We start from the raw sequence: 57,095 nt of genomic DNA on the forward strand, positions 1-57,095 counted from the left end.
ATTTTCTATCAAAATTAATCCTTATATTTTTTCGGTACAAATAGTCTAAAAATGAATATAATTCCTATTAAATTCAGCACATTAAACTAGAATTGAGTATATGTTCTATTAAATTGAGCACGATTTTTTTTCTTAATATAATTCCTTATAAATTTAGCATCATTTACTATTTAAAGAAAATCTAGTATATTTTTCATCCAATTGAGTATCATTTAAAGAAATCGTACTCAATTTAATAAAAAATATACTAGATTCTAATAAAATGTACTGAATTTAAGAGGAATCATACTGATTTTTGGACTTTTTATACCTAAAAGTATCATGAGTAATTAGGTAAATATTTTTAATTAGGGATGAAAATCTAATATATTTTTCATCCAATTGAGTACTATTTAAAGAAAATATAGTATATTTTTCATTCAATTGAGGTGAAAAAAAAATCGTACTGAATATGATATAAAATATATTAGATTCTAATTTAATATATTGAATTTAAGAGGATTTATACTGATTTTTAGATTTTTATATCAAAAAGTATCATGAATAATTAGGTAAATATATTTGACAAGGAAGTAAAAATAAAAAATTTTATGGATGAAGACTGCATGTAAAAATTTATTTACTAATAAAGATTGTATGTAAATTTTCTATTAGATTGATAGATATTTGTCAATTCATGGACAAAATCACGATCACAATTAATTGCTATGGTCCCCACACAAACACATCACGTGCTCAAAACAAACACCAGATAGGTACAATCCAAGTCGGATCGTTCACATGTTTTTTTTTTTAAAATATTATTATTATTTTTTCAACTTTCAATTCTCTGATATTAATTAAATCCAATGAATGAACCACGCGATAAAGAAAATGTTTTAATATTTATTATTTTTTTAGAAAAATGAATGAAGCTGGTTGCGTGTAGACAATCGATTTTGTCGTGACGTGAGAAACTTAAATCTTGGAACATGTTAAGTCACGTGCCATCCCATCGTGTCATGCACATGGTTATAAGTGCGAGTACGTTTCTTTATATTTTAGGGATCGTATCCAATCCGTCGGTCTAATTTTTTTTTTATAAAAAAATCATAAATATCTTAAATAACATAATTAAATTTAGTTGCCTAAATTTTAATAAATTTTCAAATTAAGGAAGATAGTACAAGTACCGCACAATGTCACGTTGAACAAGTTGACGATGTTAATATATAAAATGTCTTCTCAGCTAAGTAACAACAATTAACTATGCATTATCCCATAACATGGTCGCAGTGATAGAGTTAGATAAAAAAAAAGAGGATGTTCAAACAAAGAAATTAGAGCTTGTCTTTATTTTCATTGTCTCTTGGACTGCAACATACTTATAGAATATTCTAGAAGCAAGGGGTGCTCAAGCATATCCCCGCTCCCCCCTAGATCTACCACTACATGGTCGAGTTAATCATCATATGATAAATTTAAAGAAATAAATAAGGATTGATTTATGATAAAGTTGGTAAAAAAATCTTTTCATATAGTGACTTGTTCAGTGTTGTAATTAATTTACCTCTCTATATATAATTACGAGATTAATCATGAGAGCATCTCATCCGAGGTTAATGTATGACCTTTGTAAAAATAATTAATTATACATATCTTCAACTTATCTTGAATCTGGAACTATGGTGCGATGATAAAAAATAAGACCAACTCCCTAGATAACAAAGATTTAAAGCTCTGAATCGTCTATCAAGATTCATATATACTTTTTGAATTATCTAAATAGGTAGCCGTAGAAAATTTTTATTGGGCCGAATCAATCACATCCAAGATTAATAGGGTCGTAAGAATTAGAACTGTCAAATTAGATTTGAACCATTGAGTTGACCTGCCCAATCAAAAATTTTAAATTAAGTTGAGTTAAAATTGTATCAATTTATTTAAAGATGAATCTAGATGGGTCGGCCCACCTAGCCCTCGCCCCACATAGGTCGGCTCGCAATGGGCTTGGATTAGCCCGTAGATTGAGAAAAAAATCTTTAAAATTTAAAATTAAAATAAAAAATTTAATAAGCTTGTGAATTTATGATTAATAGATTCAAAGACAACTTCATCATGGTATGACATCTAATATCAAGAATATTATAGAATTCAGCTAAAAACAACCATTAACGTTTTTATTCCAGAACATATCTATTAAAACAAAACATATATTGTAATAATAAATAAATTAAAAATTTGATAGCATGCTCATGCCAAATTTGTTAGAGCACGTTATGCTGCAAATAATGCATCTGAGCATACTTATGGAATGCAACCAAATTGACTAAGATACCAGCAAAGTGACTGGAGGAATTTTTTTTTTTCTTTTCAAAGTATGATGTAATCTGTTTAATCTTTAATTAAACTTAAAAATTTTAATTATATATATATACACACGCAAATCAGATGGATGATTTTTTAATCCGTCAAAATGGCACGTCAATCTACACTGTAAATGGCTAATCTCCACTAGGGATTAATCTAGTAAGAAATGAATATCTCAATTATAAAAAAACTATTAATTATACACAATTTCTCGCAAACGTGATCCACGAGATTTGTTTCGTCGCGAAGAAAGGTGCGTTTGAACAACTTGCAATTTAATAGAAACGTGGATCGAAGAGTCACGGATTCAATTAGCCATCTAAGACGCACTCGACAAATTAAAGTTGACCCGTATCGTAGTTGCATATTTTATGTGCCGTGACGTTGTCTTATCTGATCGAGTCCTCTTGTTCCCGATCGAAGTGATTTTACCTTTGGGCGAAGTTACTTATTCTCATCAACCCTCCGACCAACAACCTTTTTTTTTCATTTTTATTTTGAATTTAACAAGTTATTTTATTAAGAAGGACGAATGCGAGGCATGTGACAGCTTCCCAACTCTGACATCGACCTCCCTTCCTTTCCCTACATCTCAATGATTGAGTCCCATTGGCATTGTTTCCGCATAATAATTTTATCAGTATTTCTTTCTCAATTATTTTATATAATTAAATAATAAAAATTCACAACATTATTAGCTTCACTTAGTGCGGTGGAGCCAGCCGGACTGGAGTCTCGTCCATGTGAGTGTGTGATAGGCAATGGGACTTATCCAGATCGGACTCACTGTGCATGTGACCCAATTGCTCGATTAGTCCTTCTTGGCGGTGGTTAATTAATTGACATTATGGATGGTTTAATTCAGCGCGGGCTAATAATGTTGTTGCTTATTCGGAGGTCTTATTTTATTCCCATGCCGAGCAACAGCCTGTCTCTTGCATGATAATCACATGCTATTAATTGTTATATAATCCATTTCTTAAAGACTGGATTAGAGTTATTAGTTTTGACTAAATTACTTCGATGATGATAAGGTCCCTTATTATTATTATTATTATTATTATTATTATTATTTATCGCATTATTGGATGCTGAATGGGCTCCGGTGCAATCATGGAGGTCCAGCGCCGAATCAAATCACGAACCCGATCTCAATCGTCTGGGGCCCGTGGGACGGTGTCGAGTCGTGACTCAAGGCGCGTCTTGAATGGATGCAGATGTTTGGATCAGGTGCCTGGCCCCTGAGCTTTCCGTCGTGCTGAGCGGTGATGGACAGATAGGTAAGGCTGCGGTTCCCACAGAGCTACTATACGTCCATGTGTGCCACTTATACTTTGGTTACTTACTTATGCCTAGACCCGCTGATTTGAGTGGGACATGGCTGGTGCATCTGTAGTGGGGCCCACGGGTATTTACTAATAGAATTTCAGGTATGGCGATGGTTTAAGGACTAGTAGTCTTCGATCCAGGTCAGCACATGCATTTCCCGCCTGGATAATTGACATTTAAAAAAATGGCGCACCTACTCTCTGCCACAGCGCGGGCTCCACACCATTCAACGGCCTTGATTAGATCTGAAAGAACACAGGCTGGCCAGAGCCGTTCGTTCATTCCTCCGCGGTGAGCGAATGCTACGAATCCTTGGCTGCTACGAGCACTATAAAATCCCGCCTCGCTTGCCTCTCTTCTTCATCGATAGCCTCTGCTTCTTCACTTTCTTCCAGATCCAATCCGAGAAGGTTTCCTCCCCCATTGGCACAGATGGCCAGCTCTCCTGCGGTAGTGGCCGTGAAGCCTATCTCCAACGGCGCCGGACCCCGGAAGACGCGGATGCACCGCCTCATTGAGGAGGATGGCATTGTGCTGATGCCGGGGATCTACGACGCGCTCTCGGCGGCCGTACTCCAGAGCTTGGGCTACAAGGCTGGATTTGTGTCCGGATACGCCGTCTCCGCCTCCCGCCTCGGCATGCCCGACATCGGCCTCCTCACGTATGCATCGATCGCCCATCTCAGATTTCCGTTCCCCCTAAATCCAAGTCTCCTCTTCTTCAGATCTATTTGCTAATTGTGCTGCGGTATTTCAATTGAATTTTAGGCCACCGGAGATGGCAGATGCGGCTCGCGCTATTTGTGCTGCGGCTCCTAATGTTGCGTTCATCGTTGATGCTGGTAATGAACTCTGCCATAAGGGGTTTTCTCTTTTCAGCAGCATTACACTACTTTTCTGTCAAAATTCTATTTTGTCCTAGATGCGCACTCCAAAAATCACAAGAATTGAATTTCACAATAAAGTAAATTTAATAAACCTGAATTCTTGTAGCTTTTGTGAATTGTAATAGCTCCCCCTGATCACAAGTATGAAAACTTGGCTCTGTTTGGCTTGTTCTTCCAACTTGGCTAAAATTTCCGGGAATTATTTGAGGCCTGGGTCAATTTTATGATATTAATTTGAACGTATCAGCAAACTCTTAAAACTAGCCAAACATTGACTTGATTAGGAAGGAAAAACAATAATTGGTAAAAGATCTATCATTGATATGTAAACATTGACGTATGCACAATTAAGTCCAAACCACTTTTTTCTTTGTCTGTTTGTTTTCTGAATTGGCATTTGCACCTTTTCTTTTATGTTTCGGATTTATTCTGTCTTTTACAGGGTAGAGTTGTGTCGTAAAGGACCTTTACCAAGCACAAACCAAAGTTCTTTCATAAGTTGATTCACCAAACACTGAACTATTTTGAGGAAAACAATTTTGACAAGGCACTTCCTATTCAAGAAATTTTGAATTGCTTCATGCCTTAATCATTCCCTGGTTTCATTGTTAGAATTGAAAGTTTGGTCTCCTTAGCAATTGTTCTATGTTAGAATGAGAAGTACACCATAAGAATTAAGTATGTGTTTATGAAAAAAAATGTATTAAATGTCCCGATTGCAAAATCCACTTGGGTTATCATTCAACTTTCTTCTTTTTTTTTTCTGAATATGCTAGATACTGGAGGTGGCAATGCTCTTAATGTCCAAAGGACTGTTAGGGATATCATTGCTACGGGTGCAGCTGGCTTATTCCTCGAGGTAACATAGAGACCGATATGCAAATTGTTTTGCTGCCTTCTCTGCTCGTGTTCTAATACCTGTAGCTAACTTTTCCTACTTTCTCATTGATTTCAGGATCAAGTTTGGCCCAAGAAGTGCGGTAAGAACAAACGACAAATTTTCATCTTTTTCTTGTTTTCTTATTGTGCTATTTGATGATTTATTTTCCCCTCTCCCTTTTTTGTCTCTGTCGATAAGGCCATATGCAAGGCAAACAGGTAATACCCGCCGAGGAACATGCTGCCAAAATAGCAGCTGCAAGAGAAGCCATTGGTGACTCTGACTTCTTCCTCATTGCTCGCACCGATGCGCGTGCAACCGCAGGCGGTCTAGCTGACGCAATTGCACGAGCCAACCTCTACATGGAGGTATCGAATTCTCGTCTCCAGTCGCATCTCATGTTGGTGTAATAACGATGAATCGGTCACTGAGTAATTAACAATCCGCAGGCAGGAGCAGATGCCTGCTTCGTGGAGGCACCGAGGAGCGACGACGAGATGAGGGAAGTTTGCAAGAAAACCAACGGCTTCAGAGCCGCCAACATGCTCGAAGGCGGTTACACACCTTTGCACACCCCTCAGGAGCTCAAAGAAATGGGCTTCCACCTCATCGTGCACTCCACCACGGCCGTCTACTCTGCTGCTCGTGCACTGATCGACGTCCTCAAAGCACTGAAGGACGAGGGGTCGAGCAGAGGCCATCTCCACAAGCTCACCACCTTCGAGGAGTTCAACGGCTTGATTGGGCTCAAAACTCTCAATGAGATTGGAGCTCGTTTTGAGAAGTTCAGCGTTCCCAAAAACTGAGAAGGCCGCCAGTAGTTACTGGATCATCTATCTATTCCTAATGGAAGCTTTTCTAAAGCATGCATCATGCATGGTAATGTTATGTCTCTTCGTTAGGCGGTGAGCTGCTTCTCCTCTGAAGGTGCTCGTTTTGTGTTCTTGTAATCTTGGGTTATGGCTGTGTTTGCTTGCATCTGTCCTACGATTTTTTATCTGTTATCGTTAAGAGTGAATAATAATATGAGAAATATGAGAATAATTTTTTATCTGTTATCATTATTTTTCATTTTCACCACCAAACAACACTACAAGGATTAATTATACTCTAAAGTCTGCCATAGTTAAGCTGCACGACCCAGAGTCCGTGATGAACAGCTAGGGTACTCCATAAAAATAGTGCAATAATTTCGCAAGGACCTACGCCACTTCCTTCTTCACCTACTCAAGATGACAGTGGACATTAACTCATCAACATTAAGATATTAAGAAGGGACAACATATTTTTGCAGACTGCTTAATTTTTAATATAATACACACACACAGGCCTGATGGAGAACAGACAGTGAATGCAGGGATCAAGAAGGCATGAATTAACCAAAGTATAAAAGAAACTAATTGATGGAGTAACATCGTTATTGTATTTACTTTTGTTATATATTCTGAACTTAAGTTCTCTCAACATGTTAAACCACAAAAACTCTCTAACTCGAGGTGGTATTAGAGGTTCTTATATATCTTAATACACCTTACAGTAGCTTGCTCTGAAGCTTTAGTCAATGGCTCAATCAACATGTAACTAGCAAATAATTGCCTCCAATTTGCATGGCACCATCTCAGTTTTTCAGATAAATCTGTCAGTGCAAGTTTTTAGACCAGGAAATATAAAAGTAAAGTGTTCCAATTTGATCATATTTTTGTAATTGATTTCCTTTTTCTTAGCTAGGAAATGGATGCAAAAAACACATTGTTAAAATAAAAATAAAAATAAAAATAAAAATAAAAATTTACATCTTATGAATTGCAGTTACAGAACCTCCTTTGTTTCGCCATTCCAAGAAGCTCTCAGCATCTTGAGCAGGGCCCTGGCTTTGGTTTTCGCTGCCGCGCCGCACTGGCTTTGCAGCAGCAGCAGCAACTGCGTCACCACGCCGGCGCCCACCGCTGCCTCCCTTGCCCCCTCCGATTCGCCGCACACGGCCAGCAGTGACCTCAGCGCGTGCTCGCTCCCCTCGTGCCCTGTTGACACCCTGAAGACCATCTTCACTAGCGCTCTCACGCCGCTCGGGTTCTCCACCAGCGCCTTCTTCCCCGCCTCGAGTTCCAGGAGGAGCTCCAGCGCGGCCAATGCCGGCGCGGCGTTGCGCCGAGCGCAGCAATTCGACAGCAGGTGCGCGACGAGGCCGTCCACCGCGCCTTGCCCGATCGCGCGGCGTCGGTTGTCCTCCGACGATGAGCACAGGACCGCCGTGGCGCGGACGGCCGCCTCCGAGGCTTTCAAAGTGCTTGTGCTTGACTTGTCGATGAGCATGGAAACTAAAATCTGCAAGACCTGCGGGGACTGGCCGACGAGCGAGCAGAGCTCGCGGGTGGCAGAAGAAGAAGCCATAACTTCGAGGAGATGGCATAGACCGATCTTGATCTCGGCATTGCCTCGGTCAAATAGGTGCACCAGCGTAGACAAAGCCGCCGCTTCCTCTTTGAGCATGTTTAGGGAATCCAAAGGAACGCCGGAGACCGACAAGCTCAGAACGGAGTTGAGCAACACTCCGGCGAACTCAGCATCGAGGACGGTTCCTCCTCCCGATTCTCGGAACAGCAGCTGAAGCAGCAGAGGAAAGAACCCAAGCTGTATCAAGCATGCCCGGCCGACGTCAGACTCCACAGACAGGACGTGTATTTTCCTGGCCGCGTCCAGCTTCGCCGACGGCGAAAGGAGTTCCTGTCTGAGCGCGATGACCGAGAAGTCGAAATCCGCGGCGTGAGGAAACTGCACGGACTCGCGGCAATCGGCGAGGAGCCACTGGTCAATAAGGTGGCGGAGCGTTTGGTTGGGGATTAATGTGGTATCGGTGAGCCTCTGCATTGAGACGGGGCACGTCCGGTTGCCGTCGGCGAGCCATTTCTCGATGCTCGGCCGGTCGTAGGTCTGGCCAGTGCTCAAGGTAACAGGATCAGTGAAGATTTCCAAGCTTATCGGGCATCTGAACAAATGAGGAACGCTCATTTCATCGACTATTTTGATTCATGCACGCCAGAATTCAGTTCAGAATCTGAAATTAATAAGAAAAGTCAAAGCCTCGAAGCTAAGAGGATAAGATGATAACGTTTTGGTCGCCGGGATTCCTAAAGACACTTTGAAATTGAAGCTTCCATGAAAAGATGGGCACCAGAATCCCTTCCCTTATGAGCAAAAGGTGAAGATTGAGTGGGGAATGTTGCAATTATTAAAAAAAACAGAAGATGTCTTCTGACCAAAGGAGAGGCAATGAGATGAGATGATTAAGTGGGGATTCGATTTGTCCAACCTTCCATGTTTCCTGGTCAAAGTGCATGCCAAACGCACAAGATCCATTTAATAACTAAACAGAGAAGAGAGGGAAAACTGTGAAAGGAGGATTGAATAAATGAGACTCACAAAATGGACAATAAATGCCGGGAAACCGGAGAGTTGAACGAAGGATTAATGCCAATGGCTTACTAAGCTCCCATCAATTGTGCCAGCTAAACCTCGAGTCATGCATTAACTTTTAAACATTATTTTATAGCACTAAACCTTTACGACATCTTTTTTCTTCAGATGTAAAGCTAGATGATGTCTTTTTTTTCTAAGTTAAATCATCTTTACAGTCGGTCAATATTCGGATATGAGTGCGACAGTATGAGAGTTTCAAATAGCAGTCAAAAAAGATCGTGATCCCAGCCATTGTTTTCAGTCGTCTAGCAGACAAACTAGTGTTCAAAGCGTTCTTGCAGTCTTATCCATGTCCTCACCTGGAATTATTAGTATCGTTCTTGCAGTTTTAATATTACTTATAAAGTGCATTTGATCGAGTACAATGAGAATTTATCCAAAGAAAAGCAGGCAGGTGCATCAAGTAATTTAGTTTGAACGTTTACCGATCGAGGAAAGATTAATTGTTAGTGGAATCGATTCCACTACGCCGTCTTCTAGATTATTATTATTATTATTGTTTTAGTGTAATGTGTTTATTAAAAAAACAAAAGCTGGATTTGTGTTAAGAAAAGTTAGTGTTGTTTAATCCGAAGTTTAGTATGGATATTAAGAAATGAACAGCATATTAAAGAAATAGCAGTCCTTTTTTTAATCGCCAAAGGAAGTTTAATTTTAGTTTTTCAATAAGTATTTTGAAATTTAATAGAATCCATCGATCATCCGTCCAGAAAAATTAAATAAACTTTTCAACAATTTGGGTGCATGACGAAATAATCTCATGCAAGTAATAGTTTTGACGCGGCCGCTATACATGACTTAAATATTCTAAAATAATTATTAAACAATTATGTATTTTTATATATAGTGTTTTGCTAAACCGAAACTTTCCAAAATACTCTACCCCACTTTCAAAATTATTAAATCACAAACCCCATGATGCTACTGTAGCAATCGATTCATTTACTTACTTTCACTTTAGGTTCTTTTTTGTATTTATAATTCTCACTTTAACTTGTATTATTCTACTTTGGTATATAATCTTGTTGTTATTTATACTTATATATTTTTATATTAGCGATACTGAGCATAGATGTAAAATATTTTACTAGGTTAATGTTACTAGTGCAATATTTATACTCATGCCTATATATTATTAATTAATATTATACCGTAGTGTAGGATATCGATTATTCTACTAGACTTTTGTTGATTATTTAGACTCATAACTATACATTAGATCATATCGTAGGGTAGGATATCAAGTATCCTATTAAACTCTTGTTTGTTATTTAGACTTGTGCCTATATATTACTGAGATCAACATATAATGTAGTTGGTAGAATGTACATTATTCTTAGATGGATTGTTATTACTTGGTTATTATTGCTTCATATACAAATACATCTTGAGTGTCCACGGGATCCATCTGTGGTAACATATTTGATCCACAATCCGTAGCTAGATAGCTACCTACACACCTTGTCTGCCCATGAGACTTATCAGTGGTAGAGTGTTTCTACCACATATAGAAATTATTCTCATATTGTGGCTGGCCACATAATCCATCTATGATAGAGTATTATATTTCTTCCTAGTTCGTATTTAGATAGTTAACTACACACTCTGTCTATCCACGAGATTCATCGTGGTAGAATATTTCTCTCACAAATAGTGACTATTTGTTTATTCTGTTTGTCCATTGGATTCGTTTATGGTAAAATAGTTCTCTAACAGACCATACCTATTTTATATATCTTGATTGTTCACGGGATTCATCCATGATAGAATGTTTCTTCCGCAGTCAGTACTTGTTATACTTATTACGTGCTTATTTTGTACATGATTTCGATGTACGATATGTACACTCGATTTATTTATTATATCTGGTTGATCAAATTAGTAGATGATTATGTTGGTACTTCTTTTTATATTAGTAAATGTCGATGATCTTATTTATATTAGTAACATTAACTTAGACTATTTTCTTTGACCTCTATTTCATATTAGTTCATACACCATCTTACTATACATCGATGGAGCTATTTGTACATGTTATCCTTTATTTTTCTTTCATTTCCAAATTATTAGGTAGATGAGCTTGCATCGCTAATAGATCACTCACTTACCGGTCCCATGTCGCTGGGAGATATTTTCTCTTGCCTTCATTGTCGTCCTTTGCTTTTATCCGTACTTTCTTCCATCAGTTGGTCTTACTTTTTATATTTCCGATAAATAAAATTTTTAGAGGTGCGTGCGTGTAAACTTTTCTTTATTCTTATATATCCACGTCGGTAAAATAGTGTTCGTACAAATATGTCGTAATATTAATATTAAAAAAATAAATCAGGAATGATTATTAAGAATGATAATTAACATATGAAGGAGATAAGATATTTATCTCGATAAACTTTATTGCTATTGGTTTTTTACTATATGTCAAAAATGTTTTAATTTCAGATTCTATTATATCAGAATGCTATGCTACAGAGGGGTATTTCCATTGTGACAATATATATTTTTGGGATGTGAGAAAAATATTTTTTAATTAATCGAACTCATCAAAATTTTTAATAAATTAAAATTGAAGAAATCGGATTGATAAAATATAGATTAATTTAATTTTCTATCTAATTAACTGAATTTTTTAAAAGAAATTAATAAAATCAAGAAAAGAAAATGAGGTCCAAAGGAGAACATGGGCTGATCATGCCACTTGACAAGGCCGTGGTGTGGTTTAGTCCATTTGGTATAATAATTAATTTATTCAATTTAATCAAATTATTTAAAATCAACTTCTAAATTCATAGGTTCATTAATTTAATTTAATTTAATGGAAGCTCACTGACACTAATGGACTCAAAATAGTTTTTACGAAAAGTATTTTGATAAAATTAAATCGACAAGAATAAAAAAAGAATAAACAATAATAAATTAGCTAAAATCTCTCTTTTAAGTTACCTTTTTTATTATTAAAGCATACTCAAATTTAGTATAGTCATTCATTATATTCAGTTGATTATAGTATATATTATTTAAACTGTATAATATAAAAAAATTTAAAAATTAATGATGACAAACAATATAAAAATTTGTAGAGTATATAATGAAAACAAAATAGCATATATGTAAGAACAAACTTATTTGTCGTTCACTTAAATAATAGCTTTGTGAGAAAATTAATAATCTGTAATTTATATATTTGACATTCATCTGCTCACCTATTTTTCAAGTAAACAAAGAGTTCCTTTTCTATCAAGAAATAACACAATTCAGTAAAGAAACGGTTATTAAGGAAAATATTTTATTTTCTATAAGGATGACTGCAGTGCTGGATTTATAAAATCTAAAAAGTTGGGTTTTATAAATTGGATGTTGGATTTAAAATAATTTTAAAAGGTAAAAAGGCATGGGCCCACACATATTAATAAATTAATTAATATGTATATTATAGGAAATGAAAATAATGATACGGTGGGCCTAATATAAATTTTTTTATTAGATTTATGATTGTAGGTAGAGATTTATAAAAGTGGTAAGTTTTTACTTTTGATACAGTAGGGATATGACACAATATGTCCTACAATAAAGTTAGATTTATAAATTTAGGGTTACAGTAACCCTAATCAACGAAAAAAATTTAATTACACAGCTTTATTTACTAAAAATATAAATAGAAATATTTGAAAATAATTTTTGATTTTCTAAAATCAAATGCGAAGAAAATTTAAATGAGCTTAATAAATATAAATTATAAATTTAAATATTTATTAAAAATTAAATTATATATTTAGAAAAAATTATAATATTCTTATTAAAATTTATAATTTTATTTTAATAAATAAATTTAATATATTTGTCTATATATTTTTATATAAATAGAATGTAAAATCTATAAATTTAATATCAAAATTATTATTTTTTCCATTTAAAAATTAATTTATGAGTTTACTAACGAATATATTCACAAGTTAACGATCCGAGTATTATGAAACTTGAGTTTTGTTTGTTTATCTTAACAAGTCTCATTAAACGAGTTCAAATAAATTTTTATCAAATCGAAATTCGAATAGCTCATGAGCGAAAAAAAAATTAAAGAGAGACAATGGAGTCAACTAGGTACAGCTAAACTCTCCGTCCCTGCTCCCCATCATCACTTATAGACCTCTAAACAAGGGCTCATAATGCATTAATCTTGTGCGCTGTTCATCTTTTCATTGTTGAGTGCAATTCCAGATCGTTCATGAAGAAACAATTGCTTCAAATGGATTCCGTAATATCAGGTGAGAACGGCGGTGGGATCCTGATAAAAATCTTTGCACCAACACCAACACAAATACCAATACTAAGGGTGGATCCAACGGAGGGATGGCATCGACGGTCGCTCCCTTTGCCGACGATGAAATCCTAATATTATGAGATTTTATTGATAGAGATAAAAAATATCATCCATTATACTATATAAAAATCATTCCTCCATATTTCAATTTCTGGATCCGCTCATGACCAACACCGTTCAAAGTCACTCGTCACAGCTTACAAGTCAAGCCCCGTAGCCCAAGTTTATTATTCCGGATCAGTCAGCGCTCCCTGACCCACTGAATCTAGTGTGCATCCTCGATCCACGATCCTCCTCCTGGTGCCTACCAACCGTCGGTCTTTGGCAATTGCTTTGCTTTGTGTTCGTTCTTTGGAGTCCTCTCTCGTCTTCTATCACTGAATAATCTCTTTTTTTGTAGCGTCTTGTGATCGAAGCAGAGCTGGTGGAAATGGAGAGAGACGAGGGTATCTTTCTCCTCTTATTTCTTCTTCTTCTTTGCTTCTCCTTGTGTTATTTCGGTAGCTTTGCGGGCACTTCTCCCCAACTCGACCATACCCAAGTCCCAATCTTGGTCACTCTGTCGAATTACCCCAAACTCCTTCGCGCCCAATGGAATACCACGATCCGCCCAAATCCTTGCACTTGGAAAGGAGTGAACTGCTCCTCCACATCTCTAGTCGCAGGACTAGACCTCGTCAGATTCTCCGGGTCCGACAGCTTCTTCGAACTCCGCCACCTCGACTCCTTGCTCTGGCTCGATCTCCAATAACACCTTCACCAGCATTCCTGAATCCTTCTTCCCCAATTGCACCAGCCTCTCGGAACTGCAACAGATGCAGGACTTGTCACACAATAAGCTCGGTGGAGGCATCAGTTAGCAGGTAGATTCAGCTCCGGTCCTTCTACATAAGAGATTCGGGTAGAAAAAAAAAGTCCAAAATAAATTTGGACTCCAACTACTTAAGACCCTAATTACATGTCTAAAAAGATAAAAATAAAAGATAATATCAAAATATTCTAAAATATGAATTTGAGCTCAATTATTTAAGGTCCTAATTACATACCTATAATACATAATACTAAAAAAAAAAATTTGACCCTCTCAAATCATGGGCCCAGGGTCATCGTCCAGTGCCGCCCTCCTCCAGGGCCGGCCCTGGGTCGATTACCTCGGAGAGTTGTAAAGTTTGAATCTTTCTTTCAATTCGTTTGATGAAAGCATACCTTCTCTTAGTAAAGCCCATGGATTGAGGGAACTGGTGTTGTCTAATAACCGTCTTGCCGGAGAAATTCCAACCGAGATTAGCCTTCACACAAACCTCACTATTTTAGATTTAAGCTGGAACCAGATATCAGGGAGGATTCCTGATGAGTTAGGTGAGCTCATCAAGTTGGTTGATCCTGTTTGCAGTCAGTGAAGATGGACTGCCGATGAGATAACTTGTTGTTAACTGTAAGAAAACTCGAGGAGGGAGTTTGAAGCCACGAGCAAGCTTGTCAGGTCAAAGAGGACAAGGGGGATTCTCAGTGTAGTTACTCTGACACTCAAGTCAAATGGAAAAACTTAATACTGATGATACAAGAACAGTGATGGACAATAGTGTTGAGCAATGGAAGAGCTTCGTGGGAAGAAATGACCTCAAATATATATGGTATTGTGATCCTTTAGCACGAGAAACGAGATAAGTCATTAAAATAAGACCAACTATATTCACAGTCTGTCATCTTTCCCTAATTAGGCTAATCAATTCTATGCTGGGAGGATAGAACCTTCACTGTACGGGCTGTACAAAGTTCTGATCAGTGATTCTTTGACAATAGTTATATATAGCGTTAAGAGAATTATCGAACTGATGGATTATTGATTATTATTCCATAGTGATAGACCTTGTGGGTTTATAGGTCTTGATGGGCCCTAGTGTTTTCTCTGCGATTATCTTAATGATATCCGACTGGACCTTCGTCCAAAGCAAGTCTGGTCTAATATACATAGGGGTGTTGAGTGTGTGAGCGGTTGAGTTAACCTTTGCTGCTTCAATCCATCTTCCTGACTATGAATTCAGGTTGGACCTTGAAGAGGAATGCCAAGTATATCAAACTCTTGAACCAACCAACGAAGCCAGTTCACTTGGAACCATATATGGAAAACGTCTGCTCGGAGTTTCATAGGAAAACCAACCTGGGGATCTCCGAGTGGCTTCTTACAAGTGCAGGACAAGCCTCCTAAGAATCGTGCCCGGCCGCCCAAGTTAATCACTTTGGGACTTTGACTGCCATGTCTCTTGGGAGTCTGATTGCCACATCCCTTGGGACCTTGACCGTTACGTCCCTCGGGACTTTGACCGCCACATCCTTCGGGGCTTTGATACCCGCGGTGAGGGCCCCATCCCATTCACCGTATCATTGGAGATACTTCTCCTTTCTTGCAATCAACTGTACGGTGAGATTCCAAATAAGTTGTCCATGGTCAAAAACCTCTAATGGTTTGCTGCCAATCAGAACCCTCTATCGATTTACTACCAATCAGAACAATGATAGCAAAAGGTGAAATCCATCAACCAACAATCCCATACGATTAGTCCCATAACCATCAGTGAGGAGTTAAATCAGAAAGGTGTAGTTGGCTAGTGTGAGAGAGGGATGCTACCAATCAGAACTTCAGCAGCACTATTGCATCAGGACTTACAAGATATGTCAAGAACACGGACCTCAGCTACAACCAACTTAACAGCAGCATTCCATCAGGCTTACTCTCATCCCCTACGGTAGAGTCCCTGGATCTGACCAGAAATCACCTCGAAGGTGCCATTCCAGTGGGTTCATCGCCAATCCTCTTCCAGTTGCGGCTTGGTCAGAATTCACTTTCTGGGACAATTCCACAAACAATTGGCAATCTCTCTAGTCTGGAGTACCTGGAGCCTTACGAGAATGATTTGAGTTCCCCGATCCCTCTGCAGATTAGCGATATCAAGAACCTGACGTTGTTGAACCTTGCATCGAATTCTATGGAAGGTGAATTGAAGAAGGAATTGGGTGATCTTCTGTAGTTGGTTGTGCCGCAACTCCAATCATGTAATGTTACAGGTACGGTTCCTGAAGAAGTTTTTAGATTCACTAACTTAAGCACATTAAATCAGAGACGGAACTCGCTCTTTGGAGTGGTTTCTTCTTAAATTGCTAACTTAAATAAGCTCTTAATCTTGGACTTGCATGGAATGAGTTCAAAGTCATTAGACATGATAGAGTACATCAATATAGATTCTATGTTGGTCGATTCATTCACTAAAGACTTGGTGCCTAAGGTGTTTTATGTGTGTATGTGGATATGCGAGCACTTTTTATGGAAGAAAAACTCATCTAGTGGAAATTTATTATTGTGGCAAAAGGGAGGTATTTACCTCGACTTTGCCAAGATTTGAACCCCAGACCTCATTGTGGAAATTTGTATTTATTGCTCTATGTTAATAAAGATAAGCATTTTGCTTTGATATAGTTAGAGACGTCAATTTAGGTTGAGCCCATCGGATTGGTCTGCCTCGTCAAATAGCAGGTTAGGTTAAAATTTTATCAACCCAAGCCCAGCGCAGACCAAAACACCTAGACCCGCGACCTGCATAAGTCAGCCCGCGATGGGCATGGGTTGACCCGCAGGTTGAGAAACATATGTAAGCCAAGTTTTATGTCAATTTATTATCTTTTTTGTTATAATTTTGAAATAAAATAGTACTTTTTTATTAAATATGAATAGTCATTTATGTCCATTTATATTTAAAATATTAGTTTCTAGATATATTTGATTGATGAAATATTTTTAAAGTAAAACATTGAAGATATGAATTTTTTTAAAAAAAATCTATGAGCTCGTGGGTTGGCCCACCTAACCCGCAACCCGCCTTAAATTGGGTTGCGTTGGGTTGAGGATTTCCTAATCTACTAAGATGACGAGTCGGCCCACACCGTCTTACTAAATAGCTGGCCCGTCATGGGCTGACCTGTCCCACCACGGGTTGACCAGTCTGACAACTCTAATTATAGTATGTACTTAGAGTTCAAAATATTAATGGAAATTTTATTTGCTTGCTTGACTCTCTTAATAAAGTATCATGATTTACTATTACTGTTGAACATTTGGTATTTGTAAACATTAATGGAAATTCTATTTGTTTGTTTACTCTCTATTTTTTTATTTTTCTTTACTGTTGTATATACATGTCGGTAAAATAACATCTTTACCCATTTGTCCTTGGGCTAATATAGAAAAAGTAAATTACTAATGACTATTGATCTTTAAAATGACAACTAATCTATAAGGAAGATATTTATCTTGGCTTCATCTAGATTCAAATCTCATATCTAAAGTTGATAAACACCATATACACTAACCACTAGATCGTCTCAAAAAAACTACTCTTACATATACCCACACTATGCTTAGTTGTCTTTCTTTTTTGCTATTGGTCTTTTACTTTATGTCAGAAATGTTTTAGATTCGGATTCTATTCGGGGTTTTTCTATCATGATGATATATACTTCTGAAATGTGAGAAAAATATTTTTTAACTAATCAAACCGATCAAAATTTTTAATAAATTAAATATCGAACAAATCAAATCGATAAGTATAGATTAATTTGATTTTCTATCGAATTAACTGAATTTTAAAGAGAAACAAATAAAATCAAGAAAGAAAAAACAAAAGGTCCAAAAGGGAATATGAACTCATCGTGCCACTTAGGTCGTGGTGTGGTTTAGTCCGATTTGGTTGCATAATCGATTTATTCGATTTAATTGAATTATTTAAAATAATTTTAAAAATTTTAAATAATAAAATAAAAAATTTAAATTCGGTCACCTCCCAAGGTAATTTAATTTAATCCAACCTCACTGACCCTAATGGATTCAAAATAGTTTTATCATAAGTTGTCCATATATTGAAAATATTCTTCCCCGGTTCCATTGCTACCGCGGGTCTTACGCAATCAATCGGATCATATGGATATTCCTTCAACACAACATAGGTCATCGAAAGGATCTTGGATGACTCACCAAAGCACGAAAGCCAGGCTCTTTCAAAAAATGAATTCCTATTTGAAGAGTGTATAACCGCATGGATAAGCTTACACTAATCCGTCAATTTTGGATCCAATTCAGGATTTTCCTTGGGAGGTATCGGGAAGGAATTGAAATGCAAGTAAAGTGAATAATCCAAGTGCAAAATAAAGAGTTAAAATATATTTTTTATATTAATAAAAATACAGAAAGTAAAGTGAAATAAAGAAAAATAAAGTCTAGTCTAATCCAATATGATTTTCACTAATGTTATAGACGCAGTCCCCGGTAACGGTGCCAAAAACTAGTTACGCTTCCGCAAGTGCACGGATACGTTGTCGGTAATAAAAGATTATCGATTCCATGAGGACTGGTTATAAGCACTAGCGATTGTTCACGTAGAATTAGTTAAACAACCGATGATTGTAAGTTAACTATTTCCTAAGAGGAAAGGGAATGGGGAAGTAGACGTGAGAACTAGCAAAAGAGAGAAAGGTTAACTTGGCTTGGGAAGAGTTCTAGGAGTTCAGTTTCGTTGTGGTGGAACCTGATGTTTCATGTTCTATCTTTTCCTCATTGTCAATCAACATGCATTCGCCGGAAGTTAAAGATGCTATCCTTAAGCACTAAATAAAGAAGATTTCTGTGAAATCCTGTTACGGTTAACCCCTGTCACTAGGGCATCTCGAGATTACAAGAATACAAATCTAATCGGTATCATTAAGGATAGAGATAGGGGTTTGGTTCGATCTCTTACTTCCTTGTGGAGAAGTTGCCTCTCCTTTCAAGGGAGTATCCTAGATGTCCGTAAACGGGTTACCCCTGTCACTAGGGCCCCTCGGGTATACGATCTAAGATCCTCTCTTTACGAAATTAGCAATTCCTACACAATCGACTAATATGACGAGATAATCTCAGTGAGTCTCATGCATATCAAATAGAAACAAAGCAAGCGAAATCATCCAATAAGTAAAGGCATAAACATGAGTCTTACATTAAACCCTATCCACAACTACTCCACTACAAGAAAATTGGGATTCTACAACACTTAAACAACAACGCTTTTTGTAAAAAACGTTGTCTATTTTTTTTTTAACAACGCTTTTAGTGAAAAGCGTTGTCTATTTCATTATTTTCTTATTAATAGACAACGCTTTTCTAAAAATCGTTGTCTATTAGTGATTTTTACAGGTCAAAGACAATGCTTCGTAAAAAGCGTTGTCTATTAGACTTTCTTTTAGTGTCTACGACAACGTTTTTTAAAAAGTGTTGTCTATTGTTAAGTTCTCATCTAAATCTTGATTAATACAAACTGTTGGATCTAAGTAAGGAGTAGAAAACCCGAACCCTTCTCCCAACTCCTATCTTCCGATCGTTTTTTTATCCCGAACCCTTCTCCCAACTCCTCATCTCACGCGGCCTTCTCCATCCAACTCCTCTCCGACAAACCCCTCTCTGGCGAACCCCTCTCCGCGAACCACTCCTTCGAACTCCTCTCCGTCAAGACAGCTCCCTGATCCTAGAACAAGGGATCTACTCCATAGATGCCGGAGAAAAATCCAAAGACATAATAAAAATAAGCATACAATCCTCAAATGAGAAGAGAGAAAGAGAAAAGATGCTTATCCAATAACGTCGAGTGATCTTCGGGTCTAATCCTTTGCTTCTGGAGTTGATGCGATGATGACGGTGATCTCGAAAGTTCGGGATAGCGTGGAACGACACCAAGGTAAATCCTCTCTGACGGCTCGCCTCCTCCCCCTGAGAAAAAGAGTTAAAAGCCTTTATATAGGCTAGGGCATGGACGCCACAAGACCCGTGCCACGACCGTGCAAAATCCGCATGACCAAGCTCTTCTTGTCTTCGAGTAAAGTGGCACGACCGTGCCACGTCTGCATGGCCGTGCCACGTCTGCACAACTGGAATCGCCACACGGCCGTGCAGGGGTGCACGACCGTGCTCTGCTTTACTCGGGTGTATCCACAATCATCGTTTTCGCTCCAAAAGTTGTCTCTGTCAACACAAAACCAAACAAAGAGCAGATCTCCCATAAAAGAGTAATAAATGCTGAATAAACGATAAGAGAGATGATCGTGCAAAGAATATATACAAATAAAGCAAGTGAATGTGCGTTAAAGCATGCATAAACGATCATAATATCTACGCACATCAAGCGGCTACGGACCTTTAACTTCTACAACATAGAGTCTGTGTTGTAGCAGTTACAAACCCATAACTGCTGCAATGTGGTCATGATTTGATAAATCATGTTGTAGCAGCATGGACTAGTGGCTGCTACAACACAGTCTTAATTAATTAAATTTCAACAACTCTTTCGGTTGCATTTAATGAGATGTAACTCTGGAAATGATGTTTCTGTTGGGATTTTCGAGCCGCAAAAACCGCTTTTGCGTTGCGGAAACCCCAAAATCTCATGCCACCGAATCCGTGCGAATATTAAAATTTTACATGTACAAGTTTTTTAAATCCTAGATCTACTTTAGATTTACATGTTTAGGAGTTAGACCTTTGATGCGAAGCCCTTCGCTTATCCCGCTCGTCCAAGGTTCGCCGGATCTCAAGGGTGTCAAATGAACACCCCTCTATGTGTATCCACACGAACAAAAGGTGGAGAAGAAATCTTAGAGTGTGCTAGCACCCTTGAAGGTTTCGGCCAAGGTGGAGGAGAGGGAGAGAAGAAGAAGCAAGGAGGAAGAAGATGAAGCCTTGAATAGCACACAAGAGCAATCAACACCACTAAAGTGGCTGACCACTTCAAGAGGGGCTTTTAAACTCCATGGAATGCCAAGAGTCACAACTCTTGATCTCCCTCATGAGGTGTCACACACATGTACTATCCTTGATGATATGGAACATCATCATTGGCCCACTTAATGCCAACTCACAAATGAGGTGGCAATGGTCAAGTCAAACTTGACCTTTCATCCTCCCTCTCAAGTCAAGTCAAACTTGACCACTTCTCTCCCATGGTTGATCAAATCTAACAATTTGATTCAAATCAATTTAATATAATGAATCTCTATTCATTGATTAAATTGATTCAATGAAACATAATCAAAATTAGATCTATTGAACACATGAATCAAATCGAGTCCAACTCAATTAGTTTAATTTGGATTACTCTTAATCCAATTTGGTTCATCACATGAACCTAATCTTCTAGGTACATCAAATAAACCTAATCTCCATCTAATTACCCTTTGTGTGTGACCCTATAGGTTCTTGTAACGTTGACAATGCTCCTAAATCCATTTAGAAGCATAAGTAATGAACGGTATCTAGCAACACATCATTATTATCCAAGTTACAAGAATGTTGAGATCCAACATCACCTTGTGACTACTAATTGTGACTCTTCATAATATATGACAAGTGTCCTTCTATGCTTGACACCTAAATTGATCAATGTGAGGTATAGACCATGTCATCCTCTAATCAATCTAAATCTTGAACTTCAAGTAGACTCACTCTAATCAAATGAGCTCAATATCTCATATTGACTCAATTGGGCATGACCATGCACTTAGTGGTCTCACTCTATCAAGAATAACGATGTCACTCCCGTTATATAGGAGGGATAAATCTCATCTACATCACTCACATTTCTCCGCATAATTTGTTACATACCCAGTAGTATGTAACTCCTTATGTAGGGAACCATGGTGACTTCAGGTCCAAGGACTAATAGTCATACTAATAGCCACATGAGAAAGTATATGACACTCATATAACGATCCATGATACTTTCTCATGGCGGGTCATTCAGTATACATTCTCCAATGCATACCCATGTGTTAACTTGATATCTCTATATCAATGACTTGTGAGATCAAGTCATCGAGTTGACCTACATGCTAGTCTCGTCACATTAACATTGTCCATGAATATTAATACTTGACTAGGAATGATTAAGAGTAGTGTTCTCTATATCATCTCACTATCGATTCAACCAATCGATTGATATAGATAGAACCTTCTACTCAAGGACGCTTTTATACTTAGTTATTTGGCACCAATACAAGTAGTATAATAACCAAAATAAATGTCTTTATATACATAGGAATATGATACAATGAGTCCATATAACAATCATCATATGATTGACTCTAGGACTCTAACTAACAGTTTCAACTCTATGTATTAAATTCACTAACTCCTCTCTTGCATTTAATAGGCTATATCTCGGGAACTGATGAAATCACACAATTATAAAGATGATATGCTAAACCTTTTACCCTTCATTTATCCTAAACCCTAAACCCTTCAATTTCAGATAATGACTTTTTCGCAAATCATGGTGTGTTTGGAAGTCAAGAAAATAACACATTCTCCTGGTCCTGTGATATTGGTTGATGATTTGATATCGTCCTCTTATTTGAGATCTTGGGAAGACTCTTCACCCTCCCTGCCTTCTAAACTAGCGAAAACCTTACAACAAAAGTGGGATCAAACGGTGAGCTAGTTGAAGGGAGCCCTTCAAACATTAGAGGTTACCCAGGTAGCTCTGAAAGAAGCCATTAATCTATTGGAAACAAACGATTGCCCATGTTCATTTTATTTTGTTGATCTTCCTTTTGTTTTGTTGATGTTCCTTACATTTTGTTGATGTTCCTTTTGTCTTGTTGATGTCTTATAACGACTATCTTCCTTATTTTGTCTGTCTTTTTGAATTTGTAACTTTTACTTTTAATGTTGAACAGTGAGTTGATCTATCTCAGCTTTGTATAATAATATTATAGCAGCTATGATTTTATAACTGTTACAACACAAGTTTAATATTGTAGTAACTACAGAACCGTAGCTACTACAACAGGTTCACAGCTTGTGTAAACACGTTGTAGCAACTACGGTTCTGTAGTTGTTACAACACAAATTTGTTGCTGTAGTAGCTACAGAATCATATCTGCTGCAATGTTGTTCGAAGCTTGTCCAAACACATTGTAGCAGCTACGATTCCGTAGCTGCTACAACACAAGTTTGATGTTATAGCAGCTACAGTTCTTGATGTTGTAGTAGCTACGGAAACGTATCTGCTACAACGTGTTTGTACAAGCTTTGAATCATGTTGTAGCAGCAAGCTTTGAATCATCATTCTCTATAGTTAGCTCGATGTCTGATGGTGTCTTCGTCTATCAACCTCACCATGACGCCTAGTTGTCTCCTCTAAAGCTTCGCCTCAATTGTAAGTATTTCGTTAGGATTTGATGTTTCCATTCTTCTCCTCTTGTATAGGATTTAAATTTTTTTTTAAGGATTTTTTAAGGTTTTGATTATTCTCCTAGCTGCTACAACTACTTAGACGTAACTTCTACATGTTGTAGCGGCTTCTTGGACAATTAATTGCTATACATTGTAAAATCTAGCAGCATTAAAATTATTTTTGATATTTTAACCAACTTGGTAAAAAAAAATAAAAATTATTTTAAATAAATCAAAATTACTTTAAAATTATTGTACACAGTAGCTACTACACGTTATAGCAGCTATTGTCCAAATAACTGTTGCAACATGTAGTAGTTACTATGCGATAGTAGCTAGTAGCTACTCAATATTCCCAAATTGAATGGTCAATAAAATCAAATAATAAAATCAAATAATAAATTTATGGTGACTCATCAATTAATTAATTAGGACCAACTTACTTTGGTTCATTAATTTGTCACTTCTATACAATGATCACTCATACTAATTATAAATCATGGCCCATGAACATAGATAAAATCCTACTTTATTAGAAGGGCATAGATAATAGATGTGAGTCAAGGTCATTCATACCATGGGCTCGCCACCTCCAAGACTATGATTTCATCGGGAGATTTAGTTGTAGAAGTTCCTTTGGAAGGTTATTATTGTACGACGACATAAATTTAGTTCCATCCAATTTTAAGTGGACAAAGAAATAAAGAAAAAAATGATTTACAGATGGATTGCAAATATTCTATGGACCATTTCTAAGTTAAATAAAGGAGGAACTTTATGCTGAAAATACACAAGAATCCGGATTGATAAATGTACAACATAAAATCGTGAGCTCACTCTTATTCACAAGATATGCTACAAGAAAAGTATTAAAAGAGAAATGAAATTTCTATCGGAAAGATTGTCCTCTTGTTTAAGAATAAGAAAACGTAGAGGAAAAACAAAAGAAGTTTTACAAGCTTTCTACAGAAGCTGGAAGAGAATTTCTTGATTGATTTAAAGAGGGATAAGATTCCCATCTTTTAGGAGGTGAGACGATGAATAGTCGTTGACAAATAATGATAGTTGTATTGCAGTTAAAGAATGACAAGTGAAACGGTGAGGAAGGTATGATCTTTGAAGACGGGTTTGACATCAAGAAAGTCGCACTAAAAAAAAAAAAAAAAAAGATTTTAGGGATGAATTTAGAGACGAATTTCCTAAAAAAATTTGTCGCAAAATTTTTTACGATAAAATTTGCGACAAAAAAAAATCGTCCCAAATCAATCGTTACTAAATTTTGCAATGAAAAAAAATAATTCGTCCCAAATTTTGCGACGAACTATAATTTTCATCACAAAATTTGTTGCAAATATACACCATATAGTGTCTTTAAATTTGGGACGAAAATATATTTTCGTCCCAAATTAGGGACAAATTCTGGTTCATCCCGAATTTGGGACGAATTTTGGTTCGTCTCAAAATCTGGCTTTACCCGAATTCTCAAGGTTCGTCCCGAATTAGGTACGAATATGGTTTGTCTCGAATTCGGGACGAACTAGATTTGTCCCAAATTCGGGATGAATCAAAATTCATCGCTAATTTAGGACGAACTTTGGGAATTGAAGGTAAATCGAATTTTGGGACGAATTTTGGTTTATCCTAAATTTGGGACGAATCAATTCATCCCTAATTTGAGATGAACATGGGTAATTCGGTGTGGAATTTTGGGACGAATCCAAATTCGTCCCAAGGTTCGTTTCAAATTCGGGATGAACTTGAATTCGTCCCTAATTAGGGATGAATCCAAATTCGTCCCTAATTAGGGATGAATCCAAATTCGTCTCAAATTTGAGACGAACCCTAGTTCATCCCAAATTTTGTCCCCAAAACAAAACACATCATCCAAAAAAACAACAAAAACTACACATTCCATTTCAAATATGTCAAATCAACACTCATCATATTTCTCCACATTCCGGTGACTAACTTAAACGTCGGAGGGTCAACGTCGGGGACCCCTTCCCTGGCTCAGCATTGACATCATTTATTTTATAGAGTGGAGCGAAATCCACATCCGATTAGTGAAGCCGCCACATCTCAATTTTTCGCTCGCTCACTTTCGGACAAGATCATAACTCTATAGTACTTTATACAGCCTAATTATCACCAAATATAATCTACTAGCCATCCATCTGTGCAATTCTCCTGCTTAATTATTTTTTAAACACTAATTTTGCTCCAATTTTGGCAACTTGACTATGGTGTTACTGATCTTAAAAAAAAATAAAACCCGAAGTATGCAATTAAAAAAAAATCCTATAAATCAATCACAAGACATAAGTATGCAGTAATAATTTACTACCGACAAAACATTGAATTGTCAGGATGACTTCAGTATGACAACTTTAGATAACAAACTCCACACAAAAAAAGTATCGCCAAAAAAAAACAGGAAAAAGAAAAGTCGACACAAAAATCCAACTTTGAATCATTCTTCCAACTATGAATTATTATTAATGACTTGTGACAGAAGGATCATTTGACTAATTTCCACCATGACCAATGAGCATGCAGTCTCCTTTCAGACTCATTAACAGCGAAGTGACCCTCCTGCTCATCTTCCACGACGGGGCGAGTAGGCTCTCGCCGACTTTTCCTCCCCATTTTAAAGCCTTTCTAATTAATTGCTTTCAGATATATATACAATATTTATTATTATTATTATTTTATACAGTTTGAGTAGCTCTGTTTTCCTGCGCCAGAGAATGAATGAATGTTCAGTGTTCAGTCTCTCCCTTTAACCACGCTTGTCTCGGTAGACATAGTTTTTTATACGTTGGAAAGCTTCCCCAAAAGCATCTTCACACTTCTTTTCATGCCGTGTCCTAACAAGAGGTCTCGAAGAAACCAGCTTCAAACGGATTCCTTGACATCAGGTGAGAACGGCGGTGGGGATCCTGAAAAAAAAAAAAATCCAAAGATTGCACCAACACCGCCGTTCAAAGTCACCAGTCAGAGCTTCCAAGTCAAGCCCCCCAGCGCAAGTTTATTCTTTTACAGGTCCAAGTCGTCGGATCAGTCAGCGCTCCCTGGCCCACCGACTCCACTGCGTATCCTCGATCCGCGACGCTGCTCCTCGTGCCTACAAACCGTCGTTCTTTGGAGTCCTCTCTCGTCTTCTATCGCTGAATAATCTCTCTTTTTGTAGGTCTTGTGATCGAAGCAGAGCTGGTGGAAATGGAGAGGGGTGAGGGTAGCTTCTCCTTCTTACTCGGCTTCTTCTTCTTCTTCCTTTGCTTCTCCTTGTGTTGTTTCAGTAGCTCTGCGGACACTTCTCCCCAACTCGACCAATCCCAAGTCCTAATCTTGGTCGCTCTGTCGAATTTCCTCCCCAGCTCCTTCCAATGGAACGCCACGAGCCACCCAAATCCTTGCAATTGGAAAGGAGTGAACTGCTCCTCCACATCTCGAGTCGCAGGACTAGACCTCGCCGGAGTCGGCTTATCCACGGCCGCCGGATTCTTCGAAGAACTCTGCCGCCTAGACTCCTTGCTCTGGCTCGATCTGTCCAATAACACCTTTACTAGCATTCCTGAATCCTTCTTCTCCAACTGCAGCGGCCTCTCGGGACTGCAACACCTCAACATGAGCTATAATGGACTGACCCGGCTGCAGAATTTTTCGAGCTTCGGATCCTTGCAGATACTGGATTTGTCCCGCAATAAGCTCAGTGGAGACATCGATTTGCAGTTAGATGACCTCGCAGAGCTGCAAAGTTTGAATCTTTCTTTCAATTCGTTTGATGGAAGCATACCTTCTCTTCGGAAAGCCAATGGATTGAGGGAACTGATGCTGTCTTATAACCATCTTGCTGGAGAAATTCCAACGGAGATTAGCCTTCACAAAAACCTCACTATTTTAGATTTAAACTGGAACCAGATATCAGGAAGGATCCCTGATGAGTTGGGTGAGCTTACCAAGTTGGAGATACTTCTCCTTTCTCGCAATCAAATGAATGGCGAGATTCCAAATACTTTGTCCATGATCAGTAACCTTTACCGGTTTGCTGCCAATCAGAACAACTTCAGCGGCGCCATTCCATCAGGACTTACAAGATTTGTCAAGAACTTGGACCTCAGCTATAATCAACTTAACGGCAGCATTCCATCAGACTTCCTCTCATCTCCTACGCTGTTGTCCCTAGATCTCACCAGCAATCGCCTCGAAGGTGCCATACAGGTGGGTTCATCTCCGAGACTCTTCCGGTTGCGGCTTGGTCAGAATTCACTTTCTGGGGCAATTCCACAGACAATTGGCAGTCTCTCTGGTCTGGAGTACCTGGAGCTCGACGGGAATGATTTGAGTTCCCAGATCCCTCTGCAGATTGGCGATATCAAGAACCTGACGCTGCTGAACCTTGCATCAAATCGAATGGAAGGTGAATTGCCGAAGGAATTGGGCGATCTTCGGCAGTTGGTTGTGCTGCAACTCCAATCAAACAGTTTTACAGGTATGATTCCTGAAGAAGTTTTCAGATTGACAAACTTAATCACATTAAATCTGAGCCAGAACTCGCTCTCTGGAGCGATTTCTCCTGCAATTGCTAATTTGAGTGAGCTCACAAACTTGGACTTGCATGGAAATGAGTTTGAAGGTCCTATACCTGATTCAATTCGCAGCTTGACTTCTCTGATAGAGCTGGAGCTTGGAGATAACCGATTGAGTGGAACTATTCCAAAAATGCCTGACAGTATAACGATTGCACTTAACCTTAGTCATAACCTCTTCAGTGGACCTTTACCGTCAAGTCTTGGTGAATTAACACAGCTGGAGATTCTTGATCTCTCAAACAATGATTTCATTGGTGAGGTGCCAAAATCTTTCGCTAATATGAAAAGCTTGACGCTGCTGGATCTGTCAAACAATAATCTTTCTGGAACCCTTCCAGATCAACTTACCAAATTTGCTACTGTCATTATATCTGGAACAGAGATCAGGAACTTGACTGACCTCCAAAACACGGTTTCGAAGAAGAAAAAGAATAGTGCTTGGATCATTGTCGTGGCTATTGTTGGAGCCGTAATCGGTTTGAGCGCGGTAGCTATAGTCCTTGTGCTAATATTTCCAAGGCGCTTTTATCGGGTGAAAGATGAACAACCTCAATCAGAAGAGAGCACTCCTCAGATTGTCTCTGGCCATTTGATCACTGCAAATGATTTCCATAGATCGGGCATTGACTTCTCGAAGGTAATGGAAGTGGTTTGTGATCCAAGAAACATAGAACTGAAGACTCGGTTTTCTACATACTACAAGGTTGTCATGCCTAATGGGGTTAGCTATGCTGTCAAGAAACTCAACTGGTCTGACAAAGTGTTCCGAGTAGAAAACCATGAGAAGATTGGCCAGGAATTGGAGGCCCTAGGAATGCTGAGCAGTTCAAATATAATGGTACCATTGGCATATATGTCAATCGAAGACGATGCTTACCTCTTCTACGAACATGTATACAAGGGGACTGTGTTTGATTTTCTTCACAAGAACTCCGACAATGTGTTAGATTGGGCCTCGCGTCATGCAATAATGCTAAAGGTAGCTCAAGGTCTGACCTTCCTCCATGGATGCACACAGCCAATTATTCTGCTTGATCTGACAACAAAGAGCATCAAATTGAAATCACACAAGGAGCCTCAAATAGGGGATATCGAACTTCTCCGAGTTATCGATGCTACAAAAAGCTCAGGCAGCCTTTCCGCTGTTGCTGGATCAGTTGGATATGTTCCTCCTGGTGAGTGAGAATTCTTATGATCTAATTCTAAATATCTAATCGTATTTAGATTTAATTATCTCTTGTGATATAATTTGCTTGCACTATTTCTTGAAAATGTTTATGAACCTCTTTTTTATTCACTCATGAAATATCATGCTGCATCTACAGTTTTGTGTAGTACAAATAAGTCTGTTGGTAAATTAGAGAATTATTAGAAACAAAATTCTACTATAAAATGTCAGAGAGGAACAAATGATAAATGTTAAGGTGTATGCTACTTCAACCTCTTCTTTTCTACACAAACAAAGCAGAACATTTCATGAATTCAGAAGTAAAGCATAAGTTTCTGGTAAGTAAAAAGGATAGCAATCAATGTTTTCATAAACTCAAGTCTCTTCCTTATACCAAGACAAGGAGTCAAAAAAGTATTCTGCTTTGCTTAAGTTTTCTAATACCTTTTGTATTTGTTATGATTTCAGAGTATGCATACACAATGAAAGTTACGATGGCTGGAAATGTATACAGTTTTGGGGTTATTTTACTTGAGTTGCTGACTGGAAAACCACCGGTAAACAATGGACTCGAGTTAGCTAGGTGGGCATTGAATTTTTCTACTAAGCCTGCCGAAAGAGAACTGATGCTGGATTCTAGGATTTCAAAAACTTCGTTGGTGGTTCGAAGTCAGATGCTTTCAGTCCTGAAGGTTGCACTTGCATGTGTTAGTGTGGCTCCAGAGGGAAGGCCAAAGATGCAACAGGCGTTAAGGATGGTCTATAATGCAAAGTGATTATGATTGTGAAACAGCAATAAGAGATGGAAGGTAGTGTTCATTTTGAAGGAAATAGGTACTGTGGCAGTTATACGTATAGTTGTGGTACTTTTTTTTCAAGTCAGCTGGCATTCATCCTACATTGTTAATATCCACTATTATGATACTATAGCAGTTGTTTTTTTTTTTTTTTTTGTTTTCTGGAATCTTGATCCTTCCCTCGACAGTCAAATGAAGTCGAGAGGTTATCACATTTATGTAATCATAGTAGTTTGCATGTCATTGATGATCAATTTATCAGAGTACCTAAACTTAATTCTATTTAGAATTTTGTTCTTCACTACTGTGTTTTCACCTAATGCCTGAGTCGTTCAATATTTGAGATCTCGAATTCCTTTGAGGTGCATCTTCAATGGATCTTCCTATTTAGCAAATGATTTCCAGGTTATAACTGCATGACGTCACAAGATTATGGACCTATTGAGCTCAAGCTCACAGCTCTCATTTTAGAAATGTGATCAATGCACAACAACGTTTTTAGGATGATGAGAAATATAAATATCATCCACAAAGCCAAATCGACAAAAAACAAAACAATGAAGATGAACTTGAACCAGTACACTGAGTACACTGAGTCATCGTGAGGTTATTGCCAAGAACAAGAAAATTTTATTGTGTCCTGTCAAATGTTTGAATGCACCAACGCAAAAAAATCAAGAACAGGGATCACTGATATTTCAAAATCAGAGCAATTGATGGCCTTTTTAAGACGTAAAAACAATGACAAACCAGCTACTAAATGGTTCTCTCTTTTCCGTGTATCATCCAGGAATTTCCTTGCGTAAAGTTACATGGTGAGGTCTTTGGGGTTCTCTATAATCTGTGCTAGAGTTTGCAAGAAAGCAGCGAGATCAGCACCATAAATGACACGGTGATCTGCAGTAACATTCACCTGCAAGTATTTCGTTGAAATTAGCCAAGCTATATAACTTGAAAAAGAACTGATATAATAATTGCTGTCATGAAGTAAGATTTACCTGCATCTGATTCTTTAATCCAATTCTGCCATCCTTGGAAGCAACAACAGTTGGTTGAGATGCACCAACGGCCATGATTGCCCCCTGTGGAATGTTCCAATAGAATTCGTTGGAATACAGAAACAAAAAATCCTTCCAAACAATGAATTAAGACAAGCATTTACAGTTCCAGGAGGCAGAATTGCATCAAAGCGGTCGACCCCAAACATTCCAAGATTTGAAAGAGTAAATGTACCTGTAGAAAGCAACAAATTCCACATGTTGATCCCAAGAGATCTCATTCTTTTGTGTTTAATTATCTTTATCTAGGACAAAAGCAACCAGCTATTTTAACTATACATAGCTGGAAGCAAATTTCAGATGTAGAAAATCATATTATAGTGAATACATAAAGATGTCACCCAAATACTGATATATTTCAAAATAAAAAAAACATATCCATATTGCCTTCAAAGGAAGTGATGGGATCACATTTCAAAATAATTTATGAAGAGAAAAAGCATAGATTAATATGGCCTTTAACTGAGATATGAACATTCTCTCTTAAGTAATACAGGCTAGTGATAAGTAAAAGTGTAAAACACACAGTAGTTTGTGTCAATACACGAACACACACATTGGTTCACTGCATAGCCCGTGGGCAAATATGAAATGCATATATGGTCATCCTTAGGAACTAAACATTTATTCTATACTAAAAATATAAGTTCCACTGTACCATAAAAGTAATAGAAATTACCAATAACTAAAGAACACAGTAGTTCTTCTGCCAACACACATATTGGTTCACTGCATAATGTGCCTTTTGACAAATATGAAATGCATATATGGTCATCCTTAGGAACTAAACATTTATTCTATACTAAAAATATAAGTTCCACTGTACCATAAAAGTAATAGAAATTACCAATAACTAAAGAACACAGTAGTTCTTCTGCCAACACACATATTGGTTCACTGCATAATGTGCCTTTTGATAAATATGAAATGCATATCTAATCATTATTCATCTTTGAAATCCCAATTATCATATTCACCCTCATTCTCTTCTTTCATTGGGTTATGATTCATTAGTTTGTGTCACTAGGTATGAGTAAACTTGGAGTTCATCCTTGGTAGAAATAGCTCATTGACTCTAAATGTTTCTTGCAACTATAATTGTTATTTTAATCAATTTAGTCTAATAGAGAAAATAACAGGACCAGATTGTACACACCTCCATTATATCAACTGTTTAAAGAAATACAATAAGCATAGGCTACAAGTGAATGTGTATCACCTGCAAATGATTGGAATTAAAGCAGTGTTCTACATGTTCCAAGTTGCATTTATCAGACAAAAGATCTCACATAGTTACATTATAGATAAATACAATCACTAATTTTGATGATTTGCACATCCTCATCCCACGAACTACCAATCATACCAATCTGGCAATCTACAGTTGTAATGGACTTTACTATGTGCTTATATATGAAACAATAAGACCATATGCATCTTTTATTTTAAAAAGAATAACCTACACAGACACTTCTCTGCTCATTCGTTTCCAATGATTTTAGAATTATTGTAGCAGAGTTTCTTGCAAATATTGAAATTGTCCAGATAAAACTAATGGTTAAGCAATGTTTGTCTCAACTATCTGGAACCAGCCACATGGATCTTAGCCGTGCATAGAGTTAGTTTCTTGCCCTTAGAGATCCTTAACACATGGAGTATTGAAATTGTCCAGATAATAACTAATGGTTAAGCAATGTTTGTCTCAACTATCTGGAACCAGCAACATGGATCTTAGCCATGCATTAAACTCTATGCAAGTCTATATCAATAGAAATATTGAAATCAACTAAATAATCTCTTGTTACATTAACTAAAATTTTATTTGACTATTTTCTACCCTTATACGTTCTGCTCTAATTAATTCAAATTGTTTGAGAAAGGAATCTATTCATACTTTTCAATCATGTTGATACCATCTTAACATATTTTCTCAACCATGTAGATACCATCTTAACCTATTTTCTCTCATGTTAGAGTTTTATCTATTAGAGCTAGAGTGCTAGACCTAATTGCTCTCAGATGTGTTTTAATTTTATCCTTTCTAGTAACGTCCCATATCCATTTTGGCAGTCTCATCTTTGTTATCATAACTTTTTTAATGTGTTGCTTCCTAATAGCCCAACATTCCCATCCATAAAGCATGGTGGGTCATATCACAATCTTATAGAATTTTCATTCAAGGTTAAGCGACACTTAACAGGCATACAAGATTACAAAAGCTTCTCTATTTCAACCATCTACACTTTATCTCAATGATATCTTCATTAATATTCCTTTCTACTAAATAATAGGTCTAATATATCTAAACTATTACTTGCAAAAATTCATGTTCATCCATCTAACAACTCCCTTTCTATTACTAAAACTACAATTCAGTTTTAGCTCTTAGTTTCTACGTGCCTTTTTTCCCAAAAATTGAAGTTTCAGAGTTAAACTATTTATATTATCAACAAAAAGCACTATATATTCTGAAAAGAGCGTCCACCATCTTCAATATTATTGTTGAGTTCATCTAATCCATGCCATAATGACAATCATATATTAACTGAATAAGTCGAGAACCTCCAATTCTGAATGTCACCTAGGTTTTAAAACTGAGTTCTCTCATGATTCTTTGGTATTGAATTTCCTGATTATAAAATCCTGGGTTTAAGTTTACCAAATATTAAATTTGAAAAAGCAGATAATTGTGGTACTATAGTGTCTTATCTCATTATCATAATATACAACTCAAGTTGCTAAGAAGCATAACATAACTAGCAACTTCAACGTAACTCCCGTATGCTCATGAGAATCACATTATCTTGAAGTTGTGATCCTCAATCATCCAATTCCAATTCTTGAATCAATTGCACAAAATGTAATCACACGCTCCAAGTTTTTATTTTATATATATATATATATGGTATGTTGCGGACTCGTTCGGACTTGAGTCGAAGCGTCTGGAATTGATCCAGACGCCCGTGCATGACCTGGTCCAGGCGCAGTAACTTTTTTTTTGTTTTTGGATATATTATATGTATTTAGGGTTCAAAATTTTAGGATTTAGGAGTTGGATTATAATGAATTTGAGCCCATAAGATTTTCCCTCTAGGGTTCAGGTTTCCCTATTGAGTTATAGTGTTTAGGATTAAAAATTTTAGATATTCACGGAGTATATTATATGTATTTAAGGTTTAAGATTTTAGGATTTAGGGGTTGAATTATAATGAATTTAAGCTAATAAGATTTTCCCTCTGGAGTTCAGACTTCCCTCTTGGATTATAGTGTTCAAGATAAAAAAATTTTAAATGCTCACGGGGTATAGTGTTCATCTTTGAGGAGATGTCGATTTAACAAAACAAAAAACAAAAGTTACTGAATGAATCCAGGGATTCATTCCAGGCGCCTGGACCAAGTCGTGCACGGGCACCTGTATCAATCCCTTCAAGATTTTTTTTCCAGAAATGAGCACACGAACACAGACCGTTTAAGATGAGTAAATTGTGCATAACATTAATGCACATGACTAGTAACAGTTACAGGAATAAAATATAAAATTCACATTTTGCAAGATATGTTCTCTACATAATAAAAGATATTTCTTCAAATAAAACCATAAATAGTTCATGTACATATTTGTGGAAAATAGTTTAACTATGTCTAAAAATACTAATTCAAGTTTTGGTTTACAAAAGCAGTGGCGACATTTTAAACTACTAAGCAGTTGGTACCTGTATTGTATTCATGAGGCTGCAGCTGCTTGGCTCTTGCCTTATCAACCAACTCCTTCCATTTTCTTGACAACGAATAGATATCAACCTACAAAATCAATCATTCAAATGATAGATAATGTCTCCGGGACAGAAAACATAATATCAGAAGCCAAGGAGTACCTTGTCCGCATCCTGAAGGACTGGTGTAATCAATCCTCCATCAATAGCCACAGCAACAGCAATATTGATACTGCTGTTGTATGTAAAGCTCTTCCCATCTCTGCAACTGGAATTGACAACTGGATGTTTAATTAATGCCATAGAAGTCGCCTTGGCAAGCAATGCAGTCATGGTGACACCCTTTGATTTAATCTACACACAAATTAACGAAGAACAGCTTGAATGACTCATGCCACCAGAATAAGGTTTCACTAAAAGCACTCACTTTCTTGTAGAGCTCGTCAAGTGCATTTGTGGTGATCGTATAGCCCACACGGAATGTTGGAACTGAGAGGCTTTCTACCATGTTTTTGCTAACGGCACCCTGCATCGTGGTGAATGGAACCACAGTGCCCAATTGGATGATCGGAGAAGTAGGAACCTTCGCCGCTCCAGTTTCTGCGACTGTTTTTGGTTCCCTCGGCACAGTCGACCCAGAAGCTGCCGCAGCTTCCACATCCTTGGCCACAATTCGCCCCTGAGGTCCGGTCCCGGTAACTGCAGCCAATTCTACCTTCAACTCCTTAGCAAGTTTCTTCGCAAAGGGTGTGGCGACAATCCGTTGCCCGCCCTCGGATGCAGGGTGGGCCGATAAAGAAGCGGATGCCGAAGAGGCCCTTGGAGGAGGTGCGGTTTGCGATGGGGGAGGAGTAGGCGCTTCAGAGGGAGCAGGTGAGTCAGCAACAGGGGCAATGGCAGGGGAAGAAGGCGACGAGGAAGCTTGGGATTTAGCAAGGGGGATCTCATCCTCGGACTCCGCGAGTAGGGCGATGGCGGAGCCGACAGGGGCGACGCCTCCCTCCTCGACCATGATGGCAGCGAGGAATCCGTCGTAGAATGTCTCGACGTCCATGTCGGCCTTGTCGGACTCGACGACGACGACGCTCTCACCCTTGGCGAGCCGGTCTCCCTCCGACTTAACCCAGGACACAATCTTCCCCTCCGTCATGGTGGAGCTAAGCGCCGGCATGAAGATCTCGCGGATCTTGGCGTAGATCCTCGTCGGGGTAGCGGCGGGGCGGCAGGAGGACCGGCGGAGAACGGGAGAAGGGAGGGAGGGAGAAGTGAAGCGAACATGGAGAAGTGAAGCAGCCATGGATGATGGATGCCCAAGAGAATGCGAGCTCGAGATCGGAGGAGACGAGAGGGGAAGGGCAATGAAATGAAGTGACCCGGCTGTGATTGTATCGAAAGGATGGCGGAGCCTCCGAGGAGGGCAAAATTCGCCGAGGTTGATTGACATCAAGATTCGACATATTCTCGTGACGGCTTGATGAACGGTCAAGATCTTTCCTAATAAGTGACGCAATAATGACAATTTTTTTTTTTTTATGGGAATCTTTCATTTCACCTCAGAATCTCCCATTTTTTCTATACTACCGCCAGAGTTTCAAAAATCGTCAGAACACCCCTGATGTATTGAAATTGTTATTATTTCTCATTCTAATTTGTTTCTCTGCATTCGCATAACAAAATAATGATACAGTGCGAGTATTCAGTCTTCACTCACTTTTCCATCAAGGTAAAGTAATGCTGTTCATTGTTTTGGTATGGCAATTGATCATGTCCCAAAAAGTAGAAAAGATGGGCTGTTAAGAATATAGCTTTATCATTGACTTGATGAAGACTTTTTATTTTTCTATATGTCGCAAAGAATGTTAGGATCTCCGGTATTAGCCCTTCGTCATTCAACAAAGTGCTCGGTTGAAGGAGAAAAATAGTGAAAACAACTGTAGAGATGAGCGTATTAAATTGTGTAGCGTCACATATCTATACTTGTAGATGAATACCTCTTTTTATAGGGAACAAATTTCTTGGTCCAAAAAAGTAGACCAGGAGAAGAACCACTCGTAATTACAGTTGAATCATGACCATGATCCGACCATAATTAGTTGTGATCCCTCCCTGGGTTCATCGTCCCCACCAGGTTATAGTTTGGGTCGGAGTGGGTGACCTCCGACCGTCCGTTCCAATCCAAATTATAACCTGGTGGAAACACTGAACCCAGTGAGAGATCGCAACCAATTGTTTTTGGATCGTAACTACGATCCGACCGTAATTATGAGTGGTTCATCCCCTAATTCACTTTTTCATGGACCGAGAGATCTGGTCTCTTTTTTATAGTGTCACTGTTGTGCCTGTGTACAAATCTCAAAGCACTTCCAAAAAAGGAAAAACCATAAAATGACTTTGACAACCTTTCTAAAATAAGCCCGTAACTCTCTATGATTCAATAGGCTGGAAGTTTCGAAAGTTCAATTTACCTGCAGAATATCTTCTGTCCTCTATAGCACAAAATGTCAAAAAGGAATACGAGACCTTTAGACCATGTGACCCACCATAGGGTCCCTTGGCACGGTGATCGAGGACCTGTTTTAAGCACCCAAGATGTTCAGTCGGTCCATAGGTCCGATCAGCTAGAGCAATTGATGGAGTTACTTGATACTTGTCTTCAGGCCTTGTGTATGTGATGGAAGTCAGAACATAAAGTCTGATCAGCCTGAAGGTCCGGTCGAGTAAGTTCTCGATCTGCTTCAAGCTTCACCTGTAAGGAGATCGAAGGTCGAGACTTGAGGTCTGACTGGCCATAGGGTCCAATCGGATGAGCTCTAGGTTCTATTGATTACTCAAAAGACTGATTGATTTTTGACTTTGACTGCCTCGCCCACCAGCCTCCTGGACTTTGACCGACGTTCTGGGGGAGGGTCCACCTTACCCACTGTATCACAAGTCTTCTCTTCAAGTCTAGTCGAAGAAGGTTGTAAGTCCAACTAACTGGACCTTTAGCTTTGTTTGTCGACCGAGCGTTCACTTTCTTTGTTGTCATTCGGCTTGAACAAATATTGTATCAGCAATCGTTGTTTCTTAAATCCTTGGTTCCCTGACCAGGGAATACATATATGACATCACTCGGCTTTAATGCAAGATGTGCTTAGTTGTTGCCGCTTTCTGCCTCCTTTTTCTCTCGTGCGGACTCCAATCCTCAATAGTGTCACTCGATTATGATTGACATCATGCTAATTTTTTGGAAAATGAGGGAATCACCTGTCATTAATGTGAAGCATACCGAGCCTGCCTTTTCATCATGAGCTTGTTAATTACTCTCATCCCTCTTAAATGCGCCCTATGATTTATCACCACGTGTTGCATGCACTCACCGCAGAATATTCAATATGACATGCGACTGTTGGGATTTGATGTGACAACTACCTTTTCAAATTTAATAGCCCAGATTAAATCTCACTTTCATAGGTTCTTTATTAGACGACTTCAAATAACCCTCACTAGCGTTTTTAAAGACTTTCTTTTCCAACTCACTGTATCGCTTCCAACGTCATCTTCATCTTCTTCCTCTTCATTTTCTACTTGTTGTTGGTGATTAGTGTCCAATAAGTTTTACTTCTCTGCTTTTCTTTCAATCTTCACCATTCTTCCTCAATGGCTTCTTCGTCTGCTCCTCCTCCCTCCATCCCCAGACTTTAGTACACTTCTAGTCCATCCTTCTTCAATGGTGATGAGGTAGACTAAATGCGGATAACTTACTGCATTCCTCGCGATCACCAAATTATTATTCCTTCTGCTTATGATCATCCCCACACCTCTCCGACCGATTTCATTACTTTTTTCAAGGATCAACACTATGCCGACCTTCATTTTCCTCTACATTTGTTTTTCTCTAAAGTTTGTAGGTATTTTCTTATTCCTTTACAATAACTAGCGCCTAACTCTTTTAGGTAGCAAAGGTGGAATCCGCCATCCCAGCGACCCCACACGGTCGACCCCACGACCATTTGTGAGGAGGTAAATCGGCAAGTTGTAGTTGGCTAGTGTAGAGGAGGGATTTTTTCCTCGACTTTGTCGAGATTCGAACTCTTTCCCTATGGTGGCAAGTCTACTCCGCACTAGCCAACTCAACCATGTCCCGGGGGGCGCCTAACTCTTTTAGGTTTCCATGTGGGTATTGGTTGCTACTCGGAAAACCTATAGGTTCTAGTGTACAAAAATTTTGTACAAAGGTCTGAACCTTTTCCTAGCTACCATGTGTTCTTTTAAATTAAATTTTGGATCGCCTGCGGAACTTAACACGTTTGATCCAAAACTTAATCTATTTGTTCTTTTAGGTTTAGACTTGGATCTCCTGCGGAACTTAACACGTTTGATCCAAATCACCTAAGTTATTAATTCCATTAAATATTAATTTCCATAATTGGTTCCCAGTACTGACGTGGCGAGGCACATGGCCTTCTTGGATATGGGAACAACCACCACCGACTAGACAAAACCTTTTATGGAAAGCTAATATTTAATTTCCTAAAATAACTTTAGGTCAACCAAAAGGAACAATCAAATCACAAGGAAAAGAAAAACAAAAGAACACTATATCGAAAACAAATTCGAAACACTAGAATCGTATGCCTCTTGTATTTAGTATTATTTCCAAAAATAACTAGTATGATGCGGAAAGGAAAAATTATTAGTTATACCTTTTAGAAAAACCTCTTGATCTTCTACCGTATTCCTCTTCTAACCTCGGACGTTGTGTGGGCAACAATCTTCCGAGATGAGAACCACCAAGCACCTTCTTCTTCCTTGCAAGTTTCGGCCATCAAAACTTCTTCTAGGATGAAGAGGTTCGGCCACCACCACCATGCTCCAAGGGATACTAGAAACAAGGCTTGCTTTCTCTCCTTCTTCTCCTTCCTTGATCCGGCCACAAACAAAAGCTCCACCAAGAGATAAGTTTCGGCCAACAAGAGGAGAGGAGAGTAATAGGGCCGGCCACCAAAACCAAAGAGGAGAGGAAAGAAAAGAATAGAAATCATCAATCATGAAGCCTTCTCTATCCCCTCTTTTATAATCCTTGGTCTTGGCAAATAAGGAAAATTTAATAAAAATTTCCTTAATTCTTTTTCCATTGAAAAGGAAAAATTATTTAATTAAAAATAATTTTCTTTTTCAAATACAATGGCCGGCCACCTCAAGCCCCAAATCAAGGAAAGTTTTGATTAAAACAAGAATTAAAACTTCCTAATTTGTTTCCGGAAATTTATAAAATTTCACCAATAATTTAATCCCTTCATGATTGGTTTATAAAAAGGAAATTTAATAAATTAAAATCTTTCTTTTAAACATGTGGATAAAAAGAAAGTTATCTCTAAAAATTAAAATCTCTTTTAATCTACAAATAAGGAAAGATATCAAATCTTTTCTTAATCTCTTGTAGAAACTTATAAAAGAGAATATTTAATTTTTAAATTTTCTTTTAAATCATGAACATGGTTAAAAAGGAAAGTTTTTCTTAAATTTTAAAATCCTCCTTTAATCAACAAATAAGGAAAGATTTCAAATTTTAAACTTTCTTTTAAACATGTAGATGATTTACAAATAAGGAAAGTTTTTACCGAAAATTAAAACCATCCTTTTAAACTACAAATAAGGAAAGAGATTAATCTCTTCTCTTAATCTTTTGTAGAAAGCTATAAAAGGAAATTTTTTATTTTTAAACTCTATTTTAAAATCATGATATCCACATAAGAAATAATTTTAATAAAAATTCTTTTTAATATTCTAGTGGCAGACCACCTAAGCTTGGGACCCATGCTTTGGCCGGCCACCTACATGACTCATCCAATTGGTCTTGGCCGGCCCTAGCTTGGATTCCAAGGTGGGTATGTGGTGGGTATAAATCTCTATATACAAGAGGCTACGATAGGGACCGAGAGGAGGAATTGGTTTTGGTCTCCCGATAAAATTAAGCATCCCGTGTTCGCCCGAACACACAACTTAATTTTATCAATAATAATTTATTCCACTAGAGAACTATTATTGAACTACCGCACCAATCCCAAATTATATTTTTGGGCTCCTTCTTATTATGAGTGTGTTAGTTTCCCTGTGTTTAAGATGTCGAATGTCCACTAATTAAGTGAGTTACTGACAACTCATTTAATTAATATCTTAGTCCAAGAGTAGTACTACTCAACCTTATCGTCATGTCGGACTAAGTCCACCTGCAGGGTTTAACATGACAATCCTTATGAGCTCCTCTTGGGGACATTCTCAACCTAGATTACTAGGACACAGTTTCCTTCTATAATCAACAACACACACTATAAGTGATATCATTTCCCAACTTATCGGGCTTATTGATTTATCGAACTAAATCTCACCCATTGATAAATTAAAGAAATAAATATCAAATATATGTGCTTGTTATTATATTAGGATTAAGAGCACACACTTCCATAATAACTGAGATCTTTGTTCCTTTATAAAGTCAGTATAAAAGAAACGACCTCTAATGGTCCTACTCAATACACTCTAAGTGTACTAGTGTAATTATATAGTTAAGATAAACTAATACCTAATTACACTACGACCTTCCAATGGTTTGTTCCTTTCCATCTTGGTCGTGAGCTACTGTTTATAATTTATAAGGTACTGATAACATGATCTTCTGTGTGTGACACCACACACCATGTTATCTATAATATAAATTAATTGAACAACTACATTTATCATAAATGTAGATATTTGACCAATGTGATTCTTATTTCTAGATAGATGTTTATACCAAAAGCTAAGCTTTTAGTATACACTCTAACAATCTCCCACTTATACTAAAAGACTAAGCTGCTATATACATCTGATTCCCATGCCTTTCAAAAAGCTCTTGCCTTAAGGACCTTAGGTTATCATCTGATGCAATCTAGGCGGCAACAACTTCTCCTCGTTATACAATTTCTTGTATTGGGTAGTACTTGCGCTCTATTATGTTTACTTGCCTTATAAACTCATGATTTCTTCAAGTTTGTTACTGTACCATTATTATTACAATAAATTGTAATAATCTTTGGACAAACTAGAAATCATATCTAAGTCTATCTTGAGGTAATTAAGTCATTCAGCTTTTATGGCTCCCTCAGAGGCTTGCCATATAATCGACTTATGGTGGAGTCAAAAACACCTATGCTTATCACTCTTCCATAGTTATGACTTTTCCTCCTAAAGTAAACACAAATCCTCGAGGACTTATTATTGTCCCTTTTGGAGTCAAAATCAGGTAACCCATGGGACCAAATTAAGCTCTTTTGTAAGCTAGCATATAATCTCTAGCGCCTCTAAGGTACTTTAATATATGCTTTACTGCAGTCCAATGTCCTTATCTAGGGTTACTTTGATATCTGCTAACTATGCCCTTGGCAAAACAAATTTCTGATCTCGTGCATAGCATACATTAGGTTTTCTAACTGCCGAAGCATAAAGAACTGCCTACATGTCCTCAATCTCCTTTAATGTCATCAGAGACATCTCTTTAGATAAAGACACTCCATGCTTAAAAGGTAAAAAACCTTTCTAGGAGTTTTGCATGCTTAAAACGAGCAAGAATTTTTTCGATGTATCAAGCTTGGGATAAGTAAAATATTTTTTTTTTCTTGCGATCCTTTGATCTCAAAAATATATACATTCTCCCAAGTCCTTTATATCGAATTATTTGGACTACCATACCCTTACTTCTGACAACATTTTGATATTGTTTCCAACTACCAAAAATGTTATCTACGTATAGTACAAGAAATACCACCACGTTTCCATCACACCTTTTGTATACACAAGACTTATCCGTTTACTCAATAAATCCATAGGTCTGGATTACTTTGATAAACTGGATGTTCCAAGACCTTGAAGCTTTGCATCAGTCCATTGAGCTTGCACACAAGATGCTCTTAGCCCTTTGCAATGAACCCTTCTGGTTGCTTTATATGGATGCTCTCTTCAAGACTTCCATTAAGGAATGTTGTCTTGACATCCACTTACCAAATAGATAAAAGAATCCGGATAGACTTAAGCATGGCTACCAGTGAAAAAGTTTCCTTTTTCATCTAGCCTTGCTTTGAAAGTTTCTACCTTCCTGTCTATCCCTCTTTTCCTATTATAGACCTTTTTATACCCAAAGGCTTTTACACCATTTGGTGGTTCTACAAGCTTCCATATTTTATTAGAATACATATATTCTAATTCTGTTATTCATTACTCTTTGCCAAGATATTGCATCTTTATCTTGGAGTGCTTCGTCATATGTCCGGAGATCGTGTTCATGTCCTCCAGGGATCAAGTCCAAAAACTCTCCCAAAACATGAATCTTTTTAGGTTGCCTAACAACCCTCTCACTATGACAAGGCACTTTCTGTAATTGTGTATCATTTGTGATACGTGTTGCAGTTTCCTTGTGGTATCTCATCTTGTACAATTGGTACTAGATTAGACATGTCTTTTATTATTTCCTTAAGAACAAATTTTCTTATGGGCACGTGGTTTATTACATAGTCCTTTTCTAAAAATCGGTCATTGATGCTAACAATGACCTTCTGATTTTTAAGACTATAAACCTACTTTCATTTCTCTAGGATAACCCACAAACAAGTGAATTCCTGTCCAACTTATCATTGTCTCTCTTCAGCATATGTACTGGACTACCCGAATCCGAATATGCTTCGAAATACGCTTACGCCTATTCAGCAATTCTATATGAGCAGAGAGTTCTGACTTTGGAAGGTACTATATTCACTTCCGTTTCCAGAGTATATCCTAAAAATGATTTTGGTAATATTCTAAATAACTCATCAATCTACTTATTTCCATAAGAGTCCTATACCTTCCTTTTTCTACACCATTCTGTTGGGGTGTACCAGGTGTAGTTAGTTGGGATTGAATCCCTACTTCTGATAAGTGACTCCTAAATTCTCCCAAGAGGTACTTGCCACTATGTTCTTGCCATAATGACTTTTACTTTAACATTTCTCCGCATCAGCCTTGTACTATTTGAACTAATCAAAGTACTTAGTCTTGCGGTACATTAAGTAAATTTATTTGTATCTTGAATAGTTGTCTATAACATAGACGAAATATTCAATACTACCTCTTGTCTGGATAGTCATAGGATCACACAAATCAGAATGAACCAATTTCAACATATCTTTGACTCCATACCCCTTAGACTTAAAAGCTTCTTGGTTATTTTTCCTTCCAAGTAAGACTCGCAGGTTGGAAGGATTTCCACTACTAATGAACCCAAAAGTTCATCAGCTACCAATGAATCATACTCAAGTTAATATAACCTAGCCTTAGATGCCAAATATATAATTGGTTCATTTCCGAAGGTTACTTTCTCTTAAAGTTAGAAGATGTGTTACTAATTTCCATTTGTTGCATCGTGAGAGTTATTGGATTTTTAAATTACCAACCAACGTACCAGAACAGATAACTTTCCTCTTTTTCTTAATAACAACTTTGTTATTAAAAGAGGCAGAATATCAAGTTCTTTGAATAGTTTAGAAACTGAAAACTAGTTCTTTCTAAACTTGGTGTGTAAAGACAATTACACTAAAATCCATGTTTTATTCTTATCAAAAGATAAACATCTCCCACTACAACAACTACCATTTTTACAGTAGTGCCCATGTGGACGGTGTTTTAATTTTCATTTAGTTGCCGGGTTTCCTGGAACCCTACAATGAATTGCGGACATGATTAATGACATCTGTATCTACACTCCAGGTTCTGGTAGATAACACCACTAAACATGTTTCAACTAATGAATTAAATACACCTATATTGTTCTTAGTCTTAAGAAGACAGTCTACCTTAATGTCCAAGTCCTATTTCCAATCATTACAATTTGGACTACTAAGTCTTTTCTATAGTATGACTACTAGGGATTGACAAACATTTTAAATCCTAAGAATCACAAAAATATTTGGTCAAGATCAATTCCTTAAAATCCCCATGAATTTTGTATGCCACGATAGTGTGGACGTATATAAAATCAAAAGGAGATTTTTATCCATTAATTTTATTATCTCGTCAACTTTACTTTATGACGAATAAAATTAATAATTGATCTGTCTTTGATCAAATATTTGGTCAAAAACTTTTGAATTTTTAAAAAAATATTGATTCCTCAAACAATATTATTTAAATTCACCAACACCTCAAACACCGTGAATTTTGCATGCCACGTTAGTGTGGACGTATACAAATTCAACATTTGTAAAATGAGGGTTTTAACCCATTAATTTTATTATCTTGTCAACCTAACTTTTTGACAAATAAAATTAATAGTTGGTATCATTTGGTCACACAAATAATAGCAGTGACTCTGATGGGGAGGATACTATTAGATGTGTCTAAGTGTATACCATTACTTGACACTAAGTCCATTAATAAGATTATGCCCCTTCCGTTGGAGAAGATCACACGCTCTTAATTAACTTCCTATAGTCATCCAAAAATGGAAGTCTGTTCTAGTGATCCACAAACAAGCTCATCCATTATGGAGGAAGGCACTCAGAGCCAAGCCAAGCTTGTTTGCATCACTTACAAACCAGTAATGGAGACCATGGGATTTACTTAAAATCCCTCTCCCTTAGTTATTTATAAATGAGGAATTTTAACTATGCTAGCCTACTAAATATGTAAACTAACATGCACACACAACAATATAAAAGTAATAAATAGAAAAATCTAATTTTCAACTATTATGGCTTTTATCTCATCCGTGTTATCCTCAAGTGTGTCATCCCAGTTGCCATATTTGGCCCATTCCCAGCTGTATCCATCCATCTTGCTCCTAGTTCGCCCTGGTCCTCAGAAGGTTCCACGCTTTGCAAGATTCGATCCGCGACATAAATAGAATTTTACATTTTTCGATCCTATATTCCTCGAAGGAATGTACATGTAAACTAGATCGAACTTAAAACAAAATTTACATCCATCGATCCTTTATTCCATAAAAGGAATGTACATGTAACTAGATCAAAAAATAAAATCCTAATAAAACTAAATACAACTCCTGCTGTATTTTATAATACAATCATGCACACACAATAAAATGCCCTTGACATGTCCAAGGGTCCAATCACACACATAATAATTATAAGCCATAATAGTTGGATTCTGCATAGTTAGCACATCCTACTATTATCTGCCTAAATTATGTATGACATGTGCATAATTAAACTAATACCAAATACAAAGAGGCAAAACCCTAGCTCGATACCAATTGTTGGTTGCTACTTGAAAACCTATAGGTTCCACTGTACATTTTGTACAAAGGTCCGAACCTTTTCCTAGCTACCATGTGTTCTTTTAAATTAAATTTTGGATCACCTGAACTTAACACGTTTGATCCAAAACTTAATCTATTTGTTCTTTTAGGTTTAGACTTGGATCTCCTACGGAACTTAACACGTTCGATCCAAATCACCTAAGTTATTAATTCCATTAAATATTAATTTCCATAATTGGTTCCCAGTACTGACGTGGCGAGGCACATGACCTTCTTGGATATGGGAACAACCACCACCGATTAGACAAAACCTTTTATGGAAAGCTAATATTTAATTTCCTAAAATAACTTTAGGTCAACCAAAAGGAACAATCAAATCACAAGGAAAAGAAAAATAAAAGAACACTATATCGAAAACAAATTCGAAACACTAGAATCGTATGCCTCTTGTATTTAGTATTATTTCCAAAAATAACTAGTATGATGCGGAAAGGAAAAATTATTAGTTATACCTTTTAGAAAAACCTCTTGATCTTCTACCGTATTCCTCTTCTAACCTCGGACGTTGTGTGGGCAACGATCTTCTGAGATGAGAACCACCAAGCACCTTCTTCTTCCTTGCAAGTTTCGGCCATCAAAACTTCTTCTAGGATGAAGAGGTTCGGCCACCACCACCATGCTCCAAGGGATACTAGAAACAAGGCTTGCTTTCTCTCCTTCTTCTCCTTCCTTGATCCGGCCACAAACAAAAGCTCCACCAAGAGATAAGTTTCGGCCAACAAGAGGAGAGGAGAGTAATAGGGCCGGCCACCAAAACCAAAGAGGAGAGGAAAGAAAAGAATAGAAATCATCAATCATGAAGCCTTCTCTACCCCCTCTTTTATAATCCTTGGTCTTGGCAAATAAGGAAAATTTAATAAAAATTTCCTTAATTCTTTTTCCATTGAAAAGGAAAAATTATTTAATTAAAAATAATTTTCTTTTTCAAATACCATGGCCGGCCACCTCAAGCCCCAAATCAAGGAAAGTTTTGATTAAAACAAGAATTAAAACTTCCTAAAAAGAAAGTTATCTCTAAAAATTAAAATCTCTTTTAATCTACAAATAAGGAAAGATATCAAATCTTTTCTTAATCTCTTGTAGAAACTTATAAAAGAGAATATTTAATTTTTAAACTTTCTTTTAAATCATGAACATGGTTAAAAAGGAAAGTTTTTCTTAAAATTTAAAATCCTCCTTTAATCAACAAATAAGGAAAGATTTCAAATTTTAAACTTTCTTTTAAACATGTAGATGATTTACAAATAAGGAAAGTTTTTACCAAAAATTAAAACCATCCTTTTAAACTACAAATAAGGAAAGAGATTAATCTCTTCTCTTAATCTTTTGTAGAAAGCTATAAAAGGAAATTTTTAATTTTTAAACTTTCTTTTAAAATCATGATATCCACATAAGAAATAATTTTAATAAAAATCCTTTTTAATATTCTAGTGGCCGACCACCTAAGCTTGGGACCCATGCTTTGGCCGGCCACCTACATGACTCATCCACTTGGCCGGCTTGGGTTCCAAGCTAGCTTGGCCGACCCCATTGGATGGGTAAGAAGGTGGGTATGTGGTGGGTATAAATCTCTATATACAAGAGGCGACGATAGGGACCGAGAGGAGGAATTGATTTTGGTCTCCCGATAAAATTAAGCATCTCGTGTTCGCCCCGAACACACAATTTAATTTTATCAATAATAATTCATTCCACTAGAGAACTATTATTGAACTACCGCACCAATCCCAAATTATATTTTTGGGCTCCTTCTTATTATGAGTGTGTTAGTCTCCCTGTGTTTAAGATGTCGAATGTCCACTAATTAAGTGAGTTACTGACAACTCATTTAATTAATATCTTAGTCCAAGAGTAGTACTACTCAACCTTATCGTCATGTCGGACTAAGTCCACCTGCAGGGTTTAACATGACAATCCTTATGAGCTCTTCTTGGGGGACATTCTCAACATAGATTACTAGGACACAGTTTCCTTCTATAATCAACAACACACACTATAAGTGATATCATTTCCCAACTTATTGGGCTTATTGATTTATCGAACTAAATCTCACCCATTGATAAATTAAAGAAATAAATATCAAATATATGTGCTTGTTATTATATTAGGATTAAGAGCACACACTTCCATAATAACTGAGGTCTTTGTTCCTTTATAAAGTCAGTATAAAAGAAACGACCTCTAATGGTCCTACTCAATACACTCTAAGTGTACTAGTGTAATTATATAGTTAAGATAAACTAATATCTAATTACACTACGACCTTCCAATGGTTTGTTCCTTTCCATCTTGGTCGTGAGCTACTGTTTATAATTTATAAGGTACTGATAACATGATCTTCTGTGTGTGACACCACACACCATGTTATCTATAATATAAATTAATTGAACAACTACATTTATCATAAATGTAGACATTTGATCAATGTGATTCTTATTTCTAGATAAATGTTTATACCAAAAGCTAAGCTTTTAGTATACACTTTAACAGTGGGATGGTAGTACTGTTTTGCTTGTATATAGTTCCTCTACGCTCCTACATTTTTAATTACTTTATTACCTGAAAAAAATCTAAGCCAGGCGTTTTTCTTTTCCAAGTTCGAGTGGATGTTGTATATTTTGACAAAATGTTAACAAGGGTTGGAAATCTCATTATTTTTACCTTCGACTTCTCGACCGGGTTACCTTCTCGACCGACTAGCAAATGGAACTACCCAACCCTCCCAAGCTAGGTTAATATCGATGGGAGTCGGTCTTCCTTGAAGCCCTGTTTAGCTGACCGGCTCAAAGTATCACATTCACAAGTTGTTGTTTAAGGGCATACTATATATGTTTGGATTGAGTCTCATTCACACTCGGCTGCCCAACTCTTTTAGTGAGAAATTCTTCCATTTTTTGTTTTTGGATCTAACTAATTTCCTTTTTTTTACAGCTAAAATAATGTGGAAAGCTTTGCCGAGTGACTCCACCAAATTAACTGATGAAGAGCTTGATACCTGTGGGGAAGCCGAGATGGAGAGCCATAGGCTACCGCCGATCGACCAGTCTGAGGAGCCGACTGGTGAAGAGAAGGCTAGTACATTTACTGGAGCGACATAGTAGTAGATACTAGAGAGTTGCCACTAGCATGACCTTCCATGCTCCCTATTATTGTTCCCTCGAAGTCTGGGACCTCCGCCAAGCCCCTGATTCATCGACAACATCACAAAAGGCATCGTTCAGCCATGCCTATCTGATCAGCAACTTTCGGCCCACAAACATCCGCCACGGTGTCCACTGTGCAACCATAATCTGAGTAGGGAGAAAGTTCTACTTCCGCAGTTCTAGAATTAGCAGTCGGTCGGCCTACTCCCCTTTCCTCTAGTCGCACTCCATCACTCTCTGAGATACCGTTCGACACTATCATGGCCCAACCAATATCTTTCTTGATGCCACCCCGACCAAGCCAACCCAACCCCTTTCTACAATCTGTTTAACTCCTCTTTCCAAATCCAAAAGTAAGTCTAAGTTCACCTCCACCAAACCCTATGAGTTAGGCAAGTAGAAGAAAGTCCGAGCAATCCTTAGACTACCCACTCAGGATTTATTATCCATACACTCTACCGATTCCTTAGCTCCTAAACACAAAATAATGATACAAGGACCCTTGGCTAAGATTTGGGCAATTGCAAGGACCCGAGTGGATGCTAGTTCCCCCAAGGAGCTAGTTGACCGCTTTAGTCAAGGGGCTACTGGCATAAGTTTCTTAAAACCTTTACTCTTTTTATTTACTTCTTTTAACATCTTTTTCACTTTCACAGTTTTGGATGGACGGCCTAGCACTTGGCCAAAAATTAGCCAAGATGAGCCATGAGCACAAGAAGTTTCAAGACTTGACTAGCAGAGTGGGCACTTCCCATGATCTGTCTGACCGACTCTCCCAAGAGGTGGCCCAATTAAAGAAGGAACTAGAGATCCAGTCCGAGCAATTTTTGGGGTCTGAGTGGGTGCTTACTATGGAGAAGGATAAGAACCATGGCCAAGTCATCCAACTCGGAAAGCTAATGAAGCAGACCCAAAATTATGAGTCATGTATCAACTCAGCCAACACTAGAAAACCTAAGGCCATCAAGGACTTAGATATTAAAAATAAGGAAGGCCATGCTTTGGCCAAGAAGCTTGAAAAACCATAAGTTGTTATGCTTGCCAGCAAGTTAGTCGAACTGTCGAATAAGTGACACAGGCTTCAACTCAAGGAGAACCAACGAGCCCTCACTGAGAGAGATGCCAAGTTGAAAGCTTTGAGAGCCGAGCTAGAGGCTTCTAAGGCGGAGTTTACTAAATACAAAGAAGAAGAGCCCGATCGGCTGGAAGCTTTCAGGGTGGAGTATTTGCACTCACGAAGCTTCAATCAGATGTTAGCCGATCAGACCAATAAAATGTTTGGTTATGGCTCTGAGGGGATGATCAAGCAACTGAAGGATGATGATTATCTAACCACGAAGATCCCCAAAAATTTTATCAAGCATTAGAAGATCCTGGAAATCATTCCTGAGGACGCCTTCACTGACCTTGCTTAATTTTTCTTTTGAAGTGTAATGATCTTGTAAAAATTTCTAACAGTTTGTGTTGCTGTAAAAACTAAATATTCTACCTTGTTTGTATATATACATATCCTTTTTTAAGCCTTCAACACTTTTTTGCCTTAGCATTTTGTAATGTTGTTTGCTTTCCGCGACTTTCCCAAATTCATGCTAGAAATATAGGACTTAGGTGTGGGAGCAAGCCCACTTATAACTCAGCTGATCGGCACGAGAGTCTGAGACTTGGTCATAAAAGGAAACTCACTTATAACTCAACTGAATGACGCAAGAGTCTAGGAATTGATCATGAGAGGGAGTTCACTTATAACTCGGTCGAGCGTCTTGAGAGTCTAGTGTTAGGGTTGATTTGTAGCTAAAGGGGGGGGGGTGGGGTGAATAGCTCATCGCACTTCGGTTACTTGCTTTGATGATGTTGTTGCAGCGGAAAACACTCAAGCAACTCTCACAACGCTAACACAAAGGATTTACTTGGTATCCACCTCAAGAAAAGATGACTAATCCAAGGATCCACACACAACACGCTTTCCACTATGAAAATACTCTTTCTCGGTAACTACCGAAGGTGGAGAAAGCTCGTACAAACTCACACAACAAGATACAACTCTAAGCAAGAAGTAAATACAAAAGTGTACAAAGTAAAAACCTCTTCTTGCTTGATCTCTTGTTGATGAAGATGCCTCTGGACTGGCTGGAAAGTACAACAACACTTGTCTTCCACACTTGAAGTTCGGCGAATAGTAGCAAGGAGAAATCGTGTAAGCACTGTGTTGAGAGAGATATGAAGAAGGAAGCTCGCCACGGCTTTATGCTCTACGCTTCTAGGGCTCCCAATCGACTGAGCTTACTCCCAATCGATTGTCACATCACATCCACGCAATCGAGTCGTCCATCGCTCGCTTTATGTGCAACGGTCATATCCCAATCGATTAACTAATCGATTGGGGAGGCTTGAATAGATCGGTTGATCAATTCAGAGCACCTCTGTGCTCTACTGGAAATAGCCTGAATTGATCGATCAATCGATTCAGGCTTCCTCGCGTCCGAGCGAGAAAACCATCCCCAATCGATCGACCGATCAATTGGCAGTGCCCAATCGATCGGCTAATCGATTGGGGACCATTCTATGCTCACAATAACACTTCCCAATCGATCGGCTGATCGATTGTGCCAGCCTTCACTCACATCACACCTTCAATCGATGGGCTGATCGATTGCTCCATAGTTTAATCGATCAGTTGATCAATTGACCTCCCTTTGACTTACTTAACTCAAGTCCAAGGTTCCCAAACCCAACATTCGGTCAACTGTGCCCTGTTGGAACTTCCCATGCCGAGCATCAAGTCAATTTTGACCTGCTGGGACTTCTTCACCCAGTGTCCGATTAATCCTTTGATTCACTTAGACTTTTCTCCTCGTGCCAAGTGTTCGGTCAACCTTGACCCACTTGGACTTACTGTCTCGTGTTAAGTGTCCGGTCCTCTATGACCCACTTGGACTTCCTTCCACTAGATGTCTGATCACCCTTGACTCATCTAGATTTTCTTGTGCCAAGTATCTGATCACTCCTTTGACCTACTTATACTTCCCAACACCAAGTGTCCGGTCAACCTTGATCCACCTAGATTTTCACGTGCCCGGCTTCCCTCACCAAGACTTTCACCTACCTGGCTTCACTCATCAGGACTTTCACCTAACTACACTCACTAGGATTTTCACCTGGCTTCACTCACCAGGATTTTCCCTCTACCTAGCTTCACTCACTAGGCCTTTCACCTGGCTTCACTCACTAGGATTTCCAATTGCCTGGCTTCACTCACCAGGACTTCCACTTGCCTAACCTCCAATTAGGACTTTCCCAGTCAAGTATCCGGTCAACTTTGACCTATTTGACTCTTCTTCACATCAAACTGGTCATCCCTTGATTGGAGGGGAATTGCATCAATAATATTCCCAATCGGACGATTGCATCTGCAATCTCCATATATTGTCAAACATCAAAACTCAAACATCAAGATTCAAGCTTGAGCCAACTCAAGCTTAGTCAACCTGGTCAACCTTGACCTAGGGGATATTGCACTAACATTTAGGACTTGGGCGTGAGAGTAAGATCACTTATAACTCGGTCGAATGGCGTGAGAGTCTGAGACTTAGTCGTAAGAGCAAGCTCACTTATAACTTAGCTAAACAACGTGAGAGTCTAGGACTTGGATGCGAAAGCAAACCCACTTATAACTCAGCTAATCTACTCGAGAGTTTGGGACTTGGGCGTGAGAGAAAGATCACTTATAACTCGGCTGAATGACGCGAGTGTCTGGTGTTGGAGCAATCTGTGTGACCGTAGGTTTTGATGTTTGAGCAAAGGTTTAAGTTAGGATTATTGTTATATTTGATATGTGCTTGTGAGTGTGCAGGATGCAGGTGTAACAAGGAAAGTCCAATTGTGATCTTGACAAAGGCATAATCCAAGTGGGATCTTGGCAAAGGTGAAAGTCCAAGTGGAGTCTTGGCGGTGTAAGTCCAAGTATATAGTCTTGTCAACATAAGTCCAAGTGTGACTTGATAAGGATGAAGTCCCAGAGTGAGGAGCTCTTGGCAAGGTTGAAGTCCTGGAGGTGAGGAGCCTCTTGGAAATGAAAGATCCGACAACAAGGATAAGGTCGAAGGAAGCTCTTAAAGACAAAGGGTGAAAGATGAGGAAGTATATAAGGGACGCAAGGCTGATGGAGGAGGCTAGAAGGCAAGGTCAAGTTGTGCGAGTGAGGACGAGTGCATGAGTGATTGTACTCAGGGTAAAACTCTATGTTTAGGATTTACCAGTTGATTGGTATATGTCTTAGTTGATTGACGATTGAGAACCAACAACTCAGAAGAATGCAGAATTTATGGTTGCAGAGTTACTAGTCAACTACTAAAGTTACCAGTCGACATGTGTAGTTGACTGCTAAAGTTAGCAGTCGACTGGTAGTAAACAGAATGCTTCTATTCTCTTAACCCGTGAAGACTAGTCAACTAGTATCGAGCCGTTGGGATATAACATTCAATTTTTTTCATAAAGGTCGGTCAACTAGTGACTTTACCAGTCAACTGGTGGTGGAAAAATAGCTTGGTATTTTCCTCCCGAGCTCTATTTAATAGAGCTCAGGGTGGCTAGCTGAGATGATGACAATAGAGGTGGTTAACCCATATTAGAGTCTCTAAATCTCTCCTTGTGATCTAAGTACTTGTGATCAAGAGTTGTTCTGAGATTTCTTCATCGCAAGGAGGTTGTGCTAGCCAGAGTTTGCTGGGGATTGATCCCCCGATAGATTGAGGTTTCATCCACCTTATGGGCACGCCGTAGAGTAAGAGCAAGTTATCTCCGAACCACGTAAATGAACGTGTCATTTGGTTTATTGTCTCTTTGTCTTTATTGTCTATAAGTTAGCTTTCATATTGTTAGTTTATTTTTGTATTCCACCGTACACTAATAAGTGTACGAAGTGATCGAAGTGGGTGATCGACTATTTAACCCCCTCTAGCTTGACATAAAAGGTCCCAACATCTGATATTTGGTCGTGAGAGCAAGTTTGCTTATAACTCACCTGAACGACACAAAAGTCTTGGACTTAGTTGTGAGAGTAAGCTCACTTATAACTCGATCGATCAACTTGAGCATTTGGAACTTAGTCATGAAAGCAAACTCATTTATAACTTGGTCGAACGACGCGAGAGTCTGGAACTTGAGCATGAGAGTGAGCTCACTTATAACTCGGCCGCTTGCCACGAGAGTTTGAGACTTGGGAGAGCAAACTCACTTATACCTCGGTTGATCGACTTGAGAGCTTGGGACTTGGTCATGAGAGCAAGCTCACTTATAACTCGGCTGAATGACACAAGAGTCTAGGACTTGGGTGTGAGAGCAAACTCACTTACAACTCAGCTGAATGACGCGAGAGTCTGGGACTTAGTCGTTTTCCATTTGAATCTGTCTACATTCACTGAATATAGACTTTTACAAATTACATAATTCATCACAAACTTATAATCAGACCCGATAGGGCTGTAGATGGTTTGCACTCCAAGGTCGATCTAAGTTTCTCCCATTTTCATCTTGCAAGTAATAGAAACCCGAGCTAAGCTCCTGTGTCACCTTGTACGATCCGCGCCACTGTGGCTCTAACTTGTTGACATCACCAACCAGCTTAAATCTCTCCCATACTAGATCGCTGTGACTTGAAAAGATCTAGGAATGACCCTCCTATTATAGATTTGCTTCATTCTTTGTTTGTACGCCATCAACTGAGCAGCTATTTTATCTCTGATTTCCTCCACTAAATCCAACTTTATAAGGCGCCGATCAGAATTCTCCTCGTCATATAGTTGTCAATGATCAAACTCAATGTTGACCTCCACCAGTATCACTGCTTCTTTCTCGTATACTAAGTGGAACAAGATTATTCCCGTAGCCTCTTGAGGTATAGTACGATGAGCCCATAGTACACTCGGAAGCTCATCTACCCAACTTTCTCCTAGATGGTCAAGCCGGGTTCTGAGCCCTCTAATAATTTCTCTGTTGGTGACTTTCATGACCATTACTTTGGGGATAATCCACGGAAGTGAAAGTTTATAAGATGTCATAACTCGCACACCATTCTTTAATCCCTCACCCTTGGAATTGTCTCCCATTATCAGAAACAAGCTTGTGATGAATATCGAACCGACAGATAATATTTTGCTATAGAAATTTAATGACCATTTGTTTTGTTATTTTAGCGAGTGGCTTAACTTCCACCCATTTAGAGAAATAATTCACTGCCACAAGTAAGAATTTTCTCTGACCGGTCATTATTGAGAAGGTCCTACGATATCCATATCTCACTAGTCAAATGGACAGGAAACAATTGACGTCTTCAATGCTTTCGTGGGTCGATGCGGTATATTTTGGTGCCTTTGACATGATAGACAAGTGGCAACAAGCCGAGCCGAGTCTGCTTGCAAAGTGGACCAAAAATATTTGGCCAACAAGATCTTCTGGGCAAGTGATCAACCGCCTAGGTGGCTTCCACATAAACCCTGATGCACTTCTTACAAAATAAATTGAATATCATCCGCTTCGATACATTTGAGTAGTGGTCTCAAAAAGACTCTCTTACACTACAAGAAAAATGTCATTCAACAATACTCAAACGACAACGGTTTTATACCAAACCGTTGTCTTTTTGCCTTTTAACAACGGTTTTAACAAAAACTGTTGTCTTTTAGTAATTTTTTTGGCCTATGACAACGGTGTTTAAAAATCGTTGTCTATTTATGTTTTTTTGGGATACGACAACGGTTTTTAAAGGGTACGACAACAGTTTTTTAAAACTGTTGTCTATGTGCTCTTTTTTGGGATTACGACAACGGTTTTTAAAACCGTTGTCTATTAAGTGTTGTTGAATGGAATTGTTTTTTCTTTCGCCACTTTTTCTCCTTCGTCATTTTTCTGTCTATTAAGTGTTGTTTACGCCTTGTTTTTTTCTGTCTTTTTCCCAAAACCCTACTCTTTGCCGCCTCCTCCTCACCGCCCTCTTCGTCGCCTCCCTCCTCACCACCCTCTTCGCCGCCTCCCTCCTCACCACCCTCTTCACCGCCTTCTTCGCTGCCTCCTTCCTCGCCGCCCTCTTCGTCGCCTCACTTTCGGCCTCGCCACCTCCTCCTCGCGGCCTCTACTTTCAGTCATCTTCACCGCCTCCTCCTCGTCGCCTCGACTTTCAGCCATCTTTGTTGCCTCCTTCTCACCAGCGCCTCCTCCTCGCCACCTCGACTTTCATCCATCTTCGCTGCCTCCTCACTAGTGTCGCCTCGACTTTCTCTGCTAGTGTTTCTTTAATGCCTCCTCCTCACCATTTACTAAAGAAGACGCCTTCACTGATGTGGTAATTCTTTCTTTTTCTTTGTCAGTATGTCTGAGTTTAGGTATGAAATGAATGTCTAATGGGCAGCTTAGACAACTATTAGTGCAAAACTTCTTAATGATTTGTTGACTCAAGTGTGCGGATTTTTTTTTTCTTCCGTGATTAAACATAAGATTGTTTCCATCTCACATGTTAATAACTTAATTTCTATTCTGATCTTTTTTTCTTTGGTTTTGACCCGTTTTGCAAGGTTTTAGTGATGTTCAAATTTCCACACTGAAGTAAAATGAAGCATTGACAAGAGAGAGGGAAAGGGAGATTATACAGGTAACATATTTTGAAACATTTGGATTGCCTGGGTCAGTAAATCCATCTTATTCATTTGTGGGTTGGTGTTATGAGGTTCAATGGCTATGCGTATTAGTATCATCTAAATGTTTCAGGACTTTATGGATAATTTTTGTTAAAGGTTGTAGAATCAGTGAAGGAAC

At 38.1% G+C, this 57,095-nt stretch overlaps 4 protein-coding genes across 4 annotated transcripts; 2 read left to right on the forward strand and 2 right to left on the reverse strand.

The window, feature by feature from the left end:
- Positions 1–4,028: 4,028 nt before the first annotated feature.
- Positions 4,029–6,498, forward strand: LOC122049366 (carboxyvinyl-carboxyphosphonate phosphorylmutase, chloroplastic-like). Its single transcript, XM_042610760.1, has 6 exons — positions 4,029–4,340; positions 4,447–4,520; positions 5,342–5,424; positions 5,521–5,545; positions 5,644–5,813; positions 5,895–6,498. The coding sequence occupies exons 1-6, from the start codon at positions 4,111–4,113 to the stop codon at positions 6,249–6,251; spliced, it is 939 nt and encodes a 312-aa protein (XP_042466694.1). The 5' UTR covers positions 4,029–4,110; the 3' UTR covers positions 6,252–6,498.
- Positions 6,499–7,246: 748 nt separating this feature from the next.
- LOC122038418 (U-box domain-containing protein 26-like) lies at positions 7,247–8,454 on the reverse strand. The gene has a single exon (XM_042598197.1). It carries the CDS (start codon positions 8,452–8,454, stop codon positions 7,255–7,257), a length of 1,200 nt encoding a protein of 399 aa, XP_042454131.1. The 3' UTR covers positions 7,247–7,254.
- A 17,683-nt stretch (positions 8,455–26,137) lies between these two features.
- Positions 26,138–30,326, forward strand: LOC122049378 (LRR receptor-like serine/threonine-protein kinase GSO2). Its single transcript, XM_042610767.1, has 2 exons — positions 26,138–29,256; positions 29,718–30,326. Exons 1-2 carry the CDS (start codon positions 26,709–26,711, stop codon positions 30,023–30,025), a joined length of 2,856 nt encoding a protein of 951 aa, XP_042466701.1. The 5' UTR covers positions 26,138–26,708; the 3' UTR covers positions 30,026–30,326.
- Positions 30,327–30,653: 327 nt separating this feature from the next.
- On the reverse strand, positions 30,654–36,213 carry LOC122049388 (dihydrolipoyllysine-residue acetyltransferase component 5 of pyruvate dehydrogenase complex, chloroplastic-like). Its single transcript, XM_042610778.1, has 6 exons — positions 35,245–36,213; positions 34,980–35,171; positions 34,818–34,905; positions 31,209–31,279; positions 31,045–31,128; positions 30,654–30,959 (listed from the first exon to the last, which is right to left on the reverse strand). Exons 1-6 carry the CDS (start codon positions 36,112–36,114, stop codon positions 30,855–30,857), a joined length of 1,410 nt encoding a protein of 469 aa, XP_042466712.1. The 5' UTR covers positions 36,115–36,213; the 3' UTR covers positions 30,654–30,854.
- Positions 36,214–57,095: the final 20,882 nt, after the last annotated feature.

Source organism: Zingiber officinale, chromosome 1B (genome assembly GCF_018446385.1).
Source record: "Zingiber officinale cultivar Zhangliang chromosome 1B, Zo_v1.1, whole genome shotgun sequence".
Classification (NCBI taxonomy): Eukaryota; Viridiplantae; Streptophyta; class Magnoliopsida; order Zingiberales; family Zingiberaceae; genus Zingiber; species Zingiber officinale.

What these genes read in the sequence shown, in the direction of transcription:
- LOC122049378 (XM_042610767.1), top strand. Translation starts at nt 26,709, where the DNA reads ATGGAGAGGGGTGAGGGTAGCTTCTCCTTCTTACTCGGCTTCTTCTTC. An exon ending in AGTTGGATATGTTCCTCCTG is followed by an intron (nt 29,257 to 29,717) that starts GTGAGTGAGAAT and finishes TTATGATTTCAG; the next exon opens with AGTATGCATACACAATGAAA.
- LOC122038418 (XM_042598197.1), bottom strand. Translation starts at nt 8,454, where the DNA reads ATGAGCGTTCCTCATTTGTTCAGATGCCCGATAAGCTTGGAAATCTTC.
- LOC122049366 (XM_042610760.1), top strand. Translation starts at nt 4,111, where the DNA reads ATGGCCAGCTCTCCTGCGGTAGTGGCCGTGAAGCCTATCTCCAACGGC. An exon ending in CCCGACATCGGCCTCCTCAC is followed by an intron (nt 4,341 to 4,446) that starts GTATGCATCGAT and finishes ATTGAATTTTAG; the next exon opens with GCCACCGGAGATGGCAGATG. An exon ending in CAGCTGGCTTATTCCTCGAG is followed by an intron (nt 5,425 to 5,520) that starts GTAACATAGAGA and finishes CATTGATTTCAG; the next exon opens with GATCAAGTTTGGCCCAAGAA.
- LOC122049388 (XM_042610778.1), bottom strand. Translation starts at nt 36,114, where the DNA reads ATGGCTGCTTCACTTCTCCATGTTCGCTTCACTTCTCCCTCCCTCCCT. An exon ending in TTGACGAGCTCTACAAGAAA is followed by an intron (nt 35,172 to 35,244) that starts GTGAGTGCTTTT and finishes ATTTGTGTGTAG; the next exon opens with ATTAAATCAAAGGGTGTCAC. An exon ending in GATTAAAGAATCAGATGCAG is followed by an intron (nt 30,960 to 31,044) that starts GTAAATCTTACT and finishes AAATACTTGCAG; the next exon opens with GTGAATGTTACTGCAGATCA.